We start from the raw sequence: 72,089 nt of genomic DNA on the forward strand, positions 1-72,089 counted from the left end.
AATGCATCCTAACAACTACTAGTTAGACACACTAATGCAAGACCTGGTTCGCTACGACCACCGCTCTGATACCAACTGAAAGGACCCGTTCATATACATTATAAACGATTCACAATAGTTGATTACATCGCGAGGTATTTGACCTCTATATGATATATTTTACAAACATTGCATTCGTTTTTAAAAGACAAACTTTCTTTACAACGAAAATTGACGGTATGCACACCATTTCATAATATATCTAACTATAATTGACTTAATAATAATCTTGATGAACTCAATGACTCGAATGCAACGTCTTTCAAAATATTCCATGAATGACTCCAAGTAATATCCTTAAAGTGAGCTAATGCACAGCGGAAGATTTCTTTAATACCTGAGAATAAACATGCTTTAAAGTGTCAACCAAAAGGTTGGTGAGTTCATAGGTTTATCATAACAATCATTTCAATATATTAATAGACCACAAGATTTCCGTTTATAAATATATGTATGTAAGTGTATAAAAGTATTCTATAAGTTGTAGGCACCCGGTAACAAGCCTTAACGTTCATGTTTTACCCTCTGAAGTACACCAGATCAGGTGTGTTTAAAATAACCTCGAAGTACTAAAGCATCCCATAGTCAGGATGGGGTTTGTCAGGCCCAATAGATCTATCTTTAGGATTCGCGCCTACCGTACATAGACAAGTAGTTTAATGTTACCAAGCTAAGGGTATATTTCTGGTTTAAACCCACGTAGAATTAGTTTTAGTACTTGTGCCTATTTCGTAAAACATTTATAAAAACAGCGCATGTATTCTCAGTCCCAAAAATATATATAAAAGGGAGCAAATGAAACTCACTTTTGCCTTGAAGGTATTTAATTCGACTTGGTCTCCGATAGATATCACGAACCTAACCATATATATAATATATCAACATATTTTCTTTTTTAAGTAATCGTTACATATATATACACTATTAATACTTTTAATATTTTCTTAGTCCGTAGTTAGCAGTCCGATGTTAGTGGTTTACAATTAGTTGCTTAAATAAAATAAATAAAGACCCCATCGTATTCGTATTGATCAGAATTAATCTTGACCCATTGTACCATGTTGTCAAATGACGTGTTGCGTACATAAAGTACCGTGTTGTCAAATGACGTGTTGCGTACAATCATGAGGTCTTATGATTAATCTTCTCGTGTTGTTTACGGGTGGTCCTGAAATATATAAAATCAAATCATAAGTAATTATATATAAAATATCATATTAATTAGAAAAGATATGATTAATTTACTTTTTCTCCAAATATTTTCGTAGCTAAACTAGCTTCGGATACCCAATCTTGTTTTAGTCGTAGTTTCTTCATTACAACTCCGTTTTTATTGGTTCAACTTGCCACTTCCTTGGATCGAGTCAAATTTTAAGAATATGAACTGAAAATACCTTAGTTTGTATTCGAAATTATAGGTTATAGGTCAAACTTTGGTGAAACTTATGAAAGTGATCATTTTCCATCATAAAAACAACATTTAATGATCATTTTTCTAAAAATACTTACACTTTGAGTTAAACCATGAAATTTTTATGTGTTAACATATTCATAAGAAATATCGTTTTTCCAGAACATGAACTTCCAATTCAAAGTTAAAGATAGTTTTTAATTATCCAACCCAAAACAGCCCCCGGTTGCACTCCGACGACGTAGATTCAGTTTTTAAGATGTTCTTTGTAAAACCAAGTTATATCTTGTTAAGTTAGCATATCATTATGATATATTACAGGTCTTGAAGTGTTTTAAAAGTCAAGTTAGAAGGATCTATTTAGTTTGCGAACAAGTTTGAAATCATTCAAACTATGTTCTTGTTGTTAAAATTTTATACCACAAAATAAGATAGCTATATGAATATGAATTGAATAAGATTATGAACAAGGTTACTACCTCAAGTTACTTGGACAAAGTTACTGCAAAAGATAAGAAATAATCTTGGAATCAAAGAGTGGTGGAGTTAGATCAAAAGGTTGGAAGTAAACTTCTTCAAATGGGTGGTTATTTTGATATGTTCTTGAAAGAGTTTTCTTATGGTGTTTAAGGCTTGTAATTGAAGCTAAATGATGGGGAAAATGCTTGGAGATGATTAAGTGTGAAGTTAGGAGTATTTTGAGAGAGAAATGAGGGTGTAGGTATGAGAAAATGAAGTGAAGAAATGGTGTTCATTTATAAAAACGTTTTTAGTTTATAAAGAAAGAAAAAGGATACCTAATTTTGTTTTCTTACTAATAATTCATACTACTTGACAAATCCTAGTTACCTCATATCTAGGGCAGTAATAATGTTGATTAGGATGTTGATTTGATGTGTATATACCAATAGTAAATATGTATAGAAGTTGGGTATGATATGGGTACATATACCCTAGATATACGTGTAGAAATCTTGAGGAAACGGAACGAGAATTCAAATATAGCTATATTTTGTGAATATACTTATATTGTTTTATGTATTTAAGTCCTTAAAAAGTGATTAAATATTTATATATACGATACGTGTATAAGCATTATTTATTATAAGTATATATATCAAAGAATGTTACGTATAGTTATCGTTTTGAAAACTTAAGTTAGTAGTTTCAAAATATACTTATAACTCATTGTCATTAGTACACAATGAGATGTTAAACCATCCTTAGATCATGTTAAATATATAAAAATACATATATATACACAAACGTATAATTATCGTATGTTATATAGTTCGTGATATCATCGGTCATATTGGACGGTCAAACGTTGTGTAAAACTCTTTTCAAAAACACAAGTCTCAACAATTTGGATTGCTTATCATGTTGGTATGGTTTAATTTATGTAAATATTAATCTCATAAGTATAATTTGGTCAGAAAATTCCGGGTCATTACAATATATATATATATATATATATATATATATATATATATATATATATATATATATATATATATATATATATATATATATATATATATATATATATATATATATATATATATATATTTACGGCATTACTTATTTATTTATGTATTTTATATATTTTTTTATTATTATCATTAATATTAATATTAGGGTTACATTTTATTTAAATATTAGACCCTAACTTTTATAAATTTTATTTGATTCCATTTAGTTTATATATATTCTTATTTGTTTGAATCTTATAAATATTGTCACATTTTAATTTATGACATATTGTTTATATCATTTATTTAGTATTAGGGTTAGAGTTTAATAGTCAATGTTAAATGTTATTAGGGTTTAATAGTTAATAGGTAGAGTTAGATTTAGGGTTTCAAATAGTATTAGGGTTTTAGTATTAATTACTATATTAACTTTAACCGGATAACAACCCTAGTGCTAAAACACAGCATATGACAATGAAACTCTAAGGGCAGTTTAGTAAATTCAGAATGGAAATGTGAGAGTTGTTATATGAAGTTAGGAGTAGACCAATTCAAGAAGTTAAGTGAATAAATAAACTCATATGTGTTTAAAGATTAATACTCCGTAGCAAGGTTGCAAAATTCGCTATTCGGGGATTAATTAGTCGGAACTTTGAAAGGATTAATCGGCAATTCGGAGATTAATCGGATTGTACTGTATACATTTAAATTTTAAATTTTAAATATTATATGTGTAATTATAGAAAAAACCATAAATATAAAGATAATTTTTAATATTATTGTCAATAATTTTTCATTTTGCTTCAAAACTATAATATTCTAGTTTAAATTCATGTTAAAATGTTAACCATTTTTTAATTTGACTCACTTTAATTACCAAATTCGATTTTGATCCATCAATTGACGTTGACCGTTTAATTAAACGGTTTTTTAGAAATCGGAACGGATTGCTCCTAAAAATGATTAATCGGGGATTAATCGGCGAGTAATCGGGTTTTTCCGTAGACTATAGCTAACTAGATAAGATAACTAGTATAGATATAAATATAAATATAAATAATAAATATTAATAATGATAATTATTATTATATAGAGTAAAAGTGTAAAAATCATTAGCTAGTATCATTCGAAACTTCCAGATTTTGTTGAGATAGCTATTCATTTTAGTTGAATAGGATACACTTGACACTCACATTCTTATCGATTCGGCCTTAAAATACGGGAGTTTCTTATACGATTAACGATTTAAAGTAATATATTATATTGCTTATAAAATAAAGTACAGCACATTTCATTCAAACCCCACAAAAAGATACATACATATAGTTCTGTTCGTTCGTTCGAAGTAACATGCCAAACTTATTAGTGATCAAAGAATAGTGCGTAGGATTAAATATTTTAAAGGTACGGATTTGATATGATCTTTCTAGGATATGAATCGTAGAAGATCTAAGTATGCCTTAAATCTCACAAGATAATAAGTAAAATTGAAGAACACACCCGAATTTGTATTGATAACCAAAAATGTTAAAATGATTACAATACTATACAAGAGAATTGAGATAGAGCAATGTGTAACACACACTTGCAAATCAAAGTCTAATGGCAAAATGAACCCTAAATGATAGGTAGTTGCGATTTACAATTTAGTGTGATCCTTCAACATTTTAGGTAGTTGCAATTTACGATTTAATGTGATCCAACAACATTTTAGGTAGTTGCGATTTACTTGTAAGCAAAAATCGAGTTATACTTGTTAACGGGTTCGGTGAGTGTGGAGTACACGCCCGTAAGAGTTGACTCAATATCGCATGTGCAAATGGCGGGGGTCAAGGGGGATGCGCCCGCTTGCGGGGTCCAAGGGACAGCGCCCTTGGCTGGGCCCCCGCTCCCAGGTGAGCGGGCAGGGGTCGAAAAGGAGCTTCCACCCGTTTTCCCGAAAAGGCACTACTTTTCTATACTGAAAAGGTGCTTCCAACCATTTTTTCCGCAGCTGTCGTGACTATTAATTAACAGTTACTCCCGCTAAAATTGAAGGGTTGCACGCTTTCAGTTTAACTGGCAGTATTAACATAATATATTTATTTCGTTTTGGCATTTTTGCTTACATAACACAACACACAAAATTCTCATTTCTCCAATAATCTGATTTGTGATTTCATTTTCAAAACACAAATTGCGTTCTTGTCTTACCCTATAAAGATTTCGTGAAACCAAGACAATCGTTGGGTCGAAATACTTTATAGAGAAAGTGAATACACGAATAAGAATCAATCCGGACATTCAAACCATACCTAATTTCTAACATTCTCCAGTTCGTTTCAGGAAGACCATGACAGGATTCTAGTTTTTCTAAAACCATTTTGATTCATATTTTTGTACCGATTTAAATAAATGTTAACTGGTACGTATCCCTTATTTCTATAATGTTTCTTACTAATTATTTAGTCGTATAATGTTCACGCATATTAAAAATTTCTTTGTTGGTAGATTAGTTTGAACAGATACCTAAGTTTTTAGTGGAGTATACTTTTTGGTTCACATGTTTAGTACCCATGTATATAGAATTTAGAATTTGATACTAATATTATATCTATTATATCAATTAAATTTATGATAAATTATTAGTTATTAAATCAATTTAATTTAATTAAGCTTATGTTATAAAAAATCAAATATAAATATTATATTAAATAATATTATAACATATGATATTAAAACTTTTATACATTAAATATCAGAGTTAAGTTAGGTTGATTGAAGTTGACTTTTAATTGACTTTCTTGTTTGATTTTCGTTGGACTTTGATTGACTTGAGAAGGCCAATTTGGTTTGATGCCAAAGCGCTCTTCGATAGAGGCAATCCATATTATTAGGAACCTTATGGAGAAGTATAGAGAAAAGCAAAAGAACCTAGAGATGGTCTTCTTAGACTTAGAGAAGGCCTACGATTGCGTGCCACGAAACTTGATTTGGAAGACCCTTAAGGGCAGAAGTATCTCGAGTAGGTATATTAATGTTATTAGAGATATGTATGAAGGGGCGAAGTCTTGTGTTCGAACACCGGTGGGAAATACTGAAGTTTTCCCAATAGAAGTAGGCCTGCACCAGGGATCGGCCCTTAGCCCTTTCCTTTTCGCTTTGATCATTGATGAACTTTCTCGAGGGATACAAGAATGCATCCCTTGGTGCCTGATTTTTGCCGATGATATTGTGCTCGTTTCGGATTCTAAGGAGGAGCTTAATAGAAGGCTGGAGCAATGGAGGGTGGCCTTAGAAAGTAACGGTCTATACATTAGTAGACAAAAGACAGAATATCTTAGTTGCGATTTTGATAGGAATGTTGATGAACATAGTGATGGAGTGAACATCTGTATTGGAGACCAGATCTTGCATCCACAAACTTCGTTTAGATACCTGGGCTCGGTGCTACACAAATCGGGGAGGATAGATGAAGACGTGTCGCACCGAATTAAGGTAGGGTGGGTGAAGTGGAGAGCAGCGACTGGAGTCTTATGCGACAAGAAGATCCCCCTTAAGCTGAAAGGGAAATTCTTCAAGGTGGCAATTAGACCTGCCATGTTATACGGATCAGAGTGTTGGCCTATGACGAAAGCACAAGAGAGGAGGATGGAGGTGGCAGAGATGAGGATGCTTAGGTGGACATGTGGTAAAACCATGTTAGATATGATTCCTAATAGTGTTTTTAGGGAGAACCTGAAAGTTAGAAGCATCATCGACAAGCTTAGAGAAGAACGACTTCGATGGTTTGGGCATGTGAGAAGACGACCTCCTACTGCCCCTGTTAGGAGGGTCGAGACACTTACGGTTGACGGCGTAAGAAGAAGGGGTAGACCTACGCGTAGGTGGGAAGATAGGATAAAGCTAGACTTGAAGGAGCTCTTATTGACCGAGGACATGACCTCTGATAGGGTTGCGTGGAGGACTAGAATTAGAATAGACGAGTAGGTTTTTTGGTTTTGTTTGTGTGTTTGTGGTTTTGTGGGTCTGTGTGGGTATCTTCTTTCACTCTGCTCTTTGCTCTTTGCTGGTTTTTTTTTTTTTTTTTTTTTTTTTTTTTTTTTTTTTTTTTTCTCTAGACCCATGCATCGATGGTGTAAGTTTGGACATGTGGGTTTCTTTGTGTATGTATGGATGTTCGTGTTTGTATGTATGTATTTAACTTTGTTCGCAAGTTTATGTTTGGTTGTTTGTATGTTCGCTTGTTTTGCTTTTCTGCTTGTCTTTGATTGTATTTATGTATTTATGTATGTTTGTATTTATGTATGGTTGTATGTTTATATGTATGTATAGTTATATGTTTGGTTGTATGTATATTCGTATGTTTGTATGTATATCCGTATGTTGGTATGTATATTCGTATGTTTGTATGTTTTATATCTATGTATGCGTATGTTGGTTTTCCCGTATGTATGCTTGTTGGGTTGATACTGTTTTATGTATGTTTGTATGTTAATTCTTATAGAATGGCTTGCTATGTTGTGTTTTTATCTGTATGTGGACATATATGTTTATTTCTCACTTAATGCAGCTTTACTTTATTCGTCCTGTGCTCCGCAGTACACTCTAAGGTACGTTTTTCTTTTTTCTTTTTTACGGCGCTGTTTCGGGAGCCATCAGCAAGCGTCTAATTATTGGCGACTTGACTGTCGCTTAGAGCCTAAATCGAATTCCAGGCAACATTTTAAAACCCATGGAAATTCGTTCCACCATTTTCATGGCGTTGGCATTTTTTTTTTTTTTTTTTTTTTTTTTTTTTTTTTTTTTTTTTTTTTTTTTTTTTTTTTTTTTGGCCGGAGGTCCGTTGCAAGCAATCTCTTTATCCGTCGAACATAGAGAGGGAGGACTTTCCCTACCCTTGTGAGTGTTTCACTCGGGGTGGTGAAATGACTTCTCTTTGTCCTAGGGTAGAGGTAGGATTGTCTACGTCTCACCTCCCCCATACCCTACAAGTGTGGGATTGGGTATTGTTGTTGTTGTTGTTGTTGTTGTTTGATTGACTTGAGTTGACTTTCTAACTAAGAAAACTTTCCAAAAAAAATACACACTTTCCTAAAATAGAAACTCTTCAAAAAATAGAAACTTACTAGAAAATGGAAACTTACTAAGAATAGAAACTACGCGTAATACTTTAACTTAATCAAACATTTTGATACAGAATTCTAAATTCACTTCAAGCACTAGGACTATCAAGCTATGACCCGACCTAAGTTAGATTATATTCTGACATACTTTATTATATTGAGTTGGAGTCCAGATCATTCTTGATCTCTTTATTTTTGTGTACGTGTTTATTCGTCAAGTGCACTCAATGTGAGTTATAGTCCCACTTTTTTAAATTCTTCAAATATTTTGTGATGAGAATGCATGTTTTTTATTTTTACATGTTGGACACAAGTGACAAATCATTATAAATTATTCATTGTGAATTGAACAAAAATATTCCCTAATTTAGTAACTTTTAATTACTAGCTTATGACGCTGGTAAACGCGAATCGTATAGATAGATCTACTGGGTCTGGCCGCCCCATTAGCCGCGCTAGTTTTTAACGGAATGTCTAGTACTTCGTAGAAGATACACATGTTCAGTGTCTATTACATAATTCAAGGGTAAATAAAATGAGACAAGTTAAGTTACCGAGTGCTCACGGAAGATGAAATAGTCATTTTATACGTTTTTAAACATTATATCTCGTGGTCTAATTTATTACAATTCGTTACATTAAACCTGTAACTCACCAACATTTTTATGTTGACAGTTTACTCGTATGTTTTATGTAACATCCCAACCCAATACACGACAAAAACCATTGTAAATTCGTGGCAAAAAAAAAATTTGCTGACTGACCATCTGCGCGCCGCGCAAATGCCCTTGCGCGCCGCGCAAAAGCTGGCTGTCCCCGGTGCGCTTTAATGCGAAAAAGATGAGGTGCTTCCCGACACATTTGACCGAAACGCTTTTAACCGTACGTTAATATATGTAAAACTAGCACATAACTAAGGTATGAACGAGTTTTACAAAGTGGGGCCCACACGTGCCCAAAATGCCATTAAGTGTAAAAATACAAGTTTAATACAAATGAGAGTTTCGACCACAAAAAGTTTAATTGCCAAACGACACAACGAGCATGGTGTTTGGGGTTAAACTACCCAAGTCTCGGTCAAACTCCAAGCCATAACCAAAAGCGCTTCCTAATCATCAAAGCGGGAAACTCAATCCAAGGTAATGCCCTTACCCTTATCCACACACGAACCTATAAAAAAGGTAAACAACGAGAGGGTAAGCAAAGCTTAGTGAGCACAATAATTATACATACACATATATAATCTACTTACTTGCATCACTTACACAACATCATACTCGGTTTAACAATTCGACAATCATGCAACAATATTATGCATATACCATAAACCGCAAATCCACAAGTAGCTAATAATACAAAAGCATACGATTCATAAATAAATACTTTCAATACATAACTCACGCAACCTTGGTTAACCAATTCGAACAAGGGAAACGGTACATACAAGACCGTTGGAGTTCATAACATCCGTTAGTGCTACTTAATCAACGCGTAGTCACTAATCCCCCGGGTGATGTCTTAAACAACGCGACTCACTCACCCTTTCCAATGTGGCGTCTTAAACAACGCGACGATTCCACATGCCATTCAATACGATGGGTGGTGTCTTAAACAACGCGACATCCACTCCAATACATTGTGGTGTCTTAAACAACGCGACATCCACTTCTTTACCATGTGGTGTCTTAAACAACGCGACATCCACTTCTTTACAATGTGGTGTCTTAAGCAACGCGACAATGCCACATTCATACGACACAAATAAATACATTATATACACATACGCATAATCATTCCACTCACCTTATGCCTTCGGTGATTATTAAACCAAGCTTGAGTTCCGAGGTAACGTACCTATTTTCACAAGCATATAATCAATCAACTTGGTCTAATCTTACAACCCACACCATCCTAGGTCATCTTGACCCATTTGGACACTTAACCCTAAATTGGGTCATTTTCAACAAAAACCCTAACGCTTGGCACTCAAGGCCTTCCTACACATTAGATCACTAGGTTTTATCACAAAACACAACCATTTAACAACCTTGGTCCAATTTTGACCCATTTGACTCAATAAAAGTCAATACACCCATTTTGGGTCATTTATACCCAAATCACACCCATTTACTCTTCCTTAAGGTGTTCTAACAATTATTAACCAATTAGGGTTTCATGACAACAATTAATACTTTTAAAACCCTAGCTAACCCATTATTGAGCCTACATGACCCAATTTACCCAAGAACACCCAATTCACCCAAAAATGGGTATTAATGTTCATCTCCACACAAACCCTAATCCATACACGAAATCAAAACAAGAATTGAAAGTTAAGGCATACCACAACTATCAAAATGTAGCAAATGACGAGATGAACAACTTTAGAACTTGGACTTTAGCAAGAAACCCTCTTCTTCCTCTTCAAAGTGAGCTTTCCCTCTCTAAAACTCACTCTCTCACTAAAATAAATTGGGAGGTGATAAGGTTGGTGAACAAGGGAGTAAATGAGCTCCCAAACTACTGAACCAAGCATTAAACTCGGCCTTGATGTGAATTTACCAAAATACCCACGTTTAAATTTAAATAAAAACAAAGAATAGCTGGCAGCCGTGTTGCGCGGCGCGCAGACCCCAGTTCAGCAATGATTTCCCCTTTTTAAATGTATGAAACATGAACTCCACAACTCTAGTCATATAATTACACATACAAACATTATGTACAATAATTACACGGGTCTTACAACTCTCCCCCACTTATTCGGATTGCGTCCTCGCAATCCATGCCGCATGACAAGCGGGAAGATAAACCAACACAAACTCTTCAGGTTCCCAAGTGAACTCGGAACCCTTATTCCGTCGCCATTGAACTTTGTAGGTCCTAACCTCCTTATGTCTCAATCGTTTGACCTTCTCATCAAGTATGGCAATCGGCTCTTCAATATACTCCAACTTATTGTTTAGCTCAATTTCTTCTAGAGGCATCCATGAAGAATCATCCGCAAGACACCTACGGAGGTGGGAAACATGAAACGTGTTATGGATCCCCGCAAGCTCTTCGGGCAATTCCAATCGATATGCAACTTCACCAACACGAGCTAAAACTTTAAACGGTCCAATAAACCGAGGACCTAACTTTCCCCGTTTTCGAAATCGAATAATACCCTTCCATGGCGAGACCTTAAGCATAACCATGTCGCCCTCTTGGAATTCGATCGTTCGTCTACGTTTATCGGCATACGACTTTTGCCTATCTTGAGCCCTTTTCAAATGCTCCCGGATAATATCAATCTTGTTATTCGTCTCTAGAACCAAATCGGTATTCCCGATTTCCCTTTGTCCCACTTCTCCCCAACAAATGGGAGTTCGACATCTTCGACCATAAAGCATCTCGTACGGTGGCATCCCGATACTAGTATGAAAACTATTATTGTACGAAAATTCCACCAAAGGTAGATGCTCATCCCAACTACCATCGAAATCGATAATGCACGCCCGTAACATATCTTCCAAAGTTTGGTTCGTACGTTCGGTTTGACCGTCCGTTTGAGGATGATACGCCGTGCTCAACTTTAATTGTGTACCCATATCTTCGTGAAACTTTTCCCAAAATCGAGATGTAAAACGGGTATCTCGATCCGAAATAATAGATATAGGAACGCCATGTCGCGAGACCACTTCCTTGATAAACAACTTAGCCAAGGCCTCCGACGATATTGCTTCTTTAATGGGAAGAAACAAAGCACTTTTCGTCAACCGATCCACTATAACCCAAATCGAATCGTATTGAGTTCTCGCCGTCTTAGGTAATTTAGTGATGAAGTCCATGGTAATGTGCTCCCATTTCCATTTCGGGATCTCTAACGGTTGCAACTTACCATACGGCTTTTGATGTTCGGCTTTAACTTGCAAACAAGTAACACATCGTTCAACGTATTTTACAACATCGCGTTTCATGCCCGGCCACCAATAATCTTTCTTCAAGTCATGATACATTTTCGTCGCGCCCGGATGAATGGAATATTTCGACTTATGTGCTTCATCGAGTAGCACCCGTCGGTAATCACCCGTCTTAGGCACCCACACCCTTCCTTGAAAGGACAACAAACCCCGCGGACCCATAGTAATAAACTCCGATTGGCCCACAATTCGTTCCGTGTGCTTATCGTGAACATAAGCCTCTATTTGGTCTTCACCCATCTTTTCAAGAAAGTCGTTAGTGATAATCAAACGTAACGATGTTATACGTATCGCCGGATGTTGAGTCTTTCGACTTAACGCATCCGCGACCACATTCGCCTTACCCGGATGGTAAAGTATCTCACAATCATAATCTTTCACCACATCCATCCATCTACGTTGACGATAATTCAAATCCCTTTGAGTAAAAAGGTGTTTCAAATTCTTATGATCCGAATATATCGTACACTTGACACCATACAAGTAATGGCGCCAAATTTTCAACGCATGCACAACCGCCGCCATTTCAAGATCATGAGTCGGGTACCTCGTTTCGTGTTCCTTTAGTTGTCGAGAGGCATAAGCAATGACTTTACCCCGTTGCATAAGAACGCACCCGAGCCCATTTAAGGAAGCATCACAATAAACCACCATGTCTTCGACGCCTTCCGGTAACACTAACACCGGAGCTTGACACAACTTCTCTTTCAATAATTGAAAAGCAATTTCTTGCTCGTTTTCCCAATTGAACTTAGCACTCTTCCTCGTCAACTTGGTTAATGGAGAAGCAATCTTAGAAAAGTCTTGGATAAACCGACGATAATAACCGGCCAATCCGAGAAAACTTCGGATCTCCGTGGGCGTAGTCGGTCGTCCCCAACTCTTCACCGTCTCAATCTTCCCCGGATCCACTTGGATACCGCTTTCGTTCACAATGTGACCAAGAAATTGAACCTCTCTTAGCCAAAATTCACACTTAGAGAACTTAGCATACAACTTCTCCTTCCTCAGCGTCTTCAAAACTTCGCGCAAGTGACGTTCATGTTCGTGCATACTTTTCGAATAGACTAGTATGTCGTCAATGAACACAATAACCGACTTGTCCAACATAGGTTGGCACACCCGGTTCATAAGATCCATGAATGCCGCCGGTGCATTCGTAAGACCGAAGGGCATAACCACAAATTCATAATGCCCGTAACGCGTTCGGAAAGCCGTTTTCTCAATATCTTCCTCACGGACCCGCATTTGGTGATAGCCGGACCGTAAGTCGATCTTAGAGAAATACATTGCGCCTTGAAGTTGATCAAACAAATCGTCGATCCTAGGTAACGGATAACGATTCTTGATCGTCACTTTATTCAACTCACGGTAATCGATGCACATACGCATACTACCGTCTTTCTTCTTCACAAATAAGACCGGAGCGCCCCATGGCGAAGCACTCGGTCGGATAAAACCCTTCTCGAGTAATTCTTGAATTTGATTCAATAACTCTTGCATCTCCGTTGGTGCTAAACGATAAGGAGTTTTAGCAATGGGGGTAGCCCCCGGAACCAACTCGATGCGAAACTCGACTTGTCTTTCCGCCGGAACACCCGGTAACTCATCCGGAAAGATATCTTCAAACTCATTAACTACCGGAATTTCACGAATTGGTGGTGGCTCATTACGAGTGTCGACAACATGAGCAAGGAAAGCCATACCACCGGTAACAACGTGACGTCGTGCCCGAGCAAAAGTGCATATCGGCACCGATCTCCTTCGTTTGTCACCATGAATAATCATCTCTCCCCCACTTGGGGTCTTTACACGAATAAACTTGTCGTGGCATGCAATATCGGCTCTATAACGATCGAGCCAATCCATACCAACGACAACATCAAAATCACCCAAAGTCATCGGAATAAGATCAATTTCGAAACTTTCGGCGCCAAACACAACATTGCAATTTTTACACACATCAACCACTAGCGCCGTCTTGCCATCCGCTATTTCAACTTCTACCGGACGACTCAACTTTACTAGCGGTTTATTTAACTTAGGCACAAATCTTGGAGATACGAAAGACAAATTAGCACCACTATCAAAAAGTATTCGAGCCGGATTAGAATTAACCATGAAAGTACCTGAAACGACTTCATTGGATTGTTTAGCTTCTTCATTAGACATCAAGTAGTTACGACCCCTAGCCGTACCCGCTGCCTTCTCTATCCGCTTAGCATTGTCATTACGCAACTCGGGACACTCGGGCCGTTTGTGCCCTTCTTTACCGCAATTGAAACAAGTAAACTTGGGTGTAGTAGAGGGATTGGTGCAATCACGGGCCATATGTCCCTTTCGCCCACAATTATGGCAAGTATAACGAAACTCTCCCGGCGCACTTTTCTTGACACTTCCGACACTCTCGGTTGCACCATTCTTTGAAAAGTTTGACTTCTTGCTTGAAAAATTTGAATGACTAGAACCTTCAAACTTTCTCTTCCTCAACACAATCGCTTCAAACCCTTTCGCCATATTAAACAACTCATCGAAGCTCTTTACCACATTTACGCTAATCTTTTCTTGATAACTGTCATTCAAGGTTCGATAGAAGTCTTCTTTCAACATTTTATCATTCCCGACATACTCCGGGCAAAATTGCGTCTTGGACAAGAACACGGATTTGAGAGTGTTCAAGTCCATCGACCCTTGCCTTAAGGTGCGTAACTCGTCCTTAAGCCTTGTAAGATCGGCCGAAGTTCGGTACTCATCGAAGAACTCCGCTTTAAATTCATCCCAAGTGAAGTCCATACATTGTTCTTCACCATAAAGTTGGATCTTAGCATCCCACCACAATTTCGCGTCACCCCTTAACATGCTACAACCGTACCTAGTCTTCTTATCGGGTGGACACTCACAAGTACGGAAGGCCCCCTCCATATCAGAGATGAATCGGGCACTCTTGAGTGGGTCCCTATCGCCCTCAAAAGTAGGAGGTTGAGCGTCCTTAAAGTTCTTGAAGAAAAAGTCTCGTCTTCCCACATTTTCTTCTTGAAGAGCAATCTTAATTTGCTCCTTAACCATAGTGACGACGTGTTCGTCAATCGTCTCTAAAAACATCTTCTTAACATCTTCGCGAAACTCCGCCTTTTGGCGTTCAAAGATGGCCTCAACCTTGGCCGTGAACTCGGGGTCCTCGCTCGTGCCCCCATTATCAAGTTCGGTGTCGTGTCCGTTTCGCGTCCTCATTCTATAAAACGGAATAGATTAAATAACGAAACGAAAGACATGACAATACTCATCTTGCTCGACGATCATCGTACATCGCTTGTTTGACACGATTTGCACCCGTAGTAAGGGTAGCTAATCATTACTACGCGAGCACGTCGCGCTAACGCGCTAGTACAATGTCCATTTCGCTCGATGATTACTATACAACACAACCAATAATGCATGATTAGTTCACATAAACCTATGTACTAACCAAGACCCGGTCCGACCCAAAGTCCTACAAGTCCCGCACAATACGCACACAAAAGTCTAAGTCTAGGCGCCTATCTCAAGTCACCTAAATCCCTTAGACCATGCTCTGATACCACTTGTAACATCCCAACCCAATACACGACAAAAACCATTGTAAATTCGTGGCAAAAAAAAAATTTGCTGACTGACCATCTGCGCGCCGCGCAAATGCCCTTGCGCGCCGCGCAAAAGCTGGCTGTCCCCGGTGCGCTTTAATGCGAAAAAGATGAGGTGCTTCCCGACACATTTGACCGAAACGCTTTTAACCGTACGTTAATATATGTAAAACTAGCACATAACTAAGGTATGAACGAGTTTTACAAAGTGGGGCCCACACGTGCCCAAAATGCCATTAAGTGTAAAAATACAAGTTTAATACAAATGAGAGTTTCGACCACAAAAAGTTTAATTGCCAAACGACACAACGAGCATGGTGTTTGGGGTTAAACTACCCAAGTCTCGGTCAAACTCCAAGCCATAACCAAAAGCGCTTCCTAATCATCAAAGCGGGAAACTCAATCCAAGGTAATGCCCTTACCCTTATCCACACACGAACCTATAAAAAAGGTAAACAACGAGAGGGTAAGCAAAGCTTAGTGAGCACAATAATTATACATACACATATATAATCTACTTACTTGCATCACTTACACAACATCATACTCGGTTTAACAATTCGACAATCATGCAACAATATTATGCATATACCATAAACCGCAAATCCACAAGTAGCTAATAATACAAAAGCATACGATTCATAAATAAATACTTTCAATACATAACTCACGCAACCTTGGTTAACCAATTCGAACAAGGGAAACGGTACATACAAGACCGTTGGAGTTCATAACATCCGTTAGTGCTACTTAATCAACGCGTAGTCACTAATCCCCCGGGTGATGTCTTAAACAACGCGACTCACTCACCCTTTCCAATGTGGCGTCTTAAACAACGCGACGATTCCACATGCCATTCAATACGATGGGTGGTGTCTTAAACAACGCGACATCCACTCCAATACATTGTGGTGTCTTAAACAACGCGACATCCACTTCTTTACCATGTGGTGTCTTAAACAACGCGACATCCACTTCTTTACAATGTGGTGTCTTAAGCAACGCGACAATGCCACATTCATACGACACAAATAAATACATTATATACACATACGCATAATCATTCCACTCACCTTATGCCTTCGGTGATTATTAAACCAAGCTTGAGTTCCGAGGTAACGTACCTATTTTCACAAGCATATAATCAATCAACTTGGTCTAATCTTACAACCCACACCATCCTAGGTCATCTTGACCCATTTGGACACTTAACCCTAAATTGGGTCATTTTCAACAAAAACCCTAACGCTTGGCACTCAAGGCCTTCCTACACATTAGATCACTAGGTTTTATCACAAAACACAACCATTTAACAACCTTGGTCCAATTTTGACCCATTTGACTCAATAAAAGTCAATACACCCATTTTGGGTCATTTATACCCAAATCACACCCATTTACTCTTCCTTAAGGTGTTCTAACAATTATTAACCAATTAGGGTTTCATGACAACAATTAATACTTTTAAAACCCTAGCTAACCCATTATTGAGCCTACATGACCCAATTTACCCAAGAACACCCAATTCACCCAAAAATGGGTATTAATGTTCATCTCCACACAAACCCTAATCCATACACGAAATCAAAACAAGAATTGAAAGTTAAGGCATACCACAACTATCAAAATGTAGCAAATGACGAGATGAACAACTTTAGAACTTGGACTTTAGCAAGAAACCCTCTTCTTCCTCTTCAAAGTGAGCTTTCCCTCTCTAAAACTCACTCTCTCACTAAAATAAATTGGGAGGTGATAAGGTTGGTGAACAAGGGAGTAAATGAGCTCCCAAACTACTGAACCAAGCATTAAACTCGGCCTTGATGTGAATTTACCAAAATACCCACGTTTAAATTTAAATAAAAACAAAGAATAGCTGGCAGCCGTGTTGCGCGGCGCGCGCCTCATCTGCGCGGCGCGCAGACCCCAGTTCAGCAATGATTTCCCCTTTTTAAATGTATGAAACATGAACTCCACAACTCTAGTCATATAATTACACATACAAACATTATGTACAATAATTACACGGGTCTTACATTTTATTCTCAGGTACTTAATTGCTTTGCATGTGCTTCTGTTGACTAGAGAGTCTGCATATTGTGTCACGGATTTTGTTTAAACACTTATTAATATTGCATTCAGTTTTTATACATTTTATTACTATGGGTATAGATGCACAAACCGGATAAAAAACCGGATTCGGACAAAAAAAAACCGGATTTTTTTGTCCGGATTTTTCGGAACCGGTTCCGGATCCGGTTCCGGTTCTCGGCGTCGGATTTTTTTCGGATTTTTTTCGGAACCGGTTCTTTTTCGGATCTCGATCGGATTTTTTCGGATTTTTCTTGGACTAGGATTCGATTTTGCGAATTATATTTTTACCGGTTCTATTTTTTTTAACGTTTGACAACAATAATATAATCGGTATAAAGAAAAGTTATAATGCTCAACTGCTTAACACAATAGATAATATAAATAACAATATTCGAACAATACAATTATATAAATAACACTTTTATTCGAACGATACAATAATAAAAATAAAAACACTTTTATTCGAACAATACAATTATAATTAATACATTTCGAGCTTCGGCATGGCCATCACCCAATAATGTATTAAGACTAAAGTATATCGAGCTTCGGCATGGCCATCACCCGTTATACTTTAGTCGTCAAATGACCCAAATGTGTTATCTTGTTGAGCGCGTTGAGGATGGTGCCTTCGATCGTAGTCTTCAAAAGCGGGGTCATCAACTAGAGAAAGGTAAGCTTATTGGTAACCCGATACATTCATTTCGGTTTGGTCCATATCAAACGGTTCATAGTCACCTTCATCCACTTGGTTTAGTTCATTGTCGGAATTCTCTTCGGTTGTTGTAGGTGATAATCCCGCTAAATTTTCTTCAAACTCTATACATTCTTCAATGTCGTTATATAACGGACCTTCTAATGAAGTTTGATCTTGTATCCTATCTACCCCATCCAAATAATCTTTCAAACATACACATACTTTCACAGCTTGGGGGGTAAGTCTTGACCTTCTTTCCGATATAATTCGACCACTCAAAGAAAATGCCGATTCGGAAGCTACGGTTGAAGCTTGAACGGTAAATAAGTCACGAGCCATAATGCTTAATATTGGATATGTGTCTTGTTTTGTTTCCCACCATTTTAAAATGTCAAGGTTGTTAAATTGTTCTTCACTCATGTTTAGTGCAAAGTTTGCCATCTTATAATTTCCCAACTCGCTTGTGGGTGCCGATGTTCGTGCGCGTTTGGAAGCGTCTTCACGTACCAAGTTAAAAAGACTTATTTTGAGGTCTCGGCTCCTTCGAGAAGATGATCCGGGTTGGTCAACAATTGGGTTTGATTGTCGACCATATTTTGTTGCATAAATACCAAACATATTCTCAAAAACATCATTAAAAGCGTGTACTTGGTTCAAAAGGTAGTTGGGTTCGGCATCAAAAACACCATGCACACAATCAAAGTTGGTATATATTGTTGTCATCAATCGTTCAACCCCATTAAAATTTAATCGTGGGTCAAGTGCGGCCGCACATAAAAATACCTTCGGTATCTCTCCAAAATATTTTTTTAGTTTTTTTCTTATATGAAAAATCGCTTGTCTAAAAATAACATTATTTGAGTTCGCAAATTCGCATATTTTTTCCGTCATTATATAAAATTGTTCTAAGACTAGTACGCTAGTTGGGTAATAAACACCCGATAACATTGTTGATGCCTCTTTAAAAACTTGTAAAAAACTTGTTAATGATTCCAAGTCATCCCATTCGTCGTCACTAATTGGTTCAGAAAATCCCTTTCTAAGTAGTTTTCTATTAAAAGCGATTAACGTTTCTTTTTGACGTAAAATATTTTCGAACATTAAACAAGTAGAATTCCATCTTGTATTATTATCAAAATAAGGACCTAACCAAGTGCCATGACAATCTTTAACAAAAGCCTTATAGTTATGATGTCGTGCGTTACTCGTACGATAAATCGTTACTAATAATCTTCTAAATTTTTCTTTTAATGAAGAACAAAAAGTTAAACAATCTTGAACTCCCAAGTTTATAATATGAGCAACACAACGTGTATGAATAAATGCACCATTTAAAATCGGTCTAAGTGCAATTTTTAACTCACTCATGGCCGCATCATTATTAGATGCATTATCTAGCGAAATTGTAAAAACTTTATCGATTAAATTATATTCTTCTAAAGTGTCTTGTAACGCTTTTTTTATATTATTACCGTTATGTGGATAACCAAATATTTTAAAATTGATAACACGTTTCATTAAAAGCCACGAATCGGGATTAAACCAATGAGCGGTAACGGCTAAATAAGAATTTGCCGTTCCATGTGGTGCGCTCCAAACATCACAAGTTATAGAAACCCTATGTTTATATGTTCGAAAACCTTCAATTATTTCAGTTTTAGTTTTTTTCCATAATTTAAAGGCGTCACGTCTTAAGGTAGAACGACTTACATTGCTATATCGCGGTTGTAGTCGATTCCGAATTAGCTCTGTAAGCCTTGGATTGTCGAAGTGGTTGAAAGGAAGCGCTTGTTGAATGACAAACCTTGACAAATCTTGCCGAAGAGCTTCGGCATCGTATTCAAAAATCGAACCATCGGCCCGCATTGTTTGTTGTCTCGGGTCTTGCCTTGCACTACAACTTTTGTCAAGATGTTTTCTTAACGTTGTATTACCCGAAACACCCATGAACTTCATACATTGTGTACAACGAGCTTTTTCCGCACCATCCTTCATTACACACAACTCGAATTTGGACCAAACGTCCCCTTTTCGCTTTGTTTCTTTTTTGTAATCAATATCGGCCGTAGTGTAGCCTTGTGAAGATGTTCCAACGGAAGCGGAACCGGAAACAGAAGCTTGTGAATTATCCATTATGGGATAAGTAGACTAGAGATTAGAGAATATTTAGTGATTTAGAAATAAATATGAGAATGTTTGTTGGTGCATTTTCAATCAAAGCATTACCATGTATTTATAATGGACTTTGTGGGGTTAAAATGGTAAAAAAAAAAAAAAACTCAAAAAGGCTGAAACTGCAAAAAAAAAAAAAAAAAAAAAAAAAAAAAACGGCTAGTTTTTGAAAAACCGGATCTGATAAAATCCGATTTATATCCGGAAAAAATCCGGTTTTTTTGAAAATCTGGATCCCGGTCGTACCGGATCGGATCTCGGATCCGGATCCGGTTTTTGCTGTGTCCGGTTTCGCTGTTGTCCGGTTCCGGATCGGGTCACCGGATCGGATCTGGATCCGGTTTTTTTGCCCATCTACTATGGGTGTTGGTTGACATTTTGAGTACACATTTATTACATTTGATTTGTCTTTAAAGCTTACAAATGTTTGAATTTCTTTTTTGGATAATCTTTTTTCAATAAATAAATGCAATGTTTATTTAAAAATATTCATGTATAGTTAATGATTGAATTGTGGGACCGAGATAACGCTGATCGTCATCGGGACGTTATATAAGCACATCTAGAACATATTATTAATTGGCATTCCAATCCCAGGGAATCAGCAAAATTCACATCATATGCTGCCTGCTAATGTACTAGTGTCATAATAAATGGCCGTTGCGCTCTACCCATAGGGAAGATATCAAACAAACAAAAAAAGACTAAATCACCAATCTTTTTAACCATGTAAAAAATAATCCATATAGAAGAAGTTTGACAAATCTTCTTTAGTCATAAAATAAACCGAAACAACAAACTTTCAAAGCGGCCAGGTCTTTGATCCGCAAACCTTTACCAAATTTGACTTATGGTACCTAATCGCGGTGTCAGTCGAGACAGGCGAGATCACGCCACCTTAATCCATGCTCCACAATGCACTGTAGTAGTTTTAACATATCTTGCTAACTGTCAATGTAAAGATTCCGTCAAATAGATCTCTTTGGTAAACTGATATAAATATGTACCAATACATTTCACATCAGTGATAGTCATCACTTCTAAGGGGCGTTTAGACGTGCGATTTACAACTGATTATTATATCTTATGTGACTTTAAATAAAACCGACGGCAGAAAATAGTGTATGACAGCGCGCTTGTTGTTGCACGTTGTAATAACCGGACACTAAATACTGATTCTGATTACTTTTTAATCAAGAGTTTTGATTAAGGTAATATGAAAAATATTGCTTTCAAGTTTTAGAAGGGGAAAACAGAAATTTTTTATTTCACACTTACATTATCAAATTTGTTGCAGGTTTCATACCCGTTATCTAGAACATGAATAATCAGAAACAAAATCTCTTTAGCCAAACATAAAAAAACGTCAGACAACAATAATCGGCCGATTAGTTCCAGAACACAAATCCAAATACCCATAAAGTACAACTGAAAACTAGAAATGAAGCAAAAGTAAATTTGTTAAAAAAGATGAACAAAGTTCATATTCGAATAACTAATGATGGAAATATATTAGTCCTTTATAGTTGAAAACTTACTTTATGCATATGTCGGTTCCTTGATCAAACTTCCATCAGATCCTCCGGAAAGTTCCGCAAGTTCCGCCTGCAATTGTTCGTATTTATCTTTAATGGCTGCAGAACTCATGACCTCAGCAACACCTTGTTTTATTTCCAGCTCCAAACCCGCAATCTTTTCCTTTGATTCCTCGCTAGGGGTATTTTTGTCCTTTGCTACCTCAAGTTTCAACATCTCTATTTTATTCTTCAGATCCGGGGTTGATTCAATCACATCTTGAATTATTTGATTGATTTCTGAATTAAGTTCATCAACTTTAGCCTTGATTACCGACATTGAAGTCTGACCAACTTTTGAAGCCACATGAACACCCGAAGATTCAAGGGCGTTGACAAATTCAGATTCAATTTCTTCCTTAATTTCAAGAACTTTTTCTTTCAGGTCCTGATCAAATTCTTCGATAGCAGACACCCCCGACTTTTCAATTTCTTCTTTCAGTCCCTCAATTTTCTGTTTCAAATTAGGTTTTTCCAAAACCTGTTTGAACTTTTCATTTACCCTAGACTTCAACGGAAGGGTCTTTTTGTAATTTTCAGCAAAGACTTTAGCTTCGGTTATTTCTTTTAACAAGCTTAGCTTGTACTTCAACCTCCCATAGTTTGGAGCCATTGCTAAATTGTCATTAAACTCGTTCTTTAGATTCTCAAGATTTTCAACTTGACCGGGAGTCAACTCTTCGGTCTCCGCTTTCGCAAATTCTTCACGCATTTTGCTTAATTTTTCTTCGATCCCCAATGCTTTAGCTGCCTCAGAAAACTCATAATTAATTTCTCTTTTGAGTTTCTCAATCAACCCATTTTGATCCATATCTTGAGCTATCGAAGATGATTCCCTTGCTTTCATGATTTGCTCCTTTAGTTTATTAACTTCACCCTGCAACATTTTGTCAGAAATAAGTCCGGGTCTCGGTTCCTCTTTCCTTTTCATGTTGACTTTCTTTTCGGCCTCAACGGGTAGTCCTTCTTGGAACCCGCCGATCTTGCGAAATTTGAGCATTCGGTGTCTTAAAAGTTCTTCTGTTCCCATAGCTTGAAGCTCCTATATATATAATACAATCATTTGTGTTAGTATGGATTAAGTATAAAATGATGTCGATTTAATTAAAAAAAAAAACGAGTTTGTACACTCACATTCATTGACTCAAGGATAGCGGTTTTTATTTGTTGTGAGGTCCAGTGTGGATCTGCATGTGCACCACCTAGTGGTTCCTGCATATATCATTAGAAAGGTTAGCCAATCCACTTTCAATTAGATTATATTTTTAAATTTATATTATATTGCATAAAAAATAAAAAAAGAATGATTCAAAATCTTACAGAGATGATGCCATCAGCAACTTGTAGCTTGCAAAGCTCGTTAGCTGTGATCTTAAGTTTCTCGGCAGCCTACAAAAAAAGGAAAAATATAACAATTTAAAGTATTTTGTGTACAAATAAATAAATAGATACACACAAGAACTATTTCACCACCTTTGGGGACGCTTTGGCAGTCTTCCAAAGAATTGCTGCACATGCTTCAGGGCTGTATCACCGAACATTGAATAAGTTTATGAGGATGGTAATCACATTAGTAACAACAACAACAACAACAATACCCAATTCCACTAAAGTGGAGTATGGGGGAGGTTAGATGTAGACAGTCCTTTCCTCTACCCTAAAGTAAAAGGGAAGTCATTCCTCCACCCACGGATACCTATCGGTCCCCAGGTAGAGGAAGTCGTCCCTCCCTATACTGTAGAGAAGAGAGGCTGCTTCCTAGGGACCTCCGACCAGAAAGAACCATGAATCCCGATATGTGAAGTAAAATATACAAGTAAAGTTGATAAAATAGAAATTTTACCATGAATAATGTATACTCCAATACGATGTGTATAAGTAAATAAATTTAACGGGAATCACATTAGTAAGTGCATAATAATTTATATGGGAAAAATGAAAATTAATTTAACGGGACACTTTATACAATATAGGAAAGGAATAGGAACTTCCTAGATAATTTAATGATAAAATTAGATCATTATTAAATCATTTAACTTGTATAATAAATAATAATTTACATACTAAACTATTTATAGAACAATAAAAACTTCAAATTATGAAGTAATAGTGGTTCGGTCAACCCAACTGACCCATACAAAAAATAATCCTTATTGATCACCATACACAACCCGGCCATTTTGCCACCTCTACTACACAATACAACATAGAGCTTGTAGGTTTTTCAGCTTTTATGTTAAATAAGTGGACAGGTTAGACTTATAGGTTTAAAAAGTCTTCAATATACAGTTATTTATGAAGAAATAAGGTAGCATAAGTGTCTAAAGACACGTGAGCTACCCTATAATTTTGTTGAAGTTTCAAATTTGTTAAAAAAAAAGAATAAAGCTTTATACTGACCTGGCAACATAGAAGACTGCATTTTCAAGCATTAGCAGTTTATTAGCACAACCAATAGCCAAAGCACCTCCAGAGCCACCTTCACCAATCACAATGGACACAATCGGTACCTTTAGACCGAACATAGTTCTTAAATTGTGCGCAATTGCTTCACCCTGCAAACAAATATATCAACCACTAGATTGACCACTTTCGACAACAATCATCGATGACGATGCGCATTTCTTAAAAGTAATTCTGATATTAAATAAGCAGAGGAAAAATTCAACTACCCAAAACACAGTAGATTTTAATTAATATTTATTTTTATACGTGGTTTTACATACTTGGCCTAGTTCTTCTGATTTAAGATCTGCAAATGCCCCCGGAGTGTCAATGAATGTGACGATAGGGAACCCGTGGTGGTCCGCATAGTACATCATTCGTAGAGCCTTGCGGTAACTGTCACAAACATTTAAGGTCAAATAACAAAAGGACTTTACTAACATGTTGTACTAAAGCTGTGTGTGTACAAGCATCTTATACTAACATCAGGGGTGACAAATGGGTGGGTCAGCACGGTTGTGTAACGGGTCAAAATGTCGATCTGTAAATGATTTTTGTTGTCTATTCCTTACATTCACAAATACCTAACATTTTAAAAACGATTAAGAAACTATGATATAAATGCATGATTAAGTCCTAAAATACAACAGTTTAAAAAATGGTTTTATGCCGTTTGAGTACATTTAGGGTGACTTTCGGCCATGGTTGTAAAAATCCGGATTAATCCCCAATTAATCCGTTTTAGAAGCAGGCCAATTGAACTTAATTGGTCAAAGTCCGATTTAGTCGGTCAAAAATGGTCAAAGTCAAGTAATTTTTGTTTTAGCGATTTCCATAGTAACCAATCAATCAAATATAACTCATTTGACCTTTTATGGACAAATCATAACCGAGTTTGAACCACTTATGGGGTGCCACCTGTCAGTGATATGATAGTGTCAACATAACAATATAAATATATTACCCATGAGGTGTAGGCATCCCAAAGTTGCGTTGAATATTCTCTTTGGTATTTCTACCCTTTTGATGACCCATAAACATAAATCGTCTGCCATCTATTGTTCCAATACCGGTTACTATCGCAGGATCATCGTACCCAGATCGGTCACCATGAAGCTCAACAAACTATACATTTCAAAAATACAAAAAAAAAAACACTTTATATAAATTACTTCAAACTAACAAATTTGAAACTTCAACAGAAAAAACTAGAATACATGTAGAGCATCGAGTAGCATACCTTATCAGTAATGTTGAAGACATGGTCAAGAAAAGTTGGTCTATTAGGGTGTCTAGCAATATTAACTCGCTGTATTGGTGTCAGGTGTGTATACAGATCTTTAAGAGCCTGCAAAAAAACACATAATAGTTAGCCGAAATGACAAGTCAGCAACGTAACAATAAATAAACAGTTCAAATTAAAAATATTAAAATGAAATTAATTTCACAATAACTTCACCTGCTGGTATTTGTTCTCTAGAGAGATGATTTGATCACTGAAATCCAAACCAGTTTCATTAGCCATCTTTTGCACCTGTGTACATCAAAAAACAAGATTATCAAACATCTGCCACACATCGTTACAAATTTTTTGATCATATCATAACCAGATAACAAAGCTTACATCAATGATTTTCTTCTGTAGATCCATAAGCGGTTTCTCGAATTCCAAGGTAACTGGTTTCGGCTTTTCTTTTAAAGGCTTAAATGGGGAAAGATGACTAAGAACTCCACCCTTAACATTAGGATCCGGGTCCTGAGGCCATGGGTACTCGTGATTCTTCACCTTCCTTACTTTTGCAGAGATACTCAATCCCCTTCTTCTTGGGCCCACGTGACTTTTCCCTAATGTTTTTAGAGGTACGCCATTAACACCATTAATTGAGCTCCGAAGATTATCAGAAGCCGAGATAGCAGAAGACAAACTCCCAGAATAGGTAACGTGAGACTGAGATACAGAAGCCATCTATGGACCTAAAAGAATACAACTTCAGATTTCCACCCTAACTGCCAAAAAAAAATCAGCTACTAAGAATTGAGAAAAACACGCATAAAGATGAAAGACGCTTTAAATATATATAGATAATAGCAAAAAGTCAACAGTTTAGTTGAACTCCCACCAAATCTCAGTTTTGTTTACCAAAGATTTCACCAAAGTTAAATTATGATAAATAAGACACGAAATTCGAGTCTTGTTCATTTCATTCCATTCTATTCCTAATTCATCGATCTACATAGCATAAATGAAACATGGGTCGCCAACAAACGAATTGCAGATTAGATCACCAATCATAGGATAACGATCTAGAATAATAATCACTCTAATTTCTAAGTCAACATCATATTTGACCTATTTCATTCATAAAGCCTCCGCCTTTATATGTATAAAAATGATATAAGCATATCGTTAAATCAAATTTTTGTTAATAAAATATTAACTGAAACATACTAAACTCAAATTCATGTAATACCAAGGTACTTTATCTATAAGGATCAATATAACCTACAACTTTGTACTCCTTATCAGTACAACTTAAATAAAAGGACCTTAATTCTTGTAGAACTTTGACAAGTTCATTAATCGAGTAACAAAACAACATATTTTCAGCTTATATAGAAAATTAAACAGCATAAACATATTCAGTACACTAGCAAACATCCAAATCAAGCTAATTCACTAACCATTTAGCAGAAAACCACAACTTTTTTTAACAAATCGAGCAGTATAAACATAAGCATTACACTATCAAACATTCAAATCAAACTAAAACTCAATCATTAGTAAATCAGTAAAACAATCTTTTAAGCATTAATCAGTCAATACCTCAAAAAAGCATAAAAAAGCAACATAATTTGCAAGAATCAAGAAAACCCCAAATGAGTACCTGGAGCCAAAGATCTGAAATTGAAGAGATGGGTAGACGAGATTTTTGTTGGGGGTGAAGAAATTATGAAAAGGAATGAAATTTATTAAGAACAAGAGAGAGAGAGAGGGGTTTACATAGGAAAGATCGTCAGTGTGTTTCTGGGTGTTTATGTCAAAGAAGTCGATGATTCTTATGTGGGGTACTTGTGTTTATGTAAGTCAATTGTGTCTTATGACGGAGGGATTTGTTTGAGCCAGCTATGATTTGTTTGGCAGTTGAAAGTTGGGTGAACGAGCCATAAGTGGCTTATATTTTGGACCCGGGTTAGACCCCTTTTCACTTCACACCAGGTAGGGTGTGGTCACACGTGTGAGGTAAAGTGTTTACGATTAAAATTTACGTTGGGGTTTCTAGTTATCAAAATCTACATCTGCATTATATTATTTGGCAAAACAAATACCATTAGATATAATATAATCTCATTATTCAATCGCAACCACTAAATAGTTTGATTAGACCACAATTATATTCCTAATTGTGTATTGACAAAAATACCTCAAACTAATCCTCTACCAAATCAAATTACAGGGCCACCACTACCAAATCAAATTACGGAAGTCGCTATATCTACAATCCATTATTCTCTATCAACAATCCAAATCCCATTATTCACGGTCAACATAGATCTATAAAAAAGAAACCAACAAGCATCAGAGTTCATCACCAAATTATATAAAACTGAGTCGATAAAAGAGACACCAACAAGTATAGGAAATGCAGATTGATAGAAGAGAAACCAACATATATAGAAAAACTTTAGTTTCCGATAGTTAAAAACAACAAGAAATCACAAAAATTCATCCATACATTCATCAAAACTTGGGCGTGGCTTGACGTGGAAATATTTGGCGGATGATGACGAAATTCACGCGGCGTGAGAAATTGACAGAACAAGGCATCGGTTATGTTTCTCACGAAATCAAGCGAAGGCGTTTGATTTCGTTTGTTCAATCACAATTTTTTTTCCTTTTTTGAACGGCAAGCTTTGCATTAGTGTATCATTTATTTCAACAACACTCATCATTTGCACACACACGCGTTTGGGAGGAAACCCGAATCGCATTACATGAACCCGATCCTTTAACCATCCCGAGGGGCAGGCGGACCGGGTTTGAATCCTGAATGGATCCGGGAGAAAACCCCCCGAGGTCAATCTGGATATTCATATTTCGGGCAGATTAATTAATAGTATGGGCATAGTGAGACTCGAACCCATGACCTAACCCCTAGCCCCAACACACAAGGTGAAGGGGATGTCGTTGAAGCAATGCTTCGTTGGCTTTCAACCACAATTTAGCAAGGTAATACTTATATTAATTTATTTATTTGTTATCATAAACAACTTCAAATCAAATTTTAAAATATCATCAAAAATATATAGGTTGTAACTCAAGTGGGAGTGGTCTGACACTCTTTGTTAGAGATCAAGAGTCCGACTCTCGAGGTCTACAACATTGCACAAAAGGTTATCACTGACCTTAAAATCCACTCAAAATCGCTTTTCGCACATTGCGTTGCGGGAGTAGAGGTTTCGTGTGTGACACCAAATTGCTGTTAAAAAAAGTTATGTATCACCAAAAATATCTCCACTTAAATTTTGGGTTAATTAAAATTTCAACACGTCAAAAATCACAACTATGGGACGCATGCGTTTCTCTGACTTGGGAAATGTGTCAACCACTTTATTTTGAATTCATTGCTTCACCACCGTAAACCTCCTATTAACCACCGTTTCAATTCCAACATCTTTCAATTCCACCTATTCACCACCACTTTCCACCATCCCTACCTCTTTCAATTCCTACCTATTAGCCACTGCTTCACCATTGTAAACTCCCTACCTACTTTTTTTTTTTTTTATTTCCCCTAAACATATTAACCAATAAATTTTGAAGACAAATCGAGGTTATTAATAATCTTCAACATGACTATGAATTCTCATCTCTAATGGATAATAGGGTGAAGGAGAAGGAGAAGGTATCGTTTAGTTCGGGTGTGAGCGAGCAGGTTGCTTCAGATGAAAGTGGCATCTCTTCGTTTTTAGTTTTCAACTTCCCTGAAAAATGGGCTCGGGCTGATTTGAGGAAGTTATTCAGTCGATATGTGTAACGACCCTGGAATTTCCAACGTTATTTTATTAATAATTATTATTATTAATACGCGTGTTTAAACGAATGTACGTTATTACATTTACATGTTGCCATGATTGCCCGTACTTGACTTTTAAGTGCCCGAAACGTCTTTGTGACACCCGGAACTTTCACGAATAATATTTTTAGATATTATTTACATTCATGATTAAATTTATTAATCATTTTAATTAACTAAGACTATTAGTTAGTTACTTGGGCTTTAATTGGTTTAACTTGTGATTTATTTGAACTTGGGCTTTGTTAGTGTAATGGACTCATGTTATTGGACTTCCAAGCCCACCCTACATTATTAATGGACTTAGTTAGCCCATGTCCTACACTTGTAAGTATCAATTAGATGGAGACTACATAGTTTAATACTTGAAAGAATCTAGTTAGCTTGTTATCCCCATGCATGACCATTCATTAACCACCTTTATGAAGCTTTACATTCTAGTGACCACAAAACTTCTCCCTTCCCCCCATTTTCTGCTGAAAAACTGCAGCCCCTAAGCTCCCTTTAGGAGTGTTTTGTTTCATTTTCTTGTTTACTACTTCACTCACAAATCCTCTCATTTTCACACACATTCATTTGCTCTCAAACTCCTTCTCTCATTTCTCTCTCAAGTTGTAAGTAGCAAGCTTTAAACTTCTCTTCTTTTCTTCAAACAAAACCGATTTCTAGCACCCTTAAATCATCATCATTCTTTGATTGTTATAATCTTTTGTTACTTGTGTTGATTACTAGTTGGTATTATCTTTATTTACTTGCATGTTTTCAAGAATCAAACTTCTTAGTTTAATTCTTCTTTTATCTTGAATCTTCAAGAACATACAAGACATAAACTCTCTAGTTTATGATCTCCACTAAATACTTGTTCAAAGTTTATAAAGTTCATGGTTGAAAGACATACTTGAAGTTCATGAAGTAAACTTTAAAGTTTACTTTCTAAAGATCAAACCTTGGTTTGAATCTTTAAAGTATGAACAATCATGAACCTTTTCTTGTTTATTTAAGTTTACTTCTTCAATTTATGCAATTTAATTTCATGTAGTTAGTTTATATGGTCAAGTACTACAAGTTAGTCTTGATCTCATATCTCTTGAACAAATTAAGTTAACCTTGGAAGTTCAAGAACACACAAATAAGTTTTCTTTAAATATAACTTTGGATCTAGACTTTTGAGTCTTGGATCTTCAAGATCAAACTAAGAACTATGTTCTACTACTTATGATCTTGATTAGTTAGTTAACTTTCAAGTTTATAGTTCAATATTTCTTTTAAAGTTCATGTATGTGTTAGATCTAAGACTTTGATGTAACTTTGGTTCATCAAACTTCATACAACTCTTAAGTGAGTTGTGCTTCATGTCTTAGACTTGCACTAGGGTTATGATGGTCAAGACTTGGTTAAGATGATGTAGATACATCAATGAGTTGTACACTTGAAGTAATATGCATCAAGGATGAGAACCATGATGAACATCAAGCACCAAGACCACCGGAACCCTTTTAAACTCACTGCTTCTGTCCAAAACCTACTGACCTGATGCTTCTGGAACAGACCAGTAGACCTGGGCTGTTCTAACCTTGATTTTTAGATAGAACTTTTCGAGTAGATAACTTTTCATATAGGACTCGTCTCAATCCGAGTTACGGTTTAGGATTTATGGCCCTCCGATCGTTACTATGTCCTTTAACGTTGTGCAGAAATTTCTGACCTACTCGCACTTAGACCATCGCCACGGTCAAACCAAGACGAGTTTGCTTCTGTAAATTTTACCACACTTAAGGGACTCACATACAGAGCCATGGCCACTGGTCTCACCTTAATTCAGTAAGGGTAGAGGCCGTGGTGACTGACTGAAGTCAGACTTTGTTTTAAACTACTTTCATAAACGAAACCTACCTTACGCCTTTTGTTTAATGATGAATTATGATGACCCTTAAGACCTTAAATACCTACTTTTAAACCTATTAAGACGATTTACTGACTTAGTACTATTTGACTTAGGTTGAGGACTTCGGACCATTTACTTGCACACCTTTCCCGACTACTACTTTACCGCTACATATCATTGTGAGTTATAGCATTCCCTTTTTACTTTAACTTATTTTGGGAACTGAGAATACATGCGGATTTTATGTTTTACATACTAGGCACGAGTACTTAAACTTATATATGTGTGGGTTATACAACGGCATAAACATTCCCTTTAGCTCGGTAACGTTTAATCATCGGTTTTTGAACCGTGAACGCGAATCTTAGATATGGATCCATAGGGTTTGACATCCCCACTCGGGCTAGTAGCGCTAGCATTTAACGAGTGTTTAATACTTCATAAACATACGCACTTTCCAAGTGTACTTTCAGGGGGTATAAACGTTAAGTTAGTTACCAAGTGCCCACGGTTAACATATACTTTATCATACTGTTTTGAAACGCTCTTTGTAGCACTGAAATCTCGTGGCCTACCTTACATACTGTTATACTTAAACTATAGCTCACCAACCGTTGTGTTGACGTTTTTAAGCATGTATTTCTCAGGTGCTTGAGGTTGCTTCCGCTGTGTACTAGTCGTGCTGTAGAACCCGCTGCTTAGAGTTGTTATCGCATGACTACTTATCTTGCATTCAAACTTATTTACTTTTGAAACTATGTTATGTAACGACCTTTGGGGTCACGTACACTTATTTATTTGATTCTACTTAGTGAAGCATGCTTTTGAAATGTAAAACATTTGATGTCGGTTATGACATCACCTTTTTATCGTGAATGCAACTTCTTTAATTACAGCATATAGTACTTAACTTTGTAATGATCCTGTTGTTGATGATTCGTACACGATGGTTTTGTACGGAGCATCACATTTGGTATCAGAGCATTGGTTGTAGGGAATTAGGTTGCATTAGTGAGTCTAAGACCGACCCGAGTAGGATTCACTAATAGGACTAATCTACAACTTGCTAGTTTACGTGTTTCTGCTGAACTTACTGCATGCTGCTGCTTACTGTTACTGCTATATGCCATATGCTATTACATGATTTCACTACTGCATGATGCTACTTGCTTTCGATTGCATGCTACTTTCATACGAATTACTGTTATTGCCATGCTAGTTACTGTTATACATGATTTAAACTGTTGGCCTATTATTTGCTTGCTTTATGACATACTGACATGGAAAATTTATTTTTCCTTGTTCAGATGTCGGATGTTCCACCTGCTGGCATTTCGGGTAGTACAGACTCAGACCCCGTCGCCCTACCTACTGCTACACCTGCTGCTGCTACTGCCGATACACCGGCCCAGACACCCACTAGTGATCCCGGCGCTTCTACTTCCAGAGCTGGTACTAGTGCACCTGCCCCAGTGTCTGCTCCCGGACCCTCGAGGTCACAGCCCCGCATTGGTGGTATTGAGATCCCCGCGGAGTTCGGGGAAGGGCCGTTTCGTAACCACATGCGCACGCCTTGCCGACACACTCCCGACGGACGTTTAGTCGTGATTCCGCCAGGCAGACACAGACAGATGTTGGCTGCCTTCGGACGCTTTGGGTTACCAGCTCAGCCACCAGTGTCACCACCACACGATTCGGATGACTCATCATCCGCCGATTCTTCATCATCAGACGACTCCAGCGATGATGAGGATCCTGCTGATAGACCTATTCAGGCACCCTCCACCCCGCCGAGGAAGCGGTACCGTTTCGACGGCACCGTCATTCCAAGGGTGAATGGAGGTCGTGCTTTTACTGACGCATTTGGCCATCGTCGTAGGGTTACTGCTCGTAAACGAGTTGTGCCATACCCTACCGACCCACAGATACGTAAGGTTCCCCGTTACGTATTGACTATTCCTGGAACCGTACCACCTAGATTTAGATACGGATCACTTACATCTAGGGACGTACCGTCTACATCCGGAGCCGGACCATCTACATCCGCACCACCCGCCCCACCTGCACCGCCTGCCCCACCAGCTCCCTCTAACGAGGAACTGATGAGGGAGATTGAGACTCTCCGAGCTCGAGTCACTGAGCTCGAGGAGCAGTTGGCTCGAGGAGCAGTTCACCCGCCTTCACCATAGGACTTTGTATTTAGATTTCATGATGTAATCTAGATATAGTTTCATGTATTTCATATGTATTGTACGAACTTATTCAGATGTATGAAACTTATTATTATTAATGAATGGAACTTTGCATTATTTAATTCTTGCACGATATTCTATTTACATTGCTGTACGATGATTCTGTGGTATTTGTACCTAGATGCATTATTTAATAACATGTGATGTTTTGATTCCATGTTGGTCACTATATACTGTATTATTACTACTTGCATACTGGATTTTGACTTGAGTCAAAATTTTTGTTTAGAATACCATGGCTAATGGAAGATCCACACCTACTGCCGCCCAGATTGAGGACATGATCAACGAACGGGTCGCTGCAGCCCTAGCAGAAAGAAATCTCGAAGCTCCACCGCCACCGCCACCGGTTATTCCACCCGTTCGAAATGGGTGTACATACAAGGAATTCCAGAGCTGCAAACCGCATAACTTCAGCGGCACCGAGGGACCAGTTGGTCTCACCAGATGGTTCAAAAAACTTGAATCAGTATTCCGAGTTAGCAACTGTTCGGAGGACAATAAGACCAAGTTTGCATCTTGCACGCTATCTGATGGCGCGCTAACGTGGTGGAACACGTTAGCTCAAGCGAAAGGTATCGATGAGGCGTATGCTACGCCATGGGAGGAATTCAAGGCGGCTATGATTGATGAGTATTGTCCGAGAACCGAAATTCAGAAGATGGAAATTGAATTCATGCAGTTGAAGGCCGTAGGGAACGACCTTAACAGTTACAATCGTAGGTTTTTGGAGTTAGCACTGATGTGTCCGACCATGGTCACCCCCGAATTCAAGCGCATGGAGAAATACTTCTCGGGACTTCCTAAGTCCATCAAAGGAAATGTCACCTCATCCAAACCACCGAATGTTCCCGAAGCAATGCGCATGGCGCATACTCTCCTGAATCAAATCATCCTTGACGAGCCGGAGAAGGCTAAGTTTGAAGCCGGTAGTAGTGAAAAGAGGAAATGGGACAACAACCACAACAACAACAACAACAACAACAACAACAGGGGGAGAAACTACGATCAAACCCCCGCCAAGAGGCACAACAACGGTGGAAACCCTAATCCCAACAACAACACCAACTCCAACCCGAACTACAAGGGAACCCTACCTCAATGCAAACGGTGTTACAAACACCACACTGGGTATTGCAATGTTGTTTGTGAGAAATGCCAACGGGCTGGGCATATCGGAAAAGACTGCAAGGTCACCACTTTGAATGGAAAGCCGAACACCAATGGACCGAAGAAGTGCTATGAATGCAGGCAAACGGGCCATTTCAGAAATGCGTGCCCAAACAAGCGAAAAGATGGCGGGCCACCCCGTGATAGAGCTTTTAATGTTAATGCAAGGGATGCACGCGATAACCCCGACTTGGTGACAGGTATATTCACAATCAACAAACTTTTAGCTTCTGTCTTGTTTGATACTGGTGCGGATAGAAGTTATGTATGTAGACATTATTACGATAAGATTAATTGGTCATTAGTCCCGTTAAAAGAAAGTATGCTTGTCGAGGTCGCAAATGGAAAACTTGAAAAAGTTGACCACATTAGTCGAGGAGCTATTATCAACATAGCTGGTGCAGATTTCGAAATTGATTTGATACCTATCAAACTGGGAAGCTTTGACGTGATCATTGGTATGGATTGGTTGAGCAAGATAAAGGTCGATATTATCTGTGGAGATAAAGCACTTCGCATACCACAAGGAGATGGCGAACCACTGGTTATCTATGGAGAGAGATGTACCTCGAAGTTGAACCTCATTAGTTGCGTGAAAGCGCAAAAGATTATGAAGAAGGGACGTTTTGCTGTCCTAGCACATGTGAAAGCGGTAGAAACTGAGGTGAAGAGCGTGAACGACGTTCGAATTGTGAACGAATTTTCCGATGTCTTCCCAGAGGAATTACCTGGATTGCCGCCGCAGAGAGCAGTAGAGTTTCAGATTGATTTAGTGCCAGGAGCTGCACCTGTAGCTCGCGCACCTTATAGACTCTCACCTTCCGAGATGCAAGAATTACAGAGTCAACTACAAGAGCTGTTAGACCGAGGATTTATTCAACCAAGCTTCTCGCCTTGAGGCGCACCTGTGTTGTTTGTGAAGAAGAAGGATGGATCCTTCCGTATGTGTATCGACTACCGTGAACTCAACAAATTGACTATCAAGAATCGGTATCCTCTTCCACGAATTGACGATCTTTTTGACCAACTACAAGGATCGAGTGTCTACTCAAAGATCGATTTGCGATCCGATTATCACCAGTTGAGGGTGAAGGAAAGTGACGTGATGAAAACTGCATTCAGAACCCGTTATGGTCATTGTGAGTTTCTCATGATGCCATTCGGTTTGACAAATGCACCTGCCGTGTTCATGGACCTCATGAATCGTGTCTGCAAGCCTTACTTGGACAAGTTTGTTATCGTCTTCATAGATGATATCCTCATCTACTCTAAGAGTGAAGAAGTGTAGCGACCCCGACAAATCGTCAAGTGACGGCGTCGGCTACGTGGGTCCCATTACCTGATTATAAGTCTTTAAGATAACGTTTGACCAAAATATGTCGCCTTTATTTCAAAATAAAGATTGTTTCAAAGTTTACAAGAATTGTTCAACCAAAAGTTAAGTTACAACGTTATAAGTACGATTGAAATCTAGGCGACACGGTTTAAAGTAAAGTCAAAAGACGCTCCATGAAATGCATGTATACTCGACATCGGATGCAAGTATCAAATAGTGAGCGGAAGCATGTATCACATATCGTGCAAGACCTGAGAAAAACATAGAAGAATCTGTCAACGAAAACGTTGGTGAAATCATAGGTTTAGTAAGTATTAAACGTTGTCTTTGAACCACAAGATTTTGTATATCCATAACGTAGATTATCCAAATCATTTGCATTCCAAAAAATGTTGTTATACGCGAGCACTCAATTATCAAAACTTAACCAACGTTACCCCATCACACAGTGCTAGAACCCACACTAAAACACAAAAAATATATTTCATCCGCATAACGGTAGCGAACCGTCCGAATGAGGGTTTGTTAAACCCGTATGGCCACACAATATAAGTTCTCGCTTACACCCTGCAAGTGTAACTAATGATAATCGAATTGAGGCATTTTGTTCTAACTCGCACGTGGAATGTTTGTTTTCACACTTGTGTTCAAAACATGAAAGTAAGTAGTACAAGATGTAACAAAGTAGATGTTTTCTCAGCCCACGATTTAAAAGTATAAAAGTTGTTGAAAAAGGTGGGACTATGATCTCACCTTGAGCACGAGAGTTAATAAAGTACTTCAACAAGTAAACGCGTGCAAAGACAAAGCTAGTCTTGACCTAAACAATAGGTTTGTATCAATAACGGTAAACACGATAGGTCAAAGATGTTCAATTAGTCCTATGGCTCGTTACGACTCAATAATGTAGCATGTGAGTCAAGTTGTCATGTTTCATGCAAGGTACAAGTATAAAAACATGTTAGAACGATTGCACAATTATTTGGTTAAGTTTGATTAAAAGTCAACTTGGTCGGGTCAAGGTCAACAGAAAAGTCAACGGGGTCGGGTTGGATATCCGACAATTTTTCTAAGTTATATAATCATATATGAGCATGTTGGCCAAGTTTCATGTTAATCGGAGGTCCGTAGCATAGCAAACATTTTCATGTCAAATGACCAAGTGAACAGCCAGTTTTAGCACAATGGGACGGCGTCCCAAATAGCTAGACGGCGTCCCAAATTGAAGAGTGGGACGGCGTCCTAATGGGCTAGACGGCGTCCCAAATTGAAGAGTGGGACGGCGTCTTGAGTTTCTGGACGGCGTCCCAAATACCTTCCAGGCCCTGTTTGCTGAATTTCTCAATTACACGAACCAAAACACAAACCAACACATTTTACAAACCGCAAACAATTAGAACATGTATTTTATATCATCGGAAAGCTCTTTCGACAAGGAACGCAACTAAGCACTTTTCATCAAGCAAAAACATCATATACTATAACCGAAATCCCGTCAAGCGATCAATAGAGGTTTATTTTCAAGTTTTAAGTTTATCAATTGCAATTCAAGTTTCGGGAATCCAATTTATACATATGATATGCCGTTTTGAAGGTAATGAAATGTGTAATACAACTAAACACTTATCAATAACATTAACAAGCATTCAACGCATCAAAAGTTCGTTTTTAAGAGTTGTCAAACCCTAACCAAACCTCAAAATCACTAATCATGTTAATGTAAGGTTTTCATGTCAATCAACACACCAAAACGAAGCTATTGAAGTAACTAACACTTTGAACACACAAACATTAACATCTAAACACATTTCATCATCCAAAATCAAAGATTAAGCATACACTTTTCATTATCAAGCTAGTTACACCTAAACATCAAGATCGAGCATACAAATCATATATTCATGTTATACACGAGCCATAGACACTAACTAACAACATATCAAGTCAAAAACACGAATTTGAGAAATCTAGAGTTTTAGAAATGTTACCCAAAATCGAAGTGGTTAGCATCAAATCGAAGAGGATGATGAGAGGATCAAGAATATGTAGTCGGATTTGTTGTGAGCTTCCAAGATCAAAATTAGATGATGAATTTGTGTTTGTGTTCTTGAGAGAAAAGGAAGAAAGAAAAAGAGGAAGAAGATGGTGAAATGAAGTGTGTGGTGGTGAGGAGTCACTAGTTAGCCAAGTTTACCCGAGTGGCGAGATTAGTCCCTCAAGTTTGTTGTCAGGTGCGGGAAATAACCAAACGACTATTTTTAAAACGCAAGTTAACGAGAGATGTTATAATTAAATGACGGAATTATTATGAACGTTAGTCAACGGAAACTACGAATTTAAATAACGAAAGGTATTATTTAAAAGAAAAAGACGGTGTTAAAAATAAATTTAACGGAAAAACGCGGGATGTTACATTATCCACAACTCAAAAGAAATTTCGTCCCGAAATTTAGTTGGAAGTAGTAGTCGATATCTCTTACTCGAGACTTTACGTTGTCAATGCTATGAATAAGTGAAAGTACGTTCTTGAGGGTTCTCATGAATTTGGATAGTCAGGGTTTTACGTTGCATTAAGGTTCGGTTTTTACGATCCCCAGTTTCAACTGGTTTTCCTATGAAGAGAAGTTTGTCATCGATAGTTGATGTATCCAGCAGGATTGCACGTTCCTGTTCCGCAGGACACGTTTCTAAGTTTGTTACACGAAATGTAGGGTAAACGGAAACTTAATTGAGTCGGCCGTTCTAAATGGTAGGAAGCGGCTCTAATACGCCCCAAGGTTTCAAAATGTTCAATATTGCGGATATAACCTTTCTCGATTTCCCAAAATGGATTACACCTTTCCAAGGTGCGGTTTCTCAATGTTACGCGGTTACACACTGGGATTTGTGAGGTTTTCATCTAAGTTTAGTATAACTCTTCTGGCGACTACGGATCGTCTCGAGCCCTCCTCGGATTTGAATGATTTCGATTGTTGTTTCTTGATGGAGTTCAGATTTCGGTGGTTGATGCTTTGGTTAAATGAACAGGGGTATGACATTAGCGGTCATATAGGGTTTCGGAAAGTGCGCGTGAACACACGAGTGGTAACTACGGTTGTAAGAGTGATCTACTAAAGGTGACAATACGAGTTTGTGACATGTCTTTCCAAGACGTAAATCGTTCGTTTGCTCGGTTCGTCGGTTTGTGGGTGGTACGCGGTACTCATGTCTAAACGGGTCTCCAAGGTTTCTTGTAAAACTAGAAGTGAAACGAGTATTTTGATACGGAATAATTGACAAAGATACGCCGTGTTGGAATAGAATCTCTTAAGATACGTTTGAACAAGTTAGTTAGGGTTCGAAATATGTTCGTTAGGACTATTCATCCTCGTGGCGAATACTTAGGTAATATGAGGAATTTCTTTAAACGGAAATGCGAACGGTAGAGATAGTAGTGAAATGAGGACTTAGAATAGGATGAGCTTGCATCTCGAGGTTGCCATAACGTGCCTCTAGTTGTTAAAAGTTGAAGTCTGAAAGAGAAACGAGGTAGTACACATAGTTGTATAGTTCGGGGTTGAATAATAGTTGACCGATTATCAGAAACACAAGGGCGTTAAGTCAAAGAAGAGTGAAGTATCGTTGGATTGTGTGTTATCTTAATTTCCAGTAATATCAGACGGTAACGGTGAAATAACAGAGGTATGTAGTGTGGTACGTGATGACAAGAATATTGATCGGATCCACAATTTAGTATTTGAATTCTTCGTGCAAAATAACGAATTTCAGTCCCGTTGATTTCGAGTCGAGAGAGTATGTCTTTCGGCGTCCAAGTAGAAATATTTCCATATTTGTGTCCCATCTGGTGTTGTACGAATTTAGCTAGAAATGTTGGTGTGAAGAATCACGCTCAAGGTTCGATCGTGGAGAGATTAAAGTCGTGTAATACGAGAAAAGTCAGAAATGAATCTTCGGTAACAACCGGTGAGATCTAAGATTTTTACGAATACAAGTCTGAGTTGGGAGAGTTTCCTGATTACATGTGGCTTGATTTCGAGATTGATTGTAATTCCTTGACCATTAACTTCATGGTCTAGAAAATTGGACTTCGTTCAACAGAAATTCTCACTCGGAGAATTTGGTATAAAGTTGCTCTTTTCTCAAAAGTTCGAGCTTAAGATGGTGATGTTGTTCGTTTTCTTCTTTACTTAAATAAGTTAAGATGTCATCTATAAATACGATAACAGATTAGTCTATATGAATTTGCATACGCGGTTCAAGAGGTTTATGGATACGGGCGAGCCCTAAATAAATCAAGCGGTACTAAGAGAGATTTACAACTAACGTTGCGAGTTCGGAAAGTGGCTTAGGAGACATCGTCTCACTTAACCCCCAATTGATGGTAACCGGAACGGAGGTCGATTTGGAACATACGGGATTCGTGCAAATAATCATGAGGTCATGGATGCGAGGGAGAGGGTATCGGTTTCCAACCGAAAATTACTCAGTTCACAATAATCTATACAAGGTGATGGGGAAACAATTTTTTTTTTTTTTTTTTTTTTTTTTTTTTTTTTTTTGAATAGGTTCCGAGCTCCCTAGTTCTATAGGTGTCAAGTCAAAAGTCTTAACGTATTTCCTCCAATAAAATTTATAGGCACACAATATTTTTCCGTTGGTCGCTTAAATTGCCTAAATAGTATCTAGGGGAAAAAATGGAAGGTAATGAGTACAAGTCAAAGTATTGGTTGTAAAACGTCTAGCGGTAATCGAATCGAACGAGTATGAAATATACGGTTTGTTGTGAAGAAACGTACCCGTGACTAGTCCATCATCGTCTCGGGCATCCTAGGTGTCGATGTTGTAAGTTCAACGGCGCGCGTTGGTTTTTTTGCTTTATTCTTTGGGCATTCATTCCTAAAATGACCCGATTGGCCACATTTGTAGCAAATACTCGGCTTTGGTGCGCCGGGCCCCTTTTGAGTGGCGGGGGCAGTACTTCCACAATACTTGGCAATATGACCACTACCTTGGCACCGATGGCAAATTAGCTTGCCACATTCACCAAAATGATGCTTGTGGCACTTGTTGCAAAAAGGTCGTGTCCCGGCATAACTTTTCTTGCCGACAGGGGTGAGAGGTTCCTTGGAAAAGTTGTTGTTGTAGTTACTCGATTGGGGGGCTTCCCATTTTCTTTTGTGTTCACCCGACTCATCCTCGGCTTTAGGTGCCGGCACTTCAATCTCGTCTACCGTTTCGATCAATTGACGGGCCATATTCAGGGCCTCTTGGTGATTACTGGGTTTGGATGACATTACTCCTTGTTTGATGCTCTTGGGAAGACCATCCATGTAAAGTTCAACCCTTAGAGGTTCGGGGGTCACGAGGTTTGGGCACATCAAGGATAGCTCAGAAAATCGTTGATTATATGCCTTTAGGTCATTCCCGACCGCTTTTAAAGTTCTTAGTTCGTGTTCGAGCTTACGGGTCTCTTCGCGCGGGAAGTATTCGGTGATCATCTTTTTCTTTAAGTCGGCCCATGAGAGAGTGTGAGCTTCATCGATACCCACCGACAGCACATACGTATTCCACCATGTGAGGGCGATACCGGCGAAAGTGTGGGTGGAATATTTGACTTTGTCTTGGTCCCGACAACCGCTTATGCTAAAAACGGCTTCTGTTTGCTCAAACCATCGGGTGAGCACAACCGGTCCTCCGGTCCCATCGAAGGTGTGAGGTTTGCATCCCATGAAAGTTTTGTAGGAGCAACCCTCGTTTGAATTACCGGCTCCATGGTTGTTGTGGTTGTGGTTGTTATTGATGTCGGAGGAGATACTAGCCATAGCCGCACCTATGGCGGTGGCTATCATGCGTTGAAAAGCTTGTTCGGAAGTTTCATTACGTGGTCCGCGACGGGGAAGCATTGTTCCTTCAAGACACAAGAATATCGTTGATTAGTATTCTCAATAATACTAATCATGATAGGGAAGGATGATGTAGAGAAAATTTTCCTTGACTCGCCTTAAATTCTTTATGTCATAATGTCGGAACGTCCATGTGAATCACCGTAATATAATCCCGGAAATTATATTACCCTGATTCTCATGTGCATTTAACATTACTTCATAAAGTCAAAGTGGCGCATCAACAAAATTTATCAACTTAAGATTAAGATCGAATACGAGTTAGATATGATATAAGAGTTCGAGTATAAATGCACAATTAGTCAAGTAATCCCTACTTCAGTCTATATGCCGGTTGTAGTCTAGATTCACCTATGTACCCTATGACTCGGGGTGGACACAAATGAACTCTAAATCCCTACAACCAAGGCTCTGATACCAACTGTAGCGACCCCGACAAATCGTCAAGTGACGGCGTCGGCTACGTGGGTCCCATTACCTGATTATAAGTCTTTAAGATAACGTTTGACCAAAATATGTCGCCTTTATTTCAAAATAAAGATTGTTTCAAAGTTTACAAGAATTGTTCAACCAAAAGTTAAGTTACAACGTTATAAGTACGATTGAAATCTAGGCGACACGGTTTAAAGTAAAGTCAAAAGACGCTCCATGAAATGCATGTATACTCGACATCGGATGCAAGTATCAAATAGTGAGCGGAAGCATGTATCACATATCGTGCAAGACCTGAGAAAAACATAGAAGAATCTGTCAACGAAAACGTTGGTGAAATCATAGGTTTAGTAAGTATTAAACGTTGTCTTTGAACCACAAGATTTTGTATATCCATAACGTAGATTATCCAAATCATTTGCATTCCAAAAAATGTTGTTATACGCGAGCACTCAATTATCAAAACTTAACCAACGTTACCCCATCACACAGTGCTAGAACCCACACTAAAACACAAAAAATATATTTCATCCGCATAACGGTAGCGAACCGTCCGAATGAGGGTTTGTTAAACCCGTATGGCCACACAATATAAGTTCTCGCTTACACCCTGCAAGTGTAACTAATGATAATCGAATTGAGGCATTTTGTTCTAACTCGCACGTGGAATGTTTGTTTTCACACTTGTGTTCAAAACATGAAAGTAAGTAGTACAAGATGTAACAAAGTAGATGTTTTCTCAGCCCACGATTTAAAAGTATAAAAGTTGTTGAAAAAGGTGGGACTATGATCTCACCTTGAGCACGAGAGTTAATAAAGTACTTCAACAAGTAAACGCGTGCAAAGACAAAGCTAGTCTTGACCTAAACAATAGGTTTGTATCAATAACGGTAAACACGATAGGTCAAAGATGTTCAATTAGTCCTATGGCTCGTTACGACTCAATAATGTAGCATGTGAGTCAAGTTGTCATGTTTCATGCAAGGTACAAGTATAAAAACATGTTAGAACGATTGCACAATTATTTGGTTAAGTTTGATTAAAAGTCAACTTGGTCGGGTCAAGGTCAACAGAAAAGTCAACGGGGTCGGGTTGGATATCCGACAATTTTTCTAAGTTATATAATCATATATGAGCATGTTGGCCAAGTTTCATGTTAATCGGAGGTCCGTAGCATAGCAAACATTTTCATGTCAAATGACCAAGTGAACAGCCAGTTTTAGCACAATGGGACGGCGTCCCAAATAGCTAGACGGCGTCCCAAATTGAAGAGTGGGACGGCGTCCTAATGGGCTAGACGGCGTCCCAAATTGAAGAGTGGGACGGCGTCTTGAGTTTCTGGACGGCGTCCCAAATACCTTCCAGGCCCTGTTTGCTGAATTTCTCAATTACACGAACCAAAACACAAACCAACACATTTTACAAACCGCAAACAATTAGAACATGTATTTTATATCATCGGAAAGCTCTTTCGACAAGGAACGCAACTAAGCACTTTTCATCAAGCAAAAACATCATATACTATAACCGAAATCCCGTCAAGCGATCAATAGAGGTTTATTTTCAAGTTTTAAGTTTATCAATTGCAATTCAAGTTTCGGGAATCCAATTTATACATATGATATGCCGTTTTGAAGGTAATGAAATGTGTAATACAACTAAACACTTATCAATAACATTAACAAGCATTCAACGCATCAAAAGTTCGTTTTTAAGAGTTGTCAAACCCTAACCAAACCTCAAAATCACTAATCATGTTAATGTAAGGTTTTCATGTCAATCAACACACCAAAACGAAGCTATTGAAGTAACTAACACTTTGAACACACAAACATTAACATCTAAACACATTTCATCATCCAAAATCAAAGATTAAGCATACACTTTTCATTATCAAGCTAGTTACACCTAAACATCAAGATCGAGCATACAAATCATATATTCATGTTATACACGAGCCATAGACACTAACTAACAACATATCAAGTCAAAAACACGAATTTGAGAAATCTAGAGTTTTAGAAATGTTACCCAAAATCGAAGTGGTTAGCATCAAATCGAAGAGGATGATGAGAGGATCAAGAATATGTAGTCGGATTTGTTGTGAGCTTCCAAGATCAAAATTAGATGATGAATTTGTGTTTGTGTTCTTGAGAGAAAAGGAAGAAAGAAAAAGAGGAAGAAGATGGTGAAATGAAGTGTGTGGTGGTGAGGAGTCACTAGTTAGCCAAGTTTACCCGAGTGGCGAGATTAGTCCCTCAAGTTTGTTGTCGGGTGCGGGAAATAACCAAACGACTATTTTTAAAACGCAAGTTAACGAGAGATGTTATAATTAAATGACGGAATTATTATGAACGTTAGTCAACGGAAACTACGAATTTAAATAACGAAAGGTATTATTTAAAAGAAAAAGACGGTGTTAAAAATAAATTTAACGGAAAAACGCGGGATGTTACAAGAAGAACATGAGCAACACCTCCGATTAGTGCTTGAACTCTTAAGACAAGAGCAACTTTACGCCAAATTCTCCAAGTGTGAATTTTGGTTGAAGGAAGTACAGTTTTTGGGTCATGTTGTGAGCGACCAGGGTATCAAAGTTGATCCCGCCAAGATTGAAGCCATCAGCAAGTGGGAGACCCCCACTACTCCAACGCATATTCGCCAATTCCTAGGTCTCGCCGGTTATTACCGAAGATTCATCGAAGGATTTTCTCTGATTGCGCGTCCTTTGACCGCACTGACTCACAAGGGCAAGAAGTTCATTTGGGAACCCGCACACGAATCAGCATTCCAAACTTTGAAGAAGAAGTTAACCTCCGCGCCTATTCTATCGCTTCCAGAAGGCAGTGACGATTTCGTTGTTTATTGTGATGCATCGAAGAGTGGTTTTGGTTGTGTACTGATGCAACGATCAAAGGTTATTGCCTATGCATCCCGCCAATTGAAGATTCACGAGCGGAACTACACTACGCATGATCTTGAACTTGGAGCCGTTGTCTTTGCGCTCAAATTGTGGAGACATTATTTGTATGGAACTAAGAGCACTATTTTCACCGATCACAAGAGTCTCCAGCACATCTTTGATCAGAAGCAACTGAATATGAGACATCGTCGATGGATCGAGACGCTCAACGACTACGATTGTGAACTCCGTTATCACCCTGGCAAGGCTAATGTTGTAGCTGATGCTTTAAGCCGAAAGGAGAGGACGGCACCTCTTCGTGTTAGGGCTCTGAACATCACCATCCATTCGAACCTCAACAGCCAGATCAGAGTAGCCCAAGATGAGGCTCTCAAAGAGGAGAACATATCTCATGAACATTTGAACATACTTGTCTCTCGATTCGAGGTTAGGGAGTCTGGACTCCGATGTTATGCCGGAAGAATTTGGGTACCTCTCTATGGAGATCTACGAAACCTGATACTTGATGAAGCACACAAATCGAGATATTCGATTCATCCTGGAGCGGGCAAAATGTACCACGACCTTAAAGAACAGTATTGGTGGCTGAATCTTAAGAAGGACGTTGCGACTTATGTTGGTAAGTGTTTGACTTGCTCAAAGGTTAAAGCCGAGCATCAGAGACCTTCTGGTTTACTTCAACAACCGGAAATCCCACAATGGAAGTGGGAAAGGATAACAATGGATTTTATCACCAAGCTGCCAAAGACGGTGGGCGGATACGATACCATTTGGGTTGTTGTTGACCGCCTCACCAAATCTGCACACTTTCTAGCGATGAAGGGAACTGATACAATGGAGAGACTTGCTCAATTATACATTAAAGAGGTTGTATCTCGTTATGGTGTACCTTTATCGATCATCTCAGATCGCGATACCCGTTTTGCTTCTAGATTTTGGCGTTCTTTGCAAGAAGTCATGAGAACTCGTCTCGACATGAGCACTGCTTATCATCCTCAGACTGACGGGCAAAGTGAGCGGACGATTCAGACCTTGGAAGACATGTTACGTGCATGTGTCATTGATTTTGGAAAGGCTTGGGAAAGACATTTGCCACTCGCCGAATTCTCGTACAACAACAGTTATCACTCGAGCATTAATGCCGCACCTTTCGAAGCATTGTATGGCCGTAAGTGCCGATCTCCTATTTGTTGGGCCGAAGTAGGCGAAAAGCAAATCACCGGACCCGAGGTAGTCCACGAAACGACGGAGAAGATTGCTCAAATTCAAGCTAGACTTAAGACTGCCCGTGACTGCCAAAAGAGTTATGCCGATCTTAAACGTAAGGACTTTGAATTTAATGTTGGTGATCGTGTAATGTTGAAGGTTGCACCTTGGAAAGGTGTGATCCGTTTTGGAAAACGTGGAAAGTTGAACCCACGATACATTGGTCCTTTTGAGATCTTGGAACGTGTTGGACCCGTTGCTTATCGATTAGATCTACCAACACAATTGAGCTCAGTTCATCCTACCTTCCATGTGTCAAACTTGAAGAAGTGTCTTGCTGCACCCGAACTTATCATACCATTGGAAGAACTTACAATTGATGACAAACTCCACTTTGTGGAGGAACCTGTTAAAATTATGGATCGTGAGATCAAAACTTTGAAACGCAACAAGATTCCGATTGTACGAGTACGATGGAATGCCAAACGAGGACCTGAGTTTACTTGGGAGCGAGAGGATCAAATGATGCGAAAGTATCCTCACCTTTTCCCGACTCCTCCATCTACCTCAGCTTAAAATTTCGGGACGAAATTTTCTTTAACAGGTGGGAAATGTAACGACCCTGGAATTTCCAACGTTATTTTATTAATAATTATTATTATTAATACGCGTGTTTAAACGAATGTACGTTATTACATTTACATGTTGCCATGATTGCCCGTACTTGACTTTTAAGTGCCCGAAACGTCTTTGTGACACCCGGAACTTTCACGAATAATATTTTTAGATATTATTTACATTCATGATTAAATTTATTAATCATTTTAATTAATTAAGGCTATTAGTTAGTTACTTGGGCTTTAATTGGTTTAACTTGTGATTTATTTGAACTTGGGCTTTGTTAATGTAATGGACTCATGTTATTGGACTTCCAAGCCCACCCTACATTATTAATGGACTTAGTTAGCCCATGTCCTACACTTGTAAGTATCAATTAGATGGAGACTACTTAGTTTAATACTTGAAAGAATCTAGTTAGCTTGTTATCCCCATGCATGACCATTCATTAACCACCTTTATGAAGCTTTACATTCTAGTGACCACAAAACTTCTCCCTTCCCCCCATTTTCTGCTGAAAAACTGCAGCCCCTAAGCTCCCTTTAGGAGTGTTTTGTTTCATTTTCTTGTTTACTACTTCACTCACAAATCCTCTCATTTTCACACACATTCATTTGCTCTCAAACTCCTTCTCTCATTTCTCTCTCAAGTTGTAAGTAGCAAGCTTTAAACTTCTCTTCTTTTCTTCAAACAAAACCGATTTCTAGCACCCTTAAATCATCATCATTCTTTGATTGTTATAATCTTTTATTACTTGTGTTGATTACTAGTTGTTATTATCTTTATTTACTTGCATGTTTTCAAGAATCAAACTTCTTAGTTTAATTCTTCTTTTATCTTGAATCTTCAAGAACATACAAGACATAAACTCTCTAGTTTATGATCTCCACTAAATACTTGTTCAAAGTTTATAAAGTTCATGGTTGAAAGACATACTTGAAGTTCATGAAGTAAACTTTAAAGTTTACTTTCTAAAGATCAAACCTTGGTTTGAATCTTTAAAGTATGAACAACCATGAACCTTTTCTTGTTTATTTAAGTTTACTTCTTCAATTTATGCACTTTAATTTCATGTAGTTAGTTTATATGGTCAAGTACTACAAGTTAGTCTTGATCTCATATCTCTTGAACAAATTAAGTTAACCTTGGAAGTTCAAGAACACACAAATAAGTTTTCTTTAAATATAACTTTGGATCTAGACTTTTGAGTCTTGGAACTTCAAGATCAAACTAAGAACTATGTTCTACTACTTATGATCTTGATTAGTTAGTTAACTTTCAAGTTTATAGTTCAATATTTCTTTTAAAGTTCATGTATGTGTTAGATCTAAGACTTTGATGTAACTTTGGTTCATCAAACTTCATACAACTCTTAAGTGAGTTGTGCTTCATGTCTTAGACTTGCACTAGGGTTATGATGGTCAAGACTTGGTTAAGATGATGTAGATACATCAATGAGTTGTACACTTGAAGCTATATGCATCAAGGATGAGAACCATGATGAACATCAAGCACCAAGACCACCGGAACCCTTTTAAACTCACTGCTTCTGTCCAAAACCTACTGACCTGATGCTTCTGGAACATACCAGTAGACCTGGACTGTTCTAACCTTGATTTTTAGATATAACTTTTCGAGTAGATAACTTTTCATATAGGACTCGTCTCAATCCGAGTTACGGTTTAGGATTTATGGCCCTCCGATCGTTACTATGTCCTTTAACGTTGTGCAGAAATTTCTGACCTACTCGCACTTAGACCGTCGCCATGGTCAAACCAAGACGAGTTTGCTTCTGTAAATTTTACCACACTTAAGGGACTCACATACGGAGCCATGGCCACTGGTCTCACCTTAATTCAGTAAGGATAGAGGCCGTGGTGACTGACTGAAGTCAGACTTTGTTTTAAACTACTTTCATAAACGAAACCTACCTTACGCCTTTTGTTTAATGATGAATGATGATGACCCTTAAGACCTTAAATACATACATTTAAACCTATTAAGACGATTTACTGACTTAGTACTATTTGACTTAGGTTGAGGACTTCGGACCATTTACTTGCACACCTTTCCCGACTACTACTTTACTGCTACATATCATTGTGAGTTATAGCATTCCCTTTTTACTTTAAACTTATTTTGGGAACTGAGAATACATGCGGATTTTATGTTTTACATACTAGGCACGAGTACTTAAACTTATATATGTGTGGGTTATACAACGGCATAAACATTCCCTTTAGCTCGGTAACGTTTAATCATTGGTTTTTGAACCGTGAACGCGAATCTTAGATATGGATCCATAGGGTTTGACATCCCCACTCCGGCTAGTCGCTCTAGCATTTAACGAGTTTTTAATACTTCGTAGACATACGCACTTGCCAAGTGTACTTTCAGGGGGTATAAACGTTAAGTTAGTTACCAAGTGCCCACGGTTAACATATACTTTATCATACTGTTTTGAAACGCTCTTTGTTGCACTGAAATCTCGTGGCCTACCTTACATACTGTTATACTTAAACTATAGCTCACCAACCGTTGTGTTGACGTTTTTAAACATGTATTTCTCAGGTGCTTGAGGTTGCTTCCGCTGTGTACTAGTCGTGCTGTAGAACCCGCTGCTTAGAGTTGTTATCGCATGACTACTTATCTTGCATTCAAACTTATTTACTTTTGAAACTATGTTATGTAACGACCTTTGGGGTCACGTACACTTATTTATTTGCTTCTACTTAGTGAAGCATGCTTTTGAAATGTAAAACATTTGATGTCGGTTATGACATCACCTTTTTATCGTGAATGCAACTTCTTTAATTACAGCATATAGTACTTAACTTTGTAATGATCCTGTTGTTGATGATTCGTACACGATGGTTTTGTACGGGGCATCACAATATGGGTTGGTTAGGGACGTATACTTAGCTAAGAAGAGGCTATCGAGTGGACAACGATTCGGGTTTGTGAGGTTTGAAGGGATTCGAGATGTCGAATGCTTCATCGGAACTTTAAATTCAATTCAGATACATGGTCGTTATCTTCGAGCTTACAAAGCTTTGGAAAGGCGTAAGTTGGGTGCTGACTATTCAAAAGCTACCAGATTCTTCATGCCCCCTGTTTCAAATGAGAATCCTTCTGCATCCAAGAGATCAATTTGGGTCGGATCAAAATACTCAGATGTGCTAACAGGTAGCAAGAGTGAGCATTCAAAATTAGTAAAACACCTTCCGACAAACTTCGGTAAGGATAGCAAGCCAATTGAGTCTCAAGGTCACATTAAACCCATTGAATTAAAAATCGACGGTAAGGTATTCGTGTTTAATTTACCTGCTTCGGTGAGAAATCACAAACTAGTATTTACCTTTAATGAAGATTGTTATTGCTGGGATTTAATAAGAGAGGATATCAAGTTGGATGTTAAAGTCGAGGATATGAGCTGCTACAAGGATGTGGGATCAAACACTGATGTTGTTTCTTCCTCCGTTTGTAATGGTCAAGTATCTAATATTGAGAATGAGTGCAGTCAAAGTGGAAGAGATGATGTTGGCAATGCTATTTGGATGTGGAGTTTGAAGGGTTAAAAGCAAAGGAGATCAAGCTACATAATGTTTTTTCGAGTATTCGTGAAGTTATAGATGAAGATGTTAATCTTGCCGGAACATTTGCTCCTGCCATGAAAGAAGTTGTTGCTGGTGAAAATCTCGAAACCCCGATCGTTGCCTTTGAAGGTTCATCAGTTCCCAATACCTTTTCCGTTTCACCTTCCCAGGGTGAAAATTCGAGTCCCAATAATCACAAGCGTGAGACTGTCGTTAAAAATTCGAGTCCCACCTAGGATGAAAATCCGAGTCCCAATACAATTTTCGTTTCATCCTCCCAGAATGAAATTTCGAGTCCCAATAACCACAATCGTGAGACTACCGTTGAAAATTCAAGTCCCAACCAGGATGAAAATTCGAGTCCCAGCCAGTCGAGTCCCACTACCTTTTCCATTTCATCTTCCCAGGATGAAATTTCGAGTCCCAATAATCACAATTGTAAGACTGCCTTTTCGTTTGGAGGGAAAATCTCATGTTCCCAAGAAAAGTATTCGGCTGTTGAGTCAGATACCCGTATGAACACAATTGATGCTAGTTTGGCATATAATGCGGTGTCAAGATTTCGCATTAAAAAGAGGAAATTTTGCCCCTTAATCAAACATCATTTTATAAAGTTCGTTATAGAAAGGAAACAACTGAAACGTAAAAGATGTCGCGATAAACGTTCCTGGTATGAAAGGTTTCTTATCGATGATTTGTTGAAGGATTCAGATGAAGATGATGATGAAGACAATTGTTGCTCATGTTGTTGCTCTTCATCTGGAACTGAAACATAGAATTATGGGCATTGTCGTGGGTTTTGTTGTTTTGAGCTTCATGTAATTTAGGATCATGTTTTCTCGTGCTTCTAGGATTGCGGTTTGAAGGGTTTCTTGTTAGTCTTCGTGTTTGATTGGTTGTGTTTTGTTTCGTGTGTGTTTCTTCTTCGTCTCGTGTATTCGCTAGCTTCTTGCTAGTTTTGTTTGTTTTTATAATATATTGCCTTTCGAAAAAAAAAAAAAAAATTTTCAACACGTCACATGATGTTGCATTTTTTTTTTTTTTGCCAAAAAATACTCGGACGTCCAAAGGGTTAAAAGTAGTGTAATAGTGTAAAAAATATAAATACTTAAACCTTTTCACACTATTCCAGAATTCATTTTAGGCAAAGAGTGTGGGTGTTGTGTGTGTCTTGATTATGGAGATGAATCAAAGGGGAAATCCATCAATTTGAGCTCAGGATTCATCATATCTTCTTAACCTAACACATCTCCGTTTTTGATTCAAGCTTTTGGGGGGTTTTTTGACAAAAACCCTAGAAAATTAAGGTACGTGAATATGTTATGAAACTTATGATTTCATGAACTAATAAGTGAATATGTTCATCTGCACAAGGAATGTAGTCATTAACTCACCGAATTTAGGATGATTGTGTTATGAATAGTTAATACAACACGTGTTAGTCGTTATATGCGCGTGAGTTCCATGTAAAGTCTGTTAGAATTCTATTAGACTCGTAACGATCATAGCTATAAATGAATTGTAATGTAATGTGTAATAGAAGGAATTGAAATTGAAATTATACAAATTCCTTTCTCTCTCAAGTTTGTAACTGATTCATTCATTGAATGTTTCTATAAAATCGTTAATCTCCAATGCTGATTCTTCACTCGACACCTTGAGATTATAACGAGCTAGGTTTAATTCGTGATCTCGAGTTAAATCCATAACAGATTGTTATAAAATTCAGACTGAAATATTTCTTTATCAACTTGTTAGATGGAGCATGAGCAGCAGCAGGAGGTTTCTATTGGTTCAACATGTGACAAATTTCCTCATCTATCTTCAAAATATCCACGGTTTATTGCTCAGAACATTGAAGATGAAGACGTCACTGGTACAGAAATTTTCTCTACACTACACAATCCGTTGATTAGATATCAGTGTGAAATTCCCGAGTTTAATGGGAGACGTATCCGAGGTTGTTTCCATGGCTGGTTGATTCTATCAAACCATCCGCATAATGACATGTGGTCTCTTTGGAACCCAATGAGTTTAAAGATTATAAGTCTCCCCCCTCTGAAATTGAAACATGGTGATGGTAAATCAATTTATGAATGTTTATTGACGGCTCCTCCCGATGATCCCACTTCAGTCTTCCTGTTAACAAGACATGATGCATCTACATTTGTGTATTGCTTGCTGAATCGTAAAAGAAAGATGATGAAATGGACTGAAAAATCATACCTTAAACAGCTCAAGAGATTAACATATGAGGGTAAATTGATACGTTGCCTAACTTGTTGCAATGGTAGAATATATGCCTTAATTTACGAAGGTTGGCTCTGTTCGATCATCATACAGGTTGAGATTGTTGTGAAGAAAGAAGAAGTTATGATTCAACTACTGCTGTTTGGGAACTGTCCTCAGTATGATTCTTTTTATTCAATGGATAGCTTTGAGGTAATAAAAGGATATGGTACGGAACTGTTCTTCATTTCCGTTGGTTACCTTGAAGAAACTGAGAAAATTGGTGATGTGTGTTTGTTTCGTTTAGACTCGAATAGTATAAATTGGGAAGAATTGGAAGTTCTCAAGCAATATGATGTAGATGCAGAACAATCGGAAGATGACGAGGATGACTACTTGGAGGGGATTACTCAAGAAATGTGGGAACAAGTGACCGACTTGAAAGATGCTGTGTTTTATTTGGATCTTGGTTTTGACCACTTAGAAAATTATAACCCCGCGGTTGCGTCGTCTGAGTTAGGGGGTTATATACACATTCGTCCCGAAGAGGAAGAAATCTTATACTCGTATCATGTCGCAGATAGAACCATCGTGCCATCTGCTATGCCTTCACGGGTCGTCTCAACAACCCGTCTGTTGATGTGGGAAGGAAGGTAATGATTTTTTTTAGTTGATTTATTATGCTTATGTATTGTATATATTATTATTATTATTACTGTTACTGTTATAAAATTGCAATGAAGTTAATACTTGATCATATAGGCTAGAAGACGATAATGTAGAAGTGAATTGCATATCTACCTTCAAACAAGAAAATGACGAGCAAGACGAGGTTGTGAATAACGTTTCATGCATTCACAATATTCCATTTGATGTTTTGCAGCTGATTATGGAATATTGTGTTGGTGTGGAGTACCTTAACTTTCGCGCTACATGTAAACTCTGTCATATAGCAGCACCTTCAATACAATGGAGGGATGAGTCATCATTAAGAAGATTGCATAATTACACTTTGAATACACCGTGGCTAATGGTTGCATATGAGTATCGAGAGATTGTCACTTTTACAGATCCGTTATCGGGTGATAACTACTTTATGAAAAAGAATTGGCCGGGTTCTTTTTTGGACAACGGAATGTTTTGTTCAAGGTTTGGTTGGTTATTATGTAAGTGCAACGAAACTGAAGAACCGTTGCTCTTTAATCCCATGACACGTGATCGGCGAAATCTTCCCGATTTTATTACGATAGAAAGCTTATGCTTCTCAGCAACGCCAGATTCATCTAACTGTGTTGTTGCTGGATTTTTGGGACGGGATTTAATCGCAGTCAACCATCCCGGCGTTACCTTAAACTTGGTGTCGATACATATAAAAATTCTTTAACGTTTATTGGCCGAGATCTTTACGCATTGCGTAGAAATGGAAGAGTTGTTGTATTCAAAGATTTGGGTGAAGAAAAAATTCGAAGAGTTAATTTAGCCAAAGTACCAAGGTGGAGTAGTTGCAACGACTCACAATATTTCATGATGAGTTGTGATGAACATATTTTACTAGTTGTTGTTGTGAGTGACGTTGAAGAAGAAGAAGTTAAAGTGTTGAAGCTAAACGATGGTGGAGATGAGTGGGAGAAAATATCGAGTATAGGGAAGAAATCGATATATGTTGGTGGTATAACATCTTTTTGCATTGATGCCAAATTGCCTGAAATGGAGAACAAGATTATCTTCCCGCAGCTAGTTTGGTATTCAATGGAAACACGCACGTATCACACATTTGATGGGAAAATTGTTGAAAGATGTTGTGGCGGTTTCTTGGGAATGAAAACTCATTTCAACTGTCATGCTTGGATTGAACCAAGTTGGTCTTAGTTAGTTAAGAGAGTGCATGTGTTCAAATTTGTGAAAATTGCTGCGATTCAGTTTCAAAGTTGTCCTCTCTCCTAAGACAGATATTTGAGCAGTGTCGATTGTGATATTTGATTATACTCAAATGGATAGGATTTTGAAATAGGAGAGGAACTATATTTTGAGTATGAAAATTTTAGGCTACTGGTTGTAATGTGTTGTTGATACTGAAAGAGATGCTGTTATGGATTTGTCTTTGCATTATCTTGGTTTATTACTTATTCTAAAGTAGTTATGTCTGTTTACATTTTTTGCTTTTCCTGCTGCCGGAAAAAGGCAAGAAAAGATTTCACATCCTTAGCCTTATCTTAATGATGCTTTAACCAAGTTTTAGGTACCTTTTGGGTTCTCGCTACCTTGTAATCAATGTGGTTGGTACATAACATGTTATATCCTTTTAGTTTTAGACCAATTGTAATGGTCTTAAGTAACGCGAGTTACTTGACTATGTGGACCAAGAAACGCCACAAGTATGGGGTAATGGGGCATCACTTTGTGGTGTCACTTTGGCATTTCTTAGAAAGAAACACCAAAAGTGACGGTGTCAATTGTTTTTTTTTTTTTAAAATTTTTTTTATTGATTTAAAAATATTATTTATATCTCCATTTAATACTTAACTCAATTATATTTTAACACATCATCACAATACTCCTAAGACCACATATAATGGTGACGCCTACGTAGAGTGAAAGAGGGGTATTTTTTGGGCATTGCCGCTGATATGGCCATGACAGGAAAATGAGGAGTTGTAATTGGGTGGGGGGTGGGGGGGTTGTCAAAGGATGACAATGACTGGTTTTTTAATTAGTTTTTATTTGGGTAAAATAATAAAATACAAAAAATAAAAAAGACCGTTTTTTATACAATTACAATGTTAATGCTAATACTAACTATTACACAAATATTATTCTTAAAAATACAATAGTGACACAAGATGATTTATGCTCACCAATAGTGACACAAGAACATGCAGATTCTGTTCCCGAAACCCTCCCTCACCATACCACAAACGACACCCCCTGTACTACCCCTTTAAACCCTCAATCCAACTCTCCATTAAATTTTATGCCTGCCCCTAACGCTATACAACAAACAAATTCCGATCCTTTCAACCTCGAACCTTTACTTTATACGGGTAAAGAAATTTCTAAAAAGAGAAAAATTTCTAGCACCATCGCCAAACCTATCATTAAGTCAAAAAACACCTCTCAAAACCCAGATTTTAAAAGACCTAGATCCAATATGCTTTACATCAAACATCTAGCTAGAAGTGGCCAAAAGCTTAGAATCTCTCAACTGGCTAAACGTTGTAAGTCCTCGTCTAACGGTGGTGGTAGCACATCCTACTTCTCGAAGGGATCTCATATGGACATGGTACATAACAAAAAGACTAAAAAGACAGGTTCTACCTCTAGCAAAAGCTTGGATACGTTCGAATTCGGGAAAAGCATCGGGATTCGTCGCAACAACCCATGAATCCACCTCCGTCACATCGATTCTGTAAGTTTTTTCTCATGTGTACGATTTCTCTTAATATTCGGGGTATTGGACAAACGGGTAAAATAAGCTGGCTTAAACGTATTTGCTATAAAGAAAAACCATCAATTCTAGGCCTCCAGGAAACCAAATGCGGCCAAACACGTGACAACACCATTGAATCTTTCTGGGGTAATTCTGATTTTAAATTCGTCCAAAAGGATTCGGATGGTGCTTCCGGAGGTATCCTAACTATTTGGGATACTAATATCTTTTCGTTCAACTATGCTATTGAGGGTGAATTCTTTCTTGCAATTTGTGGCACGTGGGCGGGTCATGACTCTGAAATTGCCTTCATTAATGTTTATGGCCCCCATTCCCATTCAAAAAAACTTAGACTTTGGAGCGAACTCTCATCCCTTACTAACTCCCTTAATATCCCACACATTGTTTTTGGTGACTTCAACGAAGTAAGAAACAAAACAGAACGCATGAACACAGAGTATAATCAAAATTGGGCAGATAATTTTAATAACTTTATAAATAACTCTGGATTAATTGATCTTCCTTTAGGCGGTAAAAGGTTCACAAGGATTTGTGAAAAAACAATGAAGTTTAGTAAACTTGACCGATTCCTCATTTCCGATGGCATCTTCACTATCTGGCCCAACACATCCTCCAAAACTCTTGATCGGGACCTTTCTGACCACTGTCCCATTATCCTAAGAAATAACCTCCTCGATTCTGGCCCTAAGCCAATACGTGTCTTTGACACATGGCTAGATTTAAAAGATGCCGACACCATCATAGAAAAGGCTTGGTTGATCCCAATTAGTGGGAATAGGCCTGACTGCATTTTCCGTAACAAACTAAAAAACGTTAAATTAGAACTTAAAAAACATAGTAATCAACTTGATAACTTAGACTCCCAAATACGTGATCATCTTACTGAATGTAATAATTGGGAACAAACCGCCGAAACTAGACCTTTATCCGAAACTGAAAAACAAAAATGGATCGATGAAAAAATGCATCACATCGTCAAAGAAAAAAAGAAAACAAACATGCTTAAACAAAAATCTAGAATCAAATGGGCGCTTGAGGGTGATGAAAATTCGAAATACTTTCATAACTATATCAAAAGAAGAACAAGTAAAAACAACATCCACGGGCTTTCAATTAATGGTACATGGACTGAAGATCCTAATCTAATAAAACAAGAAGCATATTCCTATTTTAACAACATCTTCCGATCCAAACACTTACGTGACGAATGCCCTTTCGATCATGTTTCACATCTTGAATACATTTCCTCCTTGGACAATCAACTCCTAGAAGCTAAATTTAACGAAAAAGAAATATGGGAAGCCATATGTAATTGCGATAGCTCTAAAGCTCCTGGGCCGGACGGTTTCAACATGAGATTCTTTAAAAAACATTGGGAACTGATTAAAACCGACCTCATTAAATCTCTAGATTGGTTCTGGGAAAACTCAGAAATCTCCAAAGGATGTAATGCATCTTTCTTCACATTAGTCCCGAAAAAACCCAACCCAATCGGATTAAATGAATATCGCCCAATCTGTCTAATAGGTAGCTACTATAAAATTCTCACCAAAATACTCTCCAATCGCCTTGCCATGGTCATTCATAAAATCATTGGTAGTGAACAAACAGCTTTCCTCAAAGGTCGAAATATCCTAGATAGTGTCCTAATTGCAAACGAAATAATTGATGAATTAAAACGTAAAAAACAAAAAGGTTTAATCTTTAAAGTTGACTTCGAAAAGGCATTTGACTGCATTGAGTGGGACTTTCTATTTAAAACCATGCACTTCATGGGTTTTGGTCCAAAATGGATTGGTTTCATTCGGGCATGCCTTTGGTCATCATCTATTTCTGTACTAATCAATGGCTCTCCCACCAAAGAATTTTCCCCTGAAAGGGGAATTCGACAAGGTGACCCCATTTCGCCATTCCTGTTCATCATTGTTGCTGAAGGTCTTAACATACTTGTCAAAAGAGCATTAGCCAATGGTCATTTGCAAGGATTAAAGATCGGACATGACAATCTCAATATTACACACCTCCAATATGCTGATGATACAATCTTCTTCGGCGAATGGAATAAAAGAAACGCCAAATATATCTCCAAACTACTAAAATGTTTTGAAAATATTTCAGGCCTCAAAGTTAACTTCCGTAAAAGCAAACTTTACGGTATAGGTACATCTACGACCGAAACCGAACAAATGGCTTGCTACATGAACTGCTCTGCGGGTCATACCCCGTTCTCCTATCTTGGACTTCCTATTGGTGTACCCACATCTCACGCCTCCTCGTGGCAGCCGATCGTTGAGAAATTCGACAAAAGGCTTTCAGATTGGGCTGCTAAATCTATTTCTTTCGGAGGTCGACTTACGACCATCAAATCAATTCTTAGTAGTATCCCATTATACTACTTCTCCTTATTTCATGCACCATCCGCTATCCTTAAGGTACTTGAATCTAAAAGACGGAAATTCTTCTGGGGAGGATCTTCAAACGATAATAAAATTAATTGGATCAAATGGGACCAAATAATTTTGCCATACGATTGTGGGGGTTTAAACGTGGGGTCCCTCTTTGCTAAAAACATATCATTACTTTGTAAATGGTGGTGGCGTTTTAAAAACGAAGATAATGCATTATGGGTAAAAATAATCAAAAGCATTTATGGGCCGGGGGGAGGGTTGGATACTAACTTTTTATGCAGGAACATTTCAGGTCGCACCATTTGGAAAGAGATTATTAAAGCTGGAAAAGTTGCTGACAATATAGGCACAACCTTCACATCCTCGATTTCAAAGCGCATAGGAAATGGCACATCAATAAGCTTCTGGCATGATATATGGATCGGATCTGAGTGCTTAAAAGATACATTTCAAAGACTATTCATGTTGGAATCCCGCAAAGAAGCAACTGTTGCTGATAGAATAATGAACGTTAACTCTACCTCGATCGGTAATTGGGATTGGTCCCGCCCTCCTAGTGGTCGTGCAAAGGATTATCTCACGGAGCTCAACAACCTAATAACATCTGTTATTATTTCAGATCGCCCCGACTCATGGAAATGTTCCCTTGACACATCCGGCATCTACACTTCAGCAGCACTGTCAAATCTGATCAATAAGCTTAAATACGGCACAAACTCTAGAAACCTTTCACTACCTCAAAACAAATTCGTTCCACAAAAGATATTCATTTTCTCATGGAGGGCCGTTCAACAAAAAATCCCGGTTAGAAGCGAACTCGATAAAAAAGGAATTGACCTTCACACCATCTTATGTCCCTTATGTGAGCACCAAATTGAAACCATTGATCACGCGTTGTTAAATTGTCAAAAAGTATCTTCAATATGGATACAATTTCTCGATTGGTGGAATCAAAACAACATAAGTATCTCTAACATCAATGATGCCATCATCTCGGATCAAGGCATATCACATAATTCCATTGGTTCTTCAATATGGCAAGCTGCTAAATGGATTGCGTGCTACATTATTTGGAAACATAGGAACTTAAAGATTTTTTCCGGAAAAATATGGAACCCCGCTGTGATAATCTCCGAGATCCAATCTCAAAGCTTTAGCTGGATCTCAAATCGTTCACGGAAGAAAACACCTATCGATTGGCATCAATGGCTACTCAACCCGTCATTTTACGTGTCACCTCCTTCAAACCGCATAGGCGTCGGTCGTAACCGCATAGGCGTCGGTTAACATAACTTAATTCAAATCGGGATGGTTTCGTTATTCTATATAGCCTATGTGGGTTAGATTAAATGGGTTGGTTGTGTGTCAACTTTGTAGTCGCTTGATCGGCACGGTTGTCCCCTCCTTCCCCGCTTGTTGTTCTTTTACGCAAGTTCGTCCCTCGTAGTGTTATCTAGTCTACGTCTCCCCCGATCATAAGTTCAGATAATTATTCCATATTTTCTCAGCTGATCCGTTTCGTTTATAGCATTGTATAAAAGCATATAGGGACTTGTATTGTAATATTCCATATAATAATAATAATATTTTTGCTTTTCAAAAAAAAAAAATTCTTAAAAATACAATGGAATCAAACACTGACATACTCCGTATTTTATTTATTTATTTATTATTATTATTACATATACAATGGAATCAATCGTTATCTTCAACTCTACCTCACCTACCATCTTCTTATCTACTCATCTTTTTTTTCACCTACCTTATCTTTAACTCATGAACTCATCTAAGTTACAGTTTTTTTTCATTTTTTTTGTTTTTTTGTTTTTTTTGTTTTTTTTGTTTTCAATTATTTATATTGAACTTCACAGCATCCTCAAACTTCTCTTTGGAGCAGCCAATCCCCATTCGCCACCTCCGCAAACCGCCCCTCTTTCTCTGCGTGATCCGGCGACAAACGCCGCCGTACAAACGCCCACAAACGCCCATTTCCGGCGTTTGTGGCGGCGTAGAGGCGGATGCCGCCGCGTTATCTATGATCTAACACCAAAAAGTAGCACCACCAATACTCCACTCAACAAAGAAACACGTCCTACTCATCCAAAAAGTGCAAAAAGGCAAGTAACACCAAAAGTGACACCGCATTACGAATGGTCTTAGTTGTAAACTCTGATTGCTTTTCATCGCTACTGGCGTTTCATTTTTTCAGGATCCAAATAAAAATTCAGAGAGAATTAGACAGCTGTCGAGGATACTAAAGCCTAATGATTCTTGAGATACTAAGGCCACCCGCTATGGTTAGCCATCCACCACCGCCACCTGTCGTTAACGATCCACCACCACCACCAGCAATCCGTTAAAGCACCGTTAGCCAAGCCTGCAACGGCTCTAACGGGCTAACATGTGGGCCCCACTCGTTTTTTTTCTTCCAACGACTAAATTGAGTTTTTTTTTCTTTAATCCCAACGGCTAATATTGCAGCTTTACATATATATATATTTTTAACGGCTATAATGCAGTTTTTTTTTAATTCACTATATATACATACACATACTACACTAACTCAATCACTACAATCTCAATCTTTATTCTATATCAAACACTCTCAACCTTCAATTCATATTTCCACAAACAAACAAAAAACAATCAAATGGCTTTGGAAGATTTATTAATTTCTGAGAGCGAAAGCGAGACGGATAGTGATAGCGCAGAGTCCGATTCCGATGAAGATTTAATTCAAGAAGATTACAACACGCTTAACTTACTCGATTCGCTTGATGCAATGGACGAAGAAGATGAGGCTAGAAATTCTCGTACAATTATTAGAAGACGCCGATTACAAAGAGATCGTATTCATACGGGTAATCGTTTGTTTCGCGACTATTTCTCGGATAATCCAACATTTTCTGGTGATTATTTTCGAAATCGATTTTGAATGAGTAAGTCATTGTTTATGCGTATTGGTCATGCTATTCTAACGTATAATTCTCAACCGAGACCCGATTATTTTAAATTTTTTGATCAACGATACAATGCAACCGGTCAACTCGGTTTCAATATTAATCAAAAGTGTACATCGGCCATACGTCAATTGGCGTATGGCATTGCGCCTGATGCATTCGATGAGTATTTACACATGGGCGCATCAACGTCTCGAGATTGTTTAAAAAATTATTGCAAATGTATTATTCATATGTTTTCGCGAGAGTATTTAAGGAAACCAACTGAAGGAGATGTTCGTCGATTGCATGCCAAACATTTGGAGATGCACGGGTTTCCGGGTATGTTAGGTAGTCTCGATTGCATGCACTGGCCTTGGAAAAATTGTCCTGTTGCGTGGCAAGGGCATTACCACAGGGGTGATCACGAAGGACCAACAATAATGCTCGAGGCGGTTGCGTCCTATGATATGTGGATTTGGCACGCTTTCTTTTGTAGTGACACGAACTTTTCCATGTTTATATATATTAATTGAGATTGATATTTACATGACTAAATGTTTCCAACGTGTTAAGCAATCAAACTTGTTAAGACTTGATTAATTGAAATAGGTTTCATATAGACAATTGACCACCCAAGTTGACCGGTGATTCACGAACGTTAAAACTTGTAAAAAAACTATACGATGACATATATATGGTTATATATATAGTTAACATGATTTTATTATAAGTAAGTATCTCATTAGGTATTTTAACAATGAGTTATATACATAAAAATGAGACTATTAAATTAAGAAACTCGAAAACGATATATATATAACGATTATCGTTATAACAACGTCTTACTAGGTACATATGAATCATATTAAGATATTGATACACTTGGTTAATTATGTTAAATGATAAGTAAATATATCATTAAGTGTATTAACAATGAACTACATATGTAAAAATAAGACTACTAACTTAATGATTTCGAAACGAGACATATATGTAACGATTATCGTTGTAACGACATTTAACTGTATATATATTGTAGCGACCCCGACAAATCGTCAAATGACGGCGTCATCTACATATGGTCCCATTACATGGTCGTAAGTCTTTATAACAAAGTTTGACCGAAAAATATGTCGCATTCATTTCATAAATAAGGGTGTTTCAAAGTTTACAAAAGTAGTTTCCATAACAAGTACATAACAATGTTTAAAGTTTGTATGAAACACGTGCAACACAATTAAAAGTAGTCAAAAAGACGCTCCACGTATGCAAGTATACTCGACATCCAATGCAAGTATCAAAAAGTATGAGCGGAAGCATGTATCACCTAAGTTCAAGGACCTGAGAAAAACATAGAGAATCTGTCAACGAAAACGTTGGTGAAATCATAGGTTTAAATAAGTAAGTGAGTAAAAGTAAGTTGAACCACAAGATTTGCAACATCGATAAAGTCATAGTACATTCTAAAAGTTAATATTCACGAGCACTCAATTATCAAAGCTTAACATTCCGTCCGTTGAACCCCGTAATAATAGTGTTAGAACATACACTGTTTCCCGAAAATATATTTCACCCGTGGACGGTAGCGAACCGTCCGAAGTGAGGGTTTGTCAAACCCATATGGCCATATAACATAAGTTCTCGCTTACACCATCTGATGTAACTAATGATAATCGAATTGAGGATTTGTGTTCAAACTCGTATGTAGAATGTTTGTTTTCCCTGTACTTGTGTTCACGTAGTTTAAAAGAACGTTTATGTTTTCTCATCCCAAAAGTAAGTTCAAAAAGAGTAAAAGTGGGACTATGATCTCACCTTGTATGCACGAACCAAAAAGTACTTCGACAAGTAACGTGTGCAAAGAACAATGCTAGTCTTGACCTAAACAAATAGGTTGTATCAATAACGATAGTCACGAAGGGTCAAAGATGTTCAATTAGTCCTATGGCTCAATACGACTCGATTAATATAGCATGTGAATCAAATCATCAAGTTTCATGCAAGACACAAGTATAAAAGCATGTTAGAAAGATTGCATAATTAATTGATTAAGTTTGACAAAAAGTCAAACTTTGGTCGGTCAAAGTCAACGAAAAAGTCAACACGTTCGGGTCGGGTCCCGAACTATTTTTCTGAGGTTTTTAATCATGTATGAGCATGTTAGAACAAGTTACATGTGAATCGGAGGTGCGTAGCATAGCAAACATTATTCGAAAATTGACAAAGTTGGACAGACCACATTGGCGCGCCGCGCGGGTATATGGCGCGCCGCGCCATTACCTGTGCAGAGAATTCTGGTCAGTTTTTCCAAGTGTGCACGAACCAAAACCTTTTCTAACACAACTCTTGACCCGCAAACACTTATAACGCCTATCATACATCGTTGGAAAGGTATTTTGACGAGTAAAACAACTAAACACATATCATCAATCAAACTTCCACTTGCAACAACCAAAAACCGCAATTAATGTTCCTCATTCAATGCATACAAGTCATAAATGCAATTTAATGATTTGGCAACCAAATTACATGAACGATATGCCGTTTCGAAGGTAATTAAGCATACAACACCACCTAACACCTACAATTAACATTATCAAGCATTTAATGCATCAAGATTCAATTTACTTCTATCAAACCCTAACCCAAAATCACAAATTCTACAATCATGATTATGAAACTAATCCATGTCAACCTACATACCAATTTGAAGCTAGTGATGTTAAGAACACAATTAAAACATGAACTTTCATCATCAAACAACATATGAACACCTAAAACTCAAGATTATGCAAGTGTTCTTTCATAATGAACTAGTTACATCAAAATTGCAAGAACAAGCATACAAATCACATAATCATACTAGACTTGAGCCATAGACACTAATTAACAACTTTATAACTCAAAAATCTCAAGAACACATAAAATTAGTGATTTTAGAAAGTTACCCAAAATTGATGAAATCGGTATGGAAATCGAAGAGGAGATCACGAGGAGTTCAAATATGTAATTTGTTTTGATTGAATCCTTCTTGAACGAATTTGGATGATGATTTCCTTTTGATGAAATTAGAGAAAAATATGGAAGTATTTTAGAAAAAGAGAAATGAATGGATAATGGTGGGGAGGTGGTTGACTTAGTCAAAAGCTAGTCACCACTTTGGTGTTTTGGCGGAACTAGTCCCTCGAGTTCGGTTGCGGGTGCGTTAAATTACCTAAACATGATAATTTAAAACGCGTATTAACGGGAGAAGTTATAAACATATAACGGAGTTTTAAATAGTTTAACGGAAAAGTAAACGGAAAAAGGCGGGATGTTACATTACCTACTCCTTAAAAGAAATTTCGTCCCGAAATTTAAGCAGGCGTAGTAATCGTTGTTTCCTCCTCGGAATCCGACGATTCCGGAACCGGGAATAGATGAGGGTGTTTCTTTCGCATTTGATCTTCTCTTTCCCAAGTAAACTCGGGCCCCCTTTTGGCGTTCCAACGGACCTTAACAATCGGGATCCGGCTTTGTTTTAATTCCTTCTCGACGTAGTCCATCCACAAAATGGAGTTTGTCATTAATAGTAAGTTCCTCGAGAGGGACGACGATATCGGGCTCGGCAAGACATTTCTTCAAGTTAGATACATGAAATGTAGGGTGGACGGAGCTTAGTTGAGGCGGAAGATCCAAACGATACGCAACGGTTCCAACACGCTCTAAGATTTCGAAAGGACCAACGTACCGCGGATTTAGTTTCCCACGTTTCCCAAAACGGATGACACCTTTCCAAGGTGCGACTTTTAACATGACGCGGTCACCGACTTGAAATTCGAGGTCTTTGCGTCTTTTGTCGGTATAGCATTTTTGGCGACTTCGGGCCGTCCGAAGCCTATCTCGGATTTGAAGAATCTTCTTGGTGGTTTCGTGAATGAGTTCGGGCCCGGAAATTTGCACGTCACCCACTTCGGCCCAACAAAGAGGAGAGCGACATTTTCGACCATATAACGCTTCAAAAGGTGCGGCCTTAATACTCGCGTGATAACTATTGTTATAAGAGAACTCGGCGAGAGGTAAGTGCTTGTCCCAAGCTTTTCCAAAATCAACAACGCAGGCTCGTAACATATCCTCTAAGGTTTGTATTGTACGTTCACTTTGCCCATCGGTTTGGGGATGATATGCGGTGCTCATGTCCAAACGCGTTCCTAACACTTCTTGTAACGTACGCCAAAATCTAGAAACGAAACGACCATCTCGGTCGGAGATAATCGATAACGGTACTCCGTGTCGGGCTACAATCTCTTTAATGTAAAGTCATGCAAGTTTCTCCATTTTGTCGGTTTCTTTCATGGCGAGAAAGTGCGCGGATTTGGTGAGGCGGTCAACAATGACCCAAATTGTATCATAACCGCCCGACGTTTTTGGTAGTTTGGTGATAAAATCCATCGTGATCCTTTCCCACTTCCATTGCGGAATCTCGGGTTGTTGAAGTAACCCGGACGGTCTTTGGTGTTCGGCTTTGACTTTAGCGCAAGTCAAACATTTGGCGACGTATCTAGCAACTTTCTTTTTGATGTTCGGCCACCAATATTGTTCTTTAAGGTCATGGTACATCTTATTGGCGCTGGGATGAATCGAGTATCGTGATTTGTGGGCTTCGTCTAGGATGAGGTTTCGTAAATCGCCATATCTAGGCACCCAAATTTTTCCGGCGTAATATCGAAGTCCGGTCTCCTTAACTTCGAATCGGGAGACGAGAATGTTTAAAAGTTCGCGTGCGATGTTGTTGTCCTTAAGAGCTTCATCTTGGGCTACCCGAATTTGGCTATTAAGGTTGGTGTGGATGGTGATGTTTAATGCTCGGACGCGAAGAGGCACCGCTCTTTCCTTTCGACTTAAGGCATCGGCCACTACATTAGCCTTTCCGGGGTGGTAACGAAGTTCACAATTGTAATCGTTCAAGGTCTCAATCCACCTTCGTTGTCTCATGTTTAGTTGCTTTTGATCGAAGATATGTTGGAGACTTTTGTGATCGGTAAAGATAGTACTCTTGGTACCAAGAAGATGATGTCTCCATAGCTTAAGTGCAAAGATGACGGCACCGAGTTCAAGATCATGTGTCGTGTAGTTTCGTTCGTGAACCTTGAGTTGTCGAGAGGCATAAGCAATGACTTTCTTTCGTTGCATTAGTACACACCCATAACCGTTTTTCGAGGCATCACAATATACAACAAAATCATCATTGCCTTCGGGAAGTGACAAGATAGGAGCGGTGGTTAGTTTAGTTTTCAAGATTTGGAAAGCGGTTTCTTGTTCGGATGTCCAAACGAATTTTCGTTCCTTGTGAGTTAACGCGGTTAAAGGACGAGCGATTAGGGAGAAATCCTTGATGAATTTACGATAGTATCCGGCGAGACCCAAGAATTGACGAATTTGAGTAGGAGTAGTAGGAGTCTCCCATTTACTAATGGCTTCGATTTTCGCGGGATCGACTTTAATTCCTTGATCACTTAAAACGTGACCGAGGAATTGAACTTCCTTCAACCAAAATTCACACTTGGAGAACTTGGCATAGAGTTGTTCTTTTCTCAAGAGTTCAAGCACGAGTCGGAGATGTTCTTTATGTTCCTCTTCGCTTTTTGAATAGACCAAAATATCGTCGATGAACACGATAACGAATTTGTCGAGGTACGGTTTGCACACACGGTTCATGAGATCCATGAACACCGCCGGTGCATTTGTGAGACCAAAAGGCATGACAAGGAATTCATAACTACCATAACGAGTCCGGAAAGCGGTTTTGGAGACATCTTCCCCCTTAACCCTTAGTTGATGATAACCCGAACGGAGATCGATTTTTGAATATACAAGAGAACCTTGTAGTTGATCAAAGAGATCATCGATGCGAGGAAGGGGATATCGGTTCTTAACCGTCAATTTGTTTAGTTCACGATAATCAATGCACATTCGTAGGGATCCGTCTTTCTTCTTGACGAACAAAATCGGAGCGCCCCATGGTGAATGGCTAGGTTGAATGAAACCACGGTCAAGTAGCTCTTGGATTTGACTTTGCAATTCTTGTAATTCGGATGGAGCAAGTCTATACGGTGCACGCGCTATGGGTGCGGCTCCTGGAATAAGATCGATTTGAAATTCAACCGGTCGATGAGGTGGAAGACCCGGTAATTCGTCGGGAAATACATCGGAAAAGTCACTAACAATTGGCACATCTTCGATGCGCTTTTCGTCGGCCTCGACTTTCTTAACGTGAGCAAGAATCGCGAAATAACCCTTGCGAAGTAGCTTTCGAACTTTAAGGCACGAAACGAGATTGAGTCCGGTGCAATTTTTGTCGCCGTAGACAATCAATGGTTCACCATTCTCGATAGGAATTCGGATTGCGTGAAGATCGCAAAGAATGTGAGATTTATTTTTAACCATCCAATTCATACCGATTATTACATCAAAACTCCCTAATTCCATGGGTATCAAGTCAATTTCAAATTCCTTACCCAAAATGTTCAAAGTACACCCCCGGTAATATGTGTCGGCACTTAAGAGTTTTCCGTCGGCCACTTCGATGGAATAAGTAGTATCTAAAGGGTGTGGTGGAGTGCAATGGGTAGGAGCCAAAGTCTTAGACACAAAACATTTATCGGCACCCGAATCGAATAAGCAAGTAACATAAGAGTTGTTGAGAAGAAACGTACCCGTGACTAGTTCATTGTCATCTCGGGCTTCCTCAGTGTTGATGTTAAAGGCTCAGCCTCGGTTGTTGGGGTTGGCTTTCTTTTTCGGGCATTCGTTCTTATAATGGCCCGTTTGGCCACATTCGTAACAAGTGACCGTTTTTGGAGGATTGGGCCCCTTTCGAGCAACGGGGGCGGCGCTTGTACAATTGTTGGCCCTATGACCAACACCTTGGCAACGGTGACAAACTAGCTTGTTACATTCGCCGTGATGATGCTTGTGGCATTTGTTGCAAAAAGGTAAGTTTCCGACATAACCCTTCTTGCCATCGTTGTTGAAAGGCTTTTTGGTGAAGGTGTTGTTGTAGTTGGTTGATGGAGTGGCTTCCCATTTCCTTTTGTTGCCACCCGACTTGTCCTCGGCCTTAGGAGCCGGCACTACGATTTCGTCAACCGTTTCGATTAATTGGCGGGCCATGTTCATAGCGGCTTGATGAGTAGCGGGTTTGGATGACATCACCCCTTGTTTGATGCTCTTTGGAAGACCGAGCATGTAGAGCTCAATCCTTTGAGATTCGGGGTTAACAAGATTAGGACACATCAAGGATAGTTCGGCGAAGCGTTGATTATAAGCTTTAAGATCGTTTCCGACCGCTTTCAAAGCTCTTAGTTCTTCCTCAAGCTTTCGGGTTTCTTCGTGTGGAAAATATTCAACAATCATCTTTTCCCTTAGATCGGCCCAAGAGAGGGCATGAGCTTCATCGGTACCCACCGATTGAACATAGGTGTTCCACCATGTTAGAGCAATTCCGGAGAAAGTGTGGGTGGAGTATTTGACCTTGTCTTGATCCCGACAACCGCTAATGCTAAAGACTACCTCGGTTTGTTCAAACCAACGAGTAAGCACAACCGGTCCCCCGGTTCCATCATAAGTGTGAGGTTTGCACCCCATGAAAGCTTTGTAGGATCACCCTTCGCTAGAGTTACCGGCTCCTTGGTTATTGTTGTTGTGGTTGTTGTTATTGTTGTTGTTAGACGAGTGACCGGCCATGGCCGCATCCACGGCGGTGGCTATCATGCGTTGTAAGGCTTGTTCGGGAGTTTCATTGCGTCGTACACGGCGAGGAGGCATTGTTCCTTCAAAACAAAAGAATACCGTTGGTTAGTATTCTAAATAATACTAATCGTGATATGGAATAAAGATAGAGAGAAAATTATCCTTGACCCGCCTTAAATTCTTTATGTCATAATGTCGGAATGTTCATATGTGTCACCGTAATATAATCCCGGAAATTATATTACCCTAACTCATATGTGCATGCGACATTACTTCATATAGTCAAGGTGGCGTGCCAATTTAATTATACAACGCGAGATTAAGATAGAATAAGAGTAGATATGAGTAGAAGAGTTGGAGTATAAATGCACAATTTGTCAAGTAATTCCTATGTCAAGTCTATATGCCGGTTGTAGTCTAGACTCACCAATGTACCCTATGACTCGGGGTCGACACCAATGAACTCTAAATCCCTACAACCAAGGCTCTGATACCACTTGTAGCGACCCCGACAAATCGTCAAATGACGGCGTCATCTACGTATGGTCCCATTACATGGTCGTAAGTCTTTATAACAAAGTTTGACCGAAAAATATGTCGCATTCATTTCATAAATAAGGGTGTTTCAAAGTTTACAAAAGTAGTTTCCATAACAAGTACATAACAATGTTTAAAGTTTGTATAAAACACGTGCAACACAATTAAAAGTAGTCAAAAAGACGCTCCACGTATTCAAGTATACTCGACATCCAATGCAAGTATCAAAAAGTATGAGCGGAAGCATGTATCACCTAAGTTCAAGGACCTGAGAAAAACATAGAGAATCTGTCAACGAAAACGTTGGTGAAATCATAGGTTTAAATAAGTAACTGAGTAAAAGTAAGTTGAACCACAAGATTTGCAACATCGATAAAGTCATAGTACATTCTAAAAGTTAATATTCACGAGCACTCAATTATCAAAGCTTAACATTCCGTCCGTTGAACCCCGTAATAATAGTGTTAGAACATACACTGTTTCCCGAAAATATATTTCACCCGTGGACGGTAGCGAACCGTCCGAAGTGTGGGTTTGTCAAACCCATATGGCCATATAACATAAGTTCTCGCTTACACCATCTGATGTAACTAATGATAATCGAATTGAGGATTTGTGTTCAAACTCGTATGTAGAATGTTTGTTTTCCCTGTACTTGTGTTCACGTAGTTTAAAAGAACGTTTATGTTTTCTCATCCCAAAAGTAAGTTCAAAAAGAGTAAAAGTGGGACTATGATCTCACCTTGTATGCACGAACCAAAAAGTACTTCGACAAGTAACGTGTGCAAAGAACAATGCTAGTCTTGACCTAAACAAATAGGTTGTATCAATAACGATAGTCACGAAGGGTCAAAGATGTTCAATTAGTCCTATGGCTCAATACGACTCGATTAATATAGCATGTGATCAAATCATCAAGTTTCATGCAAGACACAAGTATAAAAGCATGTTAGAAAGATTGCATAATTAATTGATTAAGTTTGACAAAAAGTCAAACTTTGGTCGGTCAAAGTCAACGAAAAAGTCAACACGTTCGGGTCGGGTCCCGAACTATTTTTCTGAGGTTTTTAATCATGTATGAGCATGTTAGAACAAGTTACATGTGAATCGGAGGTGCGTAGCATAGCAAACATTATTCGAAAATTGACAAAGTTGGACAGACCACATTGGCGCGCCGCGCGGGTATATGGCGCGCCGCGCCATTACCTGTGCAGAGAATTCTGGTCAGTTTTTCCAAGTGTGCACGAACCAAAACCTTTTCTAACACAACTCTTGACCCGCAAACACTTATAACACCTATCATACATCGTTGGAAAGGTATTTTGACGAGTAAAACAACTAAACACATATCATCAATCAAACTTCCACTTGCAACAACCAAAAACCGCAATTAATGTTCCTCATTCAATGCATACAAGTCATAAATGCAATTTAATGATTTGGCAACCAAATTACATGAACGATATGCCGTTTCGAAGGTAATTAAGCATACAACACCACCTAACACCTACAATTAACATTATCAAGCATTTAATGCATCAAGATTCAATTTACTTCTATCAAACCCTAACCCAAAATCACAAATTCTACAATCATGATTATGAAACTAATCCATGTCAACCTACATACCAATTTGAAGCTAGTGATGTTAAGAACACAATTAAAACATGAACTTTCATCATCAAACAACATATGAACACCTAAAACTCAAGATTATGCAAGTGTTCTTTCATAATGAACTAGTTACATCAAAATTGCAAGAACAAGCATACAAATCACATAATCATACTAGACTTGAGCCATAGACACTAAT

At 38.2% G+C, this 72,089-nt stretch overlaps 3 protein-coding genes across 7 annotated transcripts; 2 read left to right on the plus strand and 1 right to left on the minus strand.

Annotated features, from left to right (window-relative positions):
- Positions 1–5,952: 5,952 nt before the first annotated feature.
- On the plus strand, positions 5,953–7,043 carry LOC139872705 (uncharacterized). The gene is made up of 2 exons (XM_071860631.1): positions 5,953–6,399; positions 7,023–7,043. The coding sequence occupies exons 1-2, from the start codon at positions 5,953–5,955 to the stop codon at positions 7,041–7,043; spliced, it is 468 nt and encodes a 155-aa protein (XP_071716732.1).
- Positions 7,044–21,114: 14,071 nt separating this feature from the next.
- Positions 21,115–27,631, minus strand: LOC139871595 (acetyl-coenzyme A carboxylase carboxyl transferase subunit alpha, chloroplastic). Of its 5 annotated transcripts, none has more exons than XM_071859305.1 (12): positions 27,471–27,630; positions 26,210–26,559; positions 26,045–26,119; positions 25,826–25,933; positions 25,550–25,710; positions 24,867–24,981; positions 24,541–24,695; positions 23,614–23,665; positions 23,461–23,529; positions 23,275–23,352; positions 22,105–23,182; positions 21,115–21,514 (listed from the first exon to the last, which is right to left on the minus strand). In XM_071859305.1, the coding sequence occupies exons 2-11, from the start codon at positions 26,549–26,551 to the stop codon at positions 22,106–22,108; spliced, it is 2,232 nt and encodes a 743-aa protein (XP_071715406.1). In that variant the 5' UTR covers positions 26,552–26,559; positions 27,471–27,630; the 3' UTR covers positions 21,115–21,514; position 22,105. The 5 variants fall into 5 exon arrangements, with proteins under 5 accessions (XP_071715406.1, XP_071715405.1, XP_071715404.1 ...); XM_071859304.1 differs by having other exon boundaries at positions 26,210–26,588; XM_071859303.1 differs by having other exon boundaries at positions 26,210–26,592.
- A 24,511-nt stretch (positions 27,632–52,142) lies between these two features.
- Positions 52,143–54,594, plus strand: LOC139872707 (uncharacterized). Its single transcript, XM_071860634.1, has 3 exons — positions 52,143–52,288; positions 52,740–53,863; positions 53,973–54,594. The coding sequence occupies exons 2-3, from the start codon at positions 52,740–52,742 to the stop codon at positions 54,592–54,594; spliced, it is 1,746 nt and encodes a 581-aa protein (XP_071716735.1). The 5' UTR covers positions 52,143–52,288.
- Positions 54,595–72,089: the final 17,495 nt, after the last annotated feature.

The sequence above is a fragment of the Rutidosis leptorrhynchoides genome, chromosome 10, assembly GCF_046630445.1.
Source record: "Rutidosis leptorrhynchoides isolate AG116_Rl617_1_P2 chromosome 10, CSIRO_AGI_Rlap_v1, whole genome shotgun sequence".
Lineage (NCBI taxonomy): Eukaryota > Viridiplantae > Streptophyta > Magnoliopsida > Asterales > Asteraceae > Rutidosis > Rutidosis leptorrhynchoides.

Excerpts from the sequence above, each read along its gene's own strand:
- LOC139872707 (XM_071860634.1), top strand. The coding sequence starts at position 52,740 with ATGGAGCATGAGCAGCAGCAGGAGGTTTCTATTGGTTCAACATGTGAC. Across the intron at positions 53,864-53,972 it reads CTGTTGATGTGGGAAGGAAG|GCTAGAAGACGATAATGTAG; the intron begins GTAATGATTTTT and ends TTGATCATATAG.
- LOC139871595 (XM_071859305.1), bottom strand. The coding sequence starts at position 26,551 with ATGGCTTCTGTATCTCAGTCTCACGTTACCTATTCTGGGAGTTTGTCT. Across the intron at positions 23,530-23,613 it reads CTGCCAAAGCGTCCCCAAAG|GCTGCCGAGAAACTTAAGAT; the intron begins GTGGTGAAATAG and ends CTTTTTTTGTAG. Across the intron at positions 23,353-23,460 it reads TTGCTGATGGCATCATCTCT|GAACCACTAGGTGGTGCACA; the intron begins GTAAGATTTTGA and ends TGATATATGCAG.
- LOC139872705 (XM_071860631.1), top strand. The coding sequence starts at position 5,953 with ATGTATGAAGGGGCGAAGTCTTGTGTTCGAACACCGGTGGGAAATACT. Across the intron at positions 6,400-7,022 it reads ACGTGTCGCACCGAATTAAG|ACCCATGCATCGATGGTGTA; the intron begins GTAGGGTGGGTG and ends TTTTTTCTCTAG.